The 61,380-nt window shown below is 39.9% G+C and overlaps 2 protein-coding genes and 2 long non-coding RNA genes across 6 annotated transcripts; 2 read left to right on the forward strand and 2 right to left on the reverse strand.

The window, feature by feature from the left end:
• Positions 1-8,268: 8,268 nt before the first annotated feature.
• Positions 8,269-27,119, reverse strand: oacyl (O-acyltransferase like). Its single transcript, XM_061876526.1, has 15 exons — positions 26,595-27,119; positions 19,103-19,236; positions 18,942-19,020; positions 18,723-18,858; positions 18,450-18,646; positions 18,091-18,306; positions 17,924-18,026; positions 17,544-17,645; positions 17,296-17,461; positions 17,151-17,230; positions 16,966-17,076; positions 15,732-15,855; positions 15,437-15,623; positions 8,481-8,623; positions 8,269-8,403 (listed from the first exon to the last, which is right to left on the reverse strand). The coding sequence occupies exons 1-15, from the start codon at positions 26,749-26,751 to the stop codon at positions 8,299-8,301; spliced, it is 2,040 nt and encodes a 679-aa protein (XP_061732510.1). The 5' UTR covers positions 26,752-27,119; the 3' UTR covers positions 8,269-8,298.
• On the forward strand, positions 23,663-24,984 carry LOC133536198 (uncharacterized). The gene is made up of 3 exons (XR_009802416.1): positions 23,663-23,792; positions 23,857-23,921; positions 24,920-24,984. It is a non-coding gene; the product is annotated as an uncharacterized LOC133536198 (long non-coding RNA).
• A 3,932-nt stretch (positions 27,120-31,051) lies between the features above and the next one.
• On the reverse strand, positions 31,052-46,242 carry znf532 (zinc finger protein 532). 3 transcript variants are annotated; one of them, XM_061876524.1, is made up of 9 exons: positions 45,939-46,242; positions 41,624-43,859; positions 34,881-35,062; positions 34,604-34,780; positions 34,088-34,250; positions 33,678-33,992; positions 33,436-33,548; positions 31,896-32,028; positions 31,052-31,828 (listed from the first exon to the last, which is right to left on the reverse strand). In XM_061876524.1, the coding sequence occupies exons 2-9, from the start codon at positions 43,826-43,828 to the stop codon at positions 31,331-31,333; spliced, it is 3,786 nt and encodes a 1,261-aa protein (XP_061732508.1). In that variant the 5' UTR covers positions 43,829-43,859; positions 45,939-46,242; the 3' UTR covers positions 31,052-31,330. The 3 variants fall into 3 exon arrangements, with proteins under 3 accessions (XP_061732508.1, XP_061732507.1, XP_061732509.1); XM_061876523.1 differs by lacking the exon at positions 45,939-46,242 and adding an exon at positions 44,741-45,155; XM_061876525.1 differs by lacking the exon at positions 45,939-46,242 and adding an exon at positions 44,588-44,688.
• LOC133536197 (uncharacterized) lies at positions 45,178-47,121 on the forward strand. Its single transcript, XR_009802415.1, has 3 exons — positions 45,178-45,574; positions 46,707-46,809; positions 46,884-47,121. It is a non-coding gene; the product is annotated as an uncharacterized LOC133536197 (long non-coding RNA).
• Positions 47,122-61,380: the final 14,259 nt, after the last annotated feature.

The following is a 61,380-nucleotide window of genomic DNA, read 5'->3' on the forward strand; positions in this document are numbered from 1 at the left end:
TTAGAGGGTCTTCGGTGTCGCTTCATACGCTTCATAATGCGCAACACATTTTCGATGAGAGACAGGTCTGGAGTGCAGGCGGGCCAGGAAAGTACCCGCACTCTTTTATAAGCAACATCCAGAAACGCCGCTGTCTTCTCTGGGCCCGAGATCATCTAAGATGGACTGATGCAAAGTGGAAAAGTGTTCTGTGGTTTGACGAGTCCACATTTCAAATTATTTTTGGAAATATTCGACATTGTGTCATCCGTACCAAAGGGGAAGCGAACCATCCAGACTGTTATCGACGCAAAGTTCAAAAGCCAGCATTTGTGATGGTATGGGGGTGCATTCGTGCCCAAGGCATGAGTAACTTACACATCTGTGAAGGCACCATTAATGCTGAAAGGTATATACAGGTTTTGGAACAACATATGTTGTCATCTAAGCGCCGTCTTTTCATGGACGCCCCTGCTTATTTCAGCAAGACAATGCCAAGCCACATTCAGCACGTGTTACAACAGCGTGGCTTCGTTAAAAAAAGAGTGCGGGTACCGGTCTCCCATCGAAAAGGTGTGGCGCATTATGAAGCGTAAAATACGACAGCGGAGACCCCAAACTGTTGAACGACTGAAGCTCTACATAAAACAAGAATGGGAAAGAATTCCACTTTCAAAGCTTCAACAATTAGTTTCCTCAGTTCCCAAACATTTATTGAGTGTTGTTAAAAGAAAAGGTGATGTAACACAGTGGTGAACATGCCCTTTCCCAACTACTTTGGCTCGTGTTGCAGCCATGAAATTCTAAGTTACTTATTATTTGCAAAAAAAAAAAGGATTATGAGTTTGAACATCAAATATCTTGTCTTTGTAGTGCATTCAATTGAATATGGGTTGAAAAGGATTTGCAAATCATTGTATTCCGTTTATATTTACATCTAACACAATTTCCCAACTCATATTGAAACGGGGTTTGTACATCATCTCAAAAGAGGCACATTTGATAACCAAGTGTCCTCCTCCTCCAGATGATGCAAATGTAAAGTCAGCACCTTATAAAAAGTAATTTAAAAACACTGAAAAACAGCAAGAACACAACAAAACAGAAGGTTGAAAACGGTCATTTATGACCCTGCAATGGACAAGCAATAGAAAATAGCATGGAGAGATGGATGGATAATTGAGGAGGACTCATGCTAGTGTGTCGTCAGCAATGAATTGTGTGAATGGATCATCTGTCTGCACACAGGCACGCACACAATGCATCAAGAGGATTAGATTTATTCAGCATTCCAAAATAAGAGCCATTAAAACGTAAACACTTGTTGCTGTTTTTCGCTGTTATGTAACACAAATTAATGTACAATCTACCTAGCAACACATGAATTATTGATGGACCATTGTTGCGTGTGTATGTCTAAATCTATATGTCTGAAACATTATTTTAATACGTAGATTAATCAAATAATACAAAATAAGTATTAAGTAGTATCTGCCAAGTTTGTCATTCAAAGTCAATTTTACTTTTAAGAATAGAGATCTGTTTGTATATATTTGATATTTATTATTCCTTTATCTGTTTTTATTTTTATTTTTTTTGTCCTGTCCAGCTATTCAGGAAAACCTTATTGTTGATGTAGATGCCCATATTGATTGTTCAGATTTACTTTACAAAAGAGAAGTGTGGGATATTTCTCTTGTTGCCTTATTTGTATTTGACTTTATTAAATGGATTTATATTATTATTTGGTGCAACCGGGCCGGAGCAGGAGGGGATAGAAAGAAGAAAAAAAGGAAGAGAGGGACAAGCGGGGCATAAAACCGAGAGAAAACAACAACAACAGAACAATATTAGCCAATAGGATATGTACAAATATGATGGTAAAAGTGATAGCAAATAAGTAGTTAGTGAATTAAAAATTAATAATACAGAAATGAAACTGAACATTATTGCATTACACATGAAGCAATACAAATAACGATAGAAATAGCACTATTGATAATGAATAATAACAATAATTACTTCTATTATCCATCCATCCATTTTTCTACCGCTTGTCCCTTTTTCAACAATACATAAGTTTCAAATGCAAAAATACATATATGTAATCATAACTTCAAATATAAAAGAAAGCAGATCAATGGAGGGGAAGAAAGAGAAGCCAAATATTTTAACCTTGTAGATTGTTATAGTAACAATAGGTTAAGCTTTGTCAGCGGGCCATGTGTTACCAAGTTTCCCCTAGGGCAACAACGTTAATATATGTTTGATGAAACGTGATTATGTAGTGTATGCATGTATATGGACTTGTATATGTATATTCTTGATAGGCTCCAGCCGCCTGCTTCCCCGAGAGGGACAAACGGTAGAAAATGGATGGATTAATTTATTGTGTCAATATTTACTTGGGTTAAGTTTTAGTTTTTTTGTTATATTGTATGTATTTTTTAAAAAATACAATATTATTGTATATTTTCTTTAAATCCGTATGTGTTAAATATTTTATTATATTATATTATTGTAATATGGCAAAAAAAAAATTAAAAATTAAAAAATGCACACTTTTAATATAACCTGTTGATTTTAATGCTCTGGATCATGTGTCCAAAATTCCAATTTGTGTTTCACCAATAAAGCATGAAATAATGTCCCTTTTACATCTCACCATAGGAAACACAGTATATTTGATTTATTGTGCACATAGGTGTGATGCCAGAATTCTAACATAATGGTGTCTGGCAGTCGTATGAATGGAAACGTTGCCTTGAATAGAAGCTGAAAGGGTTGTAGCAGAGCTTTAGCAGACATGTTGCACCTTTTGCACTATGTTGTTGTGGCGTGTTCCGTTGGCCTTGTCCTCTCACTTCAGACACACACAGAGACAAGTGTCCTCTTACCACAGGGGCGATGTATTTTTACACTGTGTTGTTGCACAGCCCGCCCTCCTTCACCCAAGTGTGTGGCGCTGGCGACTGAGCGATGCCGCACATGTAAGAAGTGCGTGGCTGCGTGGGACAGTCAGCGTTCAAACATGAGATGCCAAAATGCTGCGAGAGATGAAGTATTTTTAAGATCAATGATCTAATTATGAGACACGGTAGTGGGCAATGACCGTGACATCAGACCTTCACCGAGGCCGGACGGTCTTAAAGGGGAACATTATCACAATTTCAGAAGGGTTAAAACCAATAAAAATAAGTTCCCAGTGGCTTATTTTATTTTTCGAAGTTTTTTTCAAAATTTTACCCACCATGTGATATCCCAAAAAAAGGCTTTAAAGGGGAACATTATCACCAAACCCATGCAAGCGTCAATATATACCTTGATGTTGCAGAAAAAAGACCATTTATTTTTTTAACCGATTTCCGAACTCTAAATGGGTGAATTTTGGCATATTAAACTCCTTTCTGTTTATCGGTCTTTTAGCGATGACGTCAGAACGTGACGTCACCGAGATAATACACCCGCCATATTCATTTTCACATTACAAACACCGGGTCTCAGCTCTGTTATTTTCCGATTTTTCGACTATTTTTTGGAACCCTGGAGACATCATGCCTCGTCAGTGTGTTGTCGGAGGGTGTGACAACAATAACAGGGAGGGATTCAGGTTGCACCACTGGCAAGAAATCTGCCGCCAGACCCCCATTGAATGTACCAGAGTGTCTTCACATTTGACCGGCGATGCTAAGACAGACATGGCACAGAGATGTATGGATAACCTGCAGATGCATTTGCAACGATTAAGTCAACGAAATCACAAAGGTGAGTTTTGTTGATGTTGTTGACTTATGTGTTTTAATCAGACATATTTGGTCACGGCATGACTGCCGGCTAATCGATGCTAACATGCTACGCTAATCGATACTAACATGCTATTTACGCTAGCTGTATGTACATTTGAAACTAGATACCCACATTTAATGCGAAACAAACACTTACCAATCAACGGATTTAAGTTGCTCCAGTGTCACAAGATGCGAAAGTCCTGATCGTTTGGTCCGCACATTTTACCGGCGATGCTAATAAGGCAGCCATGCTATGGGTCACTTCATAAGGTACACCCAAGCTATGGCCGAATAGCGTCAATAGCTATTCGCTCATTAGCCTCAATTTCTTCTTCAATTTCGTTTTTGCTATCTACCTCCATACTCCGACCATCTGTTTCAATACATGCGTAATCTGTTGAATCGCTTAAGCCCCTGAAATCCGAGTCTGAATCTGAGCTAATGTCGCTATATCTTGCTGTGGTAACCACAATGTTGTTTGTATTGGCAGCCCTGTATGACGTTACAGGGAAATGGATAGTGGTTTCAAAGATAGCGACAATAAGGCAATTTAAAGCTTTATTTATGGATATTCCGGGACCGGTAAAATTTTGAAAAAAACTTTGAAAAATACAACAAGCCACTGGGAACTGATTTTTATTGTTTTTAACCCTTTTGAAATTGTGATAATGCTCCTCTTTAAAGTGCGTGATTTTCACTATCTGTGAACCGTCCATTTTCCTGTGACGTCATCCAGTGATATACATGCTATCCAGGCGGATACCACAGCAAGATATAGCGACATTAGCTCGGATTCAGACTCGGATTTCAGCGGCTTAAGCGATTCAACAGATTACGCATGTATTGAAACGGATGGTTGGAGTATGGAGGCAGATAGCGAAAACAAAATTGAAGAAGAAACTGAAGCTATTGAGCAAATAGCTATTGACGCTATTTGGCCATGTCTGCCTGAGCATCGCGGGTGAAATGTGCAGACCAAACGATCGGGACTTTCGCATCTTGTGACATTGGAGCAACTTAAATCCGTCGATTGGTATGTGTTTGTTTGGCATTAAATGTGGGTTTAAGGAAATGCTGGATGCAAATATAGCTACAAATGTACATACGCTAGCCTAAACAGCATGTTAGCATCGATTAGCTGGCAGTCATGCCGTGACCAAATATGTCTGATTAGCACATAAGTCAATAACATCAACATAACTCACCTTTGTGATTTCGTTGACTTTATCGTTGGAAATGCATCTGCAGGATATCCATACATCTCTGTGCCATGTCTACCTTAGCATCGCCGGTAAAATGTGCAGACCAAACGATCGGGACTTTCGCATCTTGTGACACTGGAGCAACATAAATCCGTTGATTGGTAAGTGTTTGTTTGGCATTAAATGTGAGTGGAGAGAAACGCTGGATGCAAATATAGCTACAAATGTACATACAGCTAGCCTAAATAGCATGTTAGCATCGATTAGCATGCCGTGCTAATCGATGCACATTCTACATAAATCAACTTGAATCCGTCCCTGATCGTGTTGTTACACCCTCCGACAACACACCGACGAGGCATGATGTCTACAAGGTACGGAAAACAGTCGAAAAAACGGAAAATAACAGAGCTGATTTGATTCTATGTTTATAATGTGTTTGAGAAAATGGCGGTTGACTACCTGGGTGACGTCACGTTGTGACATCATCGCTCCGAAAGCAAATAATAGAAAGGCGTATAATTCGCCAAAATTCACCCATTTATAGTTCGGAAATCGGTTAAAAAAATATATGGTCTTTTTTCTGCTACATCAAGGTATATATTGACGCTTACATAGGTCTGGTGATAATGTTCCCCTTTAAAACTGGCTCATTAAAACATGCGCTACCTAAAAAAAAAAAAATTCAACTTCATTCCCATAGGAGGCAGTAGGATGGGTACCAAATTGTGTACTTTATAGGCACTACCGGATATCGATTTGCGTAAAATCAAACGGTGCCATATATTGATACCCTGGTTGCAAATGATATCACGGCCAGCGACGTGTTTGTAACCGGCTCAAGCACTTGGCCGGGAAGCACGAAGTCTAGCATTCAGAGCAGACGCAGCCAAACTGCCTCAAGGTAATGTTGCAATATTCCATGCCAAATAGGCAAAATGAAGATGCTCAGAAGTACAGTAAGGCTTCACGTTTTTTCAGTCAATCAATGTTTACTTATATAGCCCTAAATCACTAGTGTCTCAAAGGGCTGCACAAACCACCACGACATCCTCGGTAGGCCCACATAAGGGCAAGGAAAACTCACACCCAGTGGGACATCGGTGACAATAATGACCCAGTGGGACGTCGATGACAATGATGACAATGAGAACCTTGGAGAGGAGGAAAGCAATGGATGTCGAGCGGGTCTAACATGATACTGTGAAAGTTCAATCCACAATGGATCCAACACAGTCGCGAGAGTCCAGTCCAAAGCGGATCCAACTCTATGCTAGTTAGCATTGCATTTGTTATACACGTAATATCAATCAATCAATCAAAGTTTATTTATATAGCCCTAAATCACGGGTGTTTTTAAGGGCTCCATAGGCAGAATTGAACGGCTCCCATAGGCTCCATTGTATGCAGATTATTGATCAAATTTATTTAATATTTAGAATGCTTTATTAAAAAAAATCCACCGGTCATCATGTCTTTCAGAATGGCTGTGAATGTTAGGCAAAATTCCCCCAAAAAGTGCAGTTCCCCTTAAATTAAAAATAATTTGGATTATTTATTTTTTTGAACAAATTACATTTATTAACACATTTGAACGTAAAAGTACCGACAATGTTTACTTTATCGATTCAATTGTGAAAGGTACACATTCCTAGGTGGCAGCGGCGCTTCACAAAGGACTGGCAACTGCCATTGATTGATTGATTGATTGACAAGTTTATTGACATCTTAAATAATTGAATCCATGTTTTGCTTTAAAAAGGCAAGTGAATGGCACAAAAAGCCAAAAGGCCTGTTTCCATTTTGGCCACACATTACACTCTCACGTGCTGGAATAGAATGGCCCCTTGCGTGATTAAACAAAAACAAGAAAACTGTCCATTTAATTTGGTATTTAGTCTTGTAAAATGACAACTTTATTTTAACTTACAACTTTATTTTTTGTACAAGTAATTATATATATATGTATATTATATATATACACACACACACATTATTTTTTACAACAATTTAGTACTTTACCATTTTTTCCAGTTGTCTTTTTTCTCCCCCAGTGTGGGCAGTAATGGTGAAAATAGATAGTTCTGGATTATAGTTCCACTCCAGTCCTGTAAGTAATGCACAATATATAAAGTATATTGTGTGAAATTATTAACACATTACCGTAAAATATCAAATAATATTATTTATCTAATTTGCAGAAGAGACGAAGAAAATGTCAGCAATCGTCACACACATGTCAACCAATAAAAATTTGGCGGGGGAGGGTCATGACAGAAGTGCATTGTGGGTCATGGAATGCAATTTATACTCCAGTGCAACGTATATATGTTTTTTCCTTCTTTATTATCCATTTTCGGCCGGTGCGACGTACTGTATACTCCGAAGCCATTTATAATCCAAAAAATACAGTAGGTGCTTACTTCCACAGGCAGAATGTTGTTTTTAAAACTGGTTCTCTATCTGCTGAATAAAATGGGTCATTACTACCCCACTATTACTGTACATTTCTTAACCCTTGTGTGGTGTTCAGGTCTGTGTGACCCGTTTTCATTTTTTATTAAAAGAAAAATTATGCAATTGATTAATTTTTCAAACTGACACTCACTGACTTTGGCTCATTTTCTGTGAAGAACATATATCAGAATACATATTTAATGACCACACATCATACACCCTCCCCCTCTACACAACATTTCTATTACAAATAAAATGTCCAGGGCCACTGGACCCGGGGCTAATAGAAGTGTGGAAATTGAAGTTCTGTGTACCACCCCCCACCCCCCCCCCCCCACACACACACACACACACACACACACCAGAGTGTAGTACACAGAACATCAGAGGGTCTAATGTGCGAGAAAATGAGAGCAGACTGTGTTGACAAACGATGTTGCAACCTTGTGTGTGAACCGCAGGTGCACAAACGCAAAACAAAAGTCCCTGTGGGGTACAGAAACTGCCAGAGAAATTTCCCGTGCAACGTTCATATTGTTGATTAGTCTGATAGACCCTTCGCATTTTGTGGATTTGAATGCCTTATAATCAAACACTTTTATCTTAAAATACTCTACAGATGTTTACCTGGTCCCAATAAACCCAAAAACGCTGGCTGAGTAACAGCAATATGATCATTACACAAGGGTTAAACAATAGGTGATCATAACAACACCCCAATAGCTAGCAACCTAACCAAGAAACTTTAGCTAACTAATTTTTTAACTAATTTGTTTTTATTCGGGAAATTACTGATCTTTTGAAAGCTTACGTAACAAAACCATGAAGCAGTAGGCTTAATTGCTTTATTCGTGTGTTATTGATGTCTCTATTTATTTACGTTTCCATTTCAGGAGTACGTAGGGCTTCTCAATCAGCGCGGTTAAAACAAAGCCAGCTGCTACTGTGAGCACCAGGTGTCCCAGGAACAGGTACATCTAAAAAGCACAAATGTAGGGTAAATTGACAATTAAAAGTCAAGTTATTGAAAGTACCCAAGTAATGAAGAACTTACAAAGTTGAGGTCTGTGTAGTGGATGGGCGTCTCTTGTTGACCGATATAGAGGAGGATGAAGACGGGATGTACCAGGTAGCACGCAAAACTGATGTTAGCGAGCGGAACCCAGCCACCAAACGATAAAACACTACAGATTATACCTAAAGAAGGATAGGGAGAACAAAAAAAAAATTGCTTATGGACAGTCGTTTTAAAGACAAAAGCAAAATGAGCTAAAGAAATGTAACGTTTGTATGGTAATGTCAATATGAAAATTCCATACTGTGCGCGTGCTAACAAATAATCAGTTATATTTACATGAAAGTAAGTAAGATAATCCAGGATTTTTAGGTTGGAACATATTAATTATCTTAGAATACCCTGAACGGGACAAGCGGTAGAAAATGGATGGATGGGCTATCATTAAAGGATAGCAGGCTAACTGTAGCATGTTGCCGTAGAAAAACATAGCATACATCCAAATCAAAATCCATTATTTTAGGTTTAAATGATTGAGATGAGCTAAAATAGAAGTATAAACCAGAAGCATGCGTTCAAAAACTAGTAAATTTGAATTTTTGTGTCGAGGATGATGATAAATTGAACATTAGCGTCAATGGAAGGTTTGGCTGCATTCTCTCGCTTTGAAGGGGAACAGCACTTTTTTGGGAATTTTGCCTATTATTCACAATCATTGTGAAAGACATGACGACAAATGAATTCCTTTAATGCATTTTAAATATTAAATAAACATAGCTCCACTTTTCCACCCATAAAGTCAGATAAATAACCATGAAAAAAGCGCCCAAAATACCCCATTTACATTTCTTGACTTGAATAATGCCGTATTTTTTCGACTGTAAGGCACACTTAAAATCCTTTCAGTTTCTCAAATATCGACAGTGTGCTAATAACCCGATGTGCCTGATGTACGGAATAATTCTGGTTGTATTTACCGACCTCCAAGCAATTTTATTTGGTACATGGTGTAATGATAAGTGACCAGTAGATGGTAGTCACACACAAGAGATGCATGTACACTGCAATATAACATCAGTAAACGACACCAATTCAAATGTTATTTGGAGTATATAGAACATTACACGCAGCACTCAAAAATTGGTCAAAATGTTTTATTACGACTTTGGTAAACTATGAACCCGCACCGCTTCATGGATTGTCAGCACATTACAGCTACTGTAGTCAGACATATGAGTATTATTATGGTGTGTGTATAAGAACCTCAAAATGGCACTCATTAGCAGACATATTATCTGGCATTTTGTTTCACAATATCATGCAAAACCAACTTTTCTTACCTTCTGGTACCTGCTGATCGGTATTTGGGATCTGTATAAGTCCTGAAAATTTGCACGGGTCTTCCTTTGTAGTCTGTCATCGATAAACCTTTTTCTCTATCTTCTTGTTATGGTGCATTCATCCTACGCTGTTGCCATTTCTAATGTACAGTAGCGTAAAGTTCTAACTTATATCTGTCAGTAGACTCGCTATGAAAGCGCAAAAAAAATACCGGAGTAATGGGTTTACATAATTCCCCTAACCGGGTGAACTTTCCGGTTGGACGTTTTTTCACGAGACGTTGTTGTTGCACTAGTAAGCCACGGATTAGGACATGCTGCTCTGTTATTGATTTAAGTAAAATCTGAATGTCATTAAAACAGTTAGCGCCATCTCTTGACACTTCTCCCACTCCCGTCCTTGCACGCTACACCGCTACAACAAAGATCATGGGGAGAAGACGATGTCGAAGGTGAGCCAAGTAAATAAGACGGCGCATCCTGAGGCTACTGTCAGAAAGTGACTTGAAGATGGTCTGTAAAACAATCTATGCACCTTATAATCCAGTGCGCCTTTTGTATGGAAATAGACCTGAATAGACCCGCTCATTGGTAGTGCGCCTTATCCGTTGCGCCCTATAGCCTACTCAGAGTGGTTAGAGTGTCCGCCCTGAGATCGGTAGGTTGTGAGTTCAAATCCCGGCTGAGTCATACCAAAGACTATAAAAATGGGACCCATTACCTCCCTGCTTGGCACTCAGCATTAAGGGTTGGAATTGGGGGTTAAATCACCAAAAATTATTCCCGGGCTGCTGCCCACTTTTCCCCTCACCTCCCAGGGGGTGATCAAGGGTGATGGGTTAATTGCCACATCTAGTATGTGTGTGACAATCATTGGTACTTTAACTTAACTTTAAAATATAGTCTCCTGGTATTAGTGATATTGTTCTTATAAGCGCTTACGCAGATCAATTATAGCAACAGCGTGATCACTTACGCTTGTCCCTGTATTCACATCATAAATCATGCCTCTTACCTGGAAAGTAGATGGATGAGCATATAATCTGAAAAATTGGGACACTTTGACCACCTGGAACTGACAAGAACAACATTGAAAAGCCCCTGTTCTTCTTTGGCTCCACTCGCGCTTCCTGTTTCCTGTGGCTCGGCCATGTCGTGTTAACAGTTTTCTCGACATGCCTTTAGTTTGTGTTTTCCGTTTTTTACACCTTTTGTGTGCATCCTTCCTTTTTGTTTCCTCACTCCTTTTTGAGTGCCCTTTTTGTTGTTATTCTTATTATTTATTTTCTGCATTTGGGTCCTACTCTGGCAACATCGATTGTGACAAACCTATTGGTCAACCCCGCAGATAAGTAATCCCTCCACTCTGGGCCCACTGGCTTCGGACAGACTCTTGATTATCACAATCAGCTGCTGCGTGATTTGACTGCCGCCCTCCAGAAGCTGTCTGCCAATGTCGGCACCCTCAGCCAGCATGTCGATCAGACGAACACTGTGACTCGCTGGGACGGGGACCTTCTCACCTCCTCCAGCAGCTAGTCTATTCCTCACCCTGCCCGTTACACCGGTGAGTCTAACTCCCGGGATCAGTTCCTCCATCAGTGCTCATTAGTTTTTGACCTGCAGCCTGGTTCCTAATCCTCTGACCAGGCTAAAATAGAATTCATCATGAGTCTGTTATCCGACAAAGCCACCGCCTGGTCCATGGCAGTTAGTAAGAATGCTCTCGCTGTGCCCATGTCAATGCACCTGCGTACTAAAGAAAATGAAAGGGTTTGATCACCCCCTAAAAGGCAGAGAAGCAGGCAGACTTCCGTGTTGTAGCTGCAGAGAGCAGATTTGGTGCTTGATGCTTGATGCAGCATTTTCCGCAAGGGATTAAATCATTGCATCAAGAACAAACTTGCTACCTGTGATGAAACTGCCACCCTTGACACAGTCATTGACTTTTGTCATTTGTCTTGACGACAGAATTTGTGAGTGTGATAGAAAAGACGAAAAGGAAGATAGCCAATACCTTACATCTTCACCGAAGGGAGCAAAATCGACAGCGGCCGGAGTCGAACCTTGTGTGCCCTTGTGAGAGTTTAATTATCCTTTTCTATCATTTGTAAACGAGTTAATGTTTATAACAATTTCCCTTGTCGATCAATAAAGTTTGTCTAAGTCGAAGTTGACAACTGTTCCATAAACTCCTCATGGGGGCATCATTACCTGCGTCAGGTTCGCAACAGTCCGCTTTAGGTGACAATTGTTCCTCGCTCTCACGCCAGGTCTCATTCACCCATCTTCCAACTCCATTGGGGACGTTTTTCTTTTTTCCGTTGAGAAATAAGATAAATTTTTGCGGCCCTGTGTTGACTATTGTGTTTGTAAATTACATAAATGCGAAGAATAGCTATTATTGTCATGTTTGGTGATCATGTTTAGTTTGTCTATGTTCTGTTTGTTTTTTGTTCTCTGTCAGTCCCTGTTTTTTCACTCCCTGTTTTGTCACCATGACTACCAATCAGTTCACCTGTACTCACGACTCACGCACCAGATTCATTTGAACTGATGCACCTGTTTTCAATCACCACATCACTATTTAAGCCTGTCATTTTCTGTTGGTCGGCCTGGCGTCATTGTGGTCTTTTTATGCTCTGTCCATGCTGCTCGTGTCAAGCCACAGTAAGTGTTTTTTGTTTCATGTCCAAAGTTTAGTCTTAGTGTTAGTTTTTTTTCCTTCGTCAAGTTGTGCTTTTGCCCAGAGCGCCTTTTTGTTTTCACCTTTTCTGAGTTAAAGATTAAATCATGTTTATACCCGCACGCCATGTCCCAAGTAGTCCGTCTGCTTTCCAGGGAGAAGGACCCTGCAGCAAGTTTCTACCCCCCCAACCCCCCCCATCGTGACAGAATGACGCCAGCATTCAGTTACCCCGCAACAGACATTAAGGAAAAAGACCAAGATTTTTTTTCGATTCTGTTAATTTTGTCCATCAGCCGCCACCAAGGGCTTTTTTTGCCAGAATCAGACACTTCCAGAACATTTTTTCACAGACTTGTTCACCAGGACTGTCAGTTCCCCCCAAGACTCAAGCCCCGCCCACGTCATGGGCATTTTCTTTTCATCCGCCCACACAACCCCAGGTGGGGGATAAGGAAAGATTTCTTTGGTGGCAGCTGATAGACAAAGTTAACAGAATTGAAAAAACTGGCATAGACAGAGCATGAAAAGAACACAATGACTCCAGGCCGACCAACAGAAAATGACAGGCTTAAGTAGTGATGTGGTGATTGAAAACAGGTGCGTGAGTTCAAATGAATCAGGTGCCTGAGTTGGTAGGACGGTGAACTGATTGGTAGTTATGGTGACAAAACAGGGAGTGAAAAAACAGGAACTGACATAGTGCAAAAACCAAACAGAACATAGCCAAACTAAACATGATCACCAAACATGACAATCATTTGCCACTAATGGATTCAGCATTTACTTCATTATCTTCTGCTGCTGTTTTCACTCAATTAGACTTATGCAACGCTGAGGATGAGTAGAAGACCGCTTTTATGGGGCATTTTGAATATTTAGTTATGCCTTTTGGCCTCACTAATGCGCCCACGGTTTTCTAAAATCTAATTAACGACGTACTCAGGGAAATGATCAATCAATTCTGATTTGTGTACCTTGATGACATTCCTATTTTTCTCGAAATCTCCAACATGTCCACCACGTCCATCTCGTCTTACAGAGGTTATTGAAGAATTGGCCATATGTCAAAGCTGAGAAGTGCAAATTTCATGGTCTCGTTTCTGGGGTTCATCATAGAGAAGGGCCATCTCAAACCTGAAACTGCCAAAATCCAAGCAATGGTCAATAGGCCATCTCTTATATCAAGGAAGCTCTTGCAAAGGTTGTTGGTTTTTGCTTACTTCTAAATGATAAATGGGTTGTACTTGTATAGCGCTTTTCTACCTTCAAGGTACTCAAAGCGCTTTGACATTACTTCCACATTTACCCATTCACACACACATTCACACACTGATGGAGGGAGCTGCCATGCAAGGCGCCAACCAGCACCCATCAGGAGCAAGGGTGAAGTGTCTTGCTCAGGACACAACGGACGTGACGAGGTTGATACTAGGTGGAATTTGAACCAGGGACCCTCGGGTTGCGCACGGCCACTCTTCCACTGCGCCACGCCGTCCCTACTTCTAGAGGTGATTTATCCGCAACTTTAGCAGCAGAGCTGAACCAGTCTCCCAGCGGGTGAAAGAAAGTATGGTGTGAAGAATAGCGAGCTACTGACCATTGTTCTTAAGCTACAGGAGTGGAGGCGACTCCAACACCATTCCTGGCCATCACAGATTGTAAAAACCTGGCATATATAAGGACTTCTCTAAGACTCCTGCCAAGCACGTTGGTCACTGTTTCTTACACGCTTCAACTTCTCTATTACATACAGAACTTGCTCCTGCAACCACAAACCTGATGCACTCTCCAACAGAATTTTTTCCTGCAACCACAAACCTGATGCACTCTCCAGAGTTTACTGTTCTGCCCCTGAGGAAACTACTCAAGAGAACATAATACCTGTGGCTCAAGTGATAGGAACACGCCAATGGGAGGTAAATAGAAGGGTGTCCGATGGCGCCTTCGAGACCAAGGTCCCCAACAATGTTCTTGCAGGCAAGCTATTTGTACTTAATGAACTGAGATCTGAAAAGTTCTCCTGTCATCCAGGTGTGAGGTGCACTCTGTTTTTAGTACACAGAGATTCTGGTGACCGGCAATGGAATGAAACGTCAAAGACTTTATGACTTTTAGGGCAGCGTAGTTCAGTATCAGGTCGACTGGTAAGGGTACAGTCCTGAAGAGCGCTCATGGGTGTCCAACTCCTGTATCCTTGAACCATCCCTTCTGCGCGATTTCCACTCTCTCCATCCTGAAAAAACAAGTAGGCCGCAGTCTGCTTTTAGCTGCAGTACCTGGTTTCTGCAGGTCAGGGGGCGGAGCCACCTTCACGCCCACCTGAATCCCATTTCTCTCAGAATACTTAAACTCTACAGTCTATTCACTTGGAGCCAGTAGATTCCTAATGGTTCACTTTTCCAGTCTTGTTCATCTCCTCTGCTTTGCGTCCACTCAAGCTTCTCGTTTCCTGTGGCTCTGTCCCGGCGCTGCCATGTAGTATTAACTGTTTCTTCATCACACGTTCTGTGTGCATTTTCGGTTTTTCACACATTTGTGCATCCTTAGTTATTTTTCCTCACTCCATTTTGAGTGCACTTTTTATAATTATGTTTATTATTTCCTCTCTGTGTCGGGGTGCAAGTACAAGTAAATCTACGTATTTATCAAAACACATGAAGCTGAGATGAAAGATGTAGCCGGGAGGACAATTTGTTCTGTAAATTAAAAGTTTTACTTCCATCTCTTCCGCGCTATGAGAAATTACGATGTACTCCACACACAATCATTAGAAAAAGTTAAAAACACTTTTTTGTGCTCCTCTCCTTCTGACTGCAACCTAGCCAAAACCAAGGGTTGTGTACCTAACCGAGAGGCACATTTTGGGTCCTTTTCGGTAATGTTGACACCATGGTAAAACGAAATATTCCAAAAAATAGGGCTGTAGCCACCATCAAGACCTTTCTAACAAAGTGAGATGTACATACCTCCGTATCCCTCCTCGCAGGCCAGGATGATCCAGGTGATAGCCATTGCCCAGACTGGTCTGTGCAGTCCCTGGTAGAGCGCCTGTGGCACAGAAGGATGCGCCGAGTTCCCCTTGAGGGCGTAAGCCAAGCCAATCAATGCTGCCAAGATTGACAGACAACACAACCAACCCAGCACTGCCTGCCACTAGAGCAATAACGCAATAACACAAGCATATTAGTGTAACGGAATTTTATTTTGCTGTGATATATTGCAGCAAGATAATAATATATATTGTAGCAAGATAATAATTACCTTGTGCTTTAAGAGTTGGCCTTTTCTAGTAGTCAAGTATATTCCAGTTAAAATTCCTATCAAAAATGGTCCATATCGGGTGTGGGGTTTTACATAATAATACAAGACGTAATTCTCAGATGTCCTGCAAAATAGATCAATAAATTAAAAAAATAACAAACAAAAAAAAGTTCAATATTTGCATGTTTCTACTAAATATTACATTAAATAGATATAAAAATGAAAATAAATGTACAAAAGACATTATTAAGTATAGGGCCTTTTACTTATGTAAAGTCATGTTATGAGTGTACAGTCATAATGATGAATAAGCGAATAATGAATAAAGTCATAACATTAATAGAATGAAATTGTAATTTTATGACAAACTTTTTTTCTTGTAATGTTTCAAAAATATTCTCTTGAAACTGGTTTTCTTGAAATATTGTCATGTTGTTCTCAACATATTACTAATTTATTAACATGATTTATTTTTTTTTCAAAAATGTTGACTTTTTCTAAAATTATGACTATGTAACATTATGACATTATTCTCGCAAAATGATGATTGTAAAATGACTTTTCCCTCACAGCTTTTATATTTATACACATATTTTCTTTTCTATATGTTTTTTAAATTTGTGGCTCTATTTCAGCTTGTTAACTTTTACCTAGAACGTATTAACATTATTACTTTTTATTTGAAATATTACAACTTTAGTCTTTAGTCAAAATATAAATAACCTTTTTCCTCAAAATTTGTCAATTTTCTTTGAAAACTATGATTATTTTGGAACCTTACAATTTTGTAAATTTTTGTTTTATAGTGTGACCATGATACTCTTTTTACAAGTCATGACTTTATTTATTGCCACTTTTCATTTTTTTCAACATTTCTAAAATATAGATTGTTTTTCTTGTAATTCTTTAAAATTTGGTCTTTTTATTTTAAATTTTGACTTTATTCTTTAGACATAACAATTTTTTCCATTCCCTGAGGTTATGATTCAACAATTTTTTGTCCGAAAAAGTACTTTTTATTTCAATTTACTTTTTGTTTCATTATTCTTGTAAAATTACAATGTCCCTCTAAAATTATGACTTCAATCTTGTAAATGTACATATTTTTTGAAATACTTCACCTGGCTCTTCAATGTGACCCTACTGACTATATTTATTTCCAAAGTTCCTTTTTGAAAATAACTTTCCCTTTATATATAATGAACTCCAAGACAGTTGCAGTTTGAGGTCTTACAGCGTAGAAGGCTGGAAGACGGGGAGTCGCAGGAGTCCAGTTACAACAGAACTTGCCAACATGGTTGTGAACAGGAGGCCTCCTGCCACTACTGCAAAAACACATCTGTTCCTGGTGGAATATGCAATGAGGCCATTGAGCAAATGGGTCAATACAGGTCGAGACATTATAAGATGTGGACTTACATTCTGTAAAAATATACCAGTAGAGGAGTGGTGGCATAACACTGGAAGTCCAAAGAGAGGTACCACGTCCAAGGAACACACTGGGAGGATAGCGGGTCTAATATAAACAACTATTGAAATATGAAAGTAAATATGAATGACTTACTATCTCATGGACTGGTAGTAGATTGCTAATCAACAGCAAGTTCCCCCACCAGTATGTTTTACAATCCATCACGTTGTCTATGAATGGAAACCAGTAAGGACCCCAGTGGACCACAGAGATAAGGCCAATGGTGAGACACATTATGAAGAGATGCAGCGGCTGGATTCTGTCACGGAGATGGACAAAAACAATTGCCGTGTTCTGGTCTTGTAAAAATAAACTGTTCATGCACTTAGCAGAGCGATAACCTTTTCAACCTCCTGAATAGGTAGCCCAACACCAGACCCGGACTCAGTTTGTCTTCAGCTCTTTGTATCGAGTTAAGTAGAGACCTGGCGCTAAGTAGACCCCTGAAACACAGGCACTGTTTTAGAGGTAATGTAGATTTAAGCATTTCAATAAGTCGGAAATAGTCTACTTGGGTCGATAGTCCAGTCAAACAGCCGCACAAGGTAGTATTTGGTTTGTTTGTGCATCGATAATTCATCGGTAGTCCTGACCGCAAACATAATCTTACCAGATAACGTCATGTAGAGATTACGGTAAAGTAGCCAGTTTGAAGGAATGTAGAATTCGTAGAATTTACGACTTCAACAATTTTTGGTGTAGAAGATGCAGTAAATCTTACCCCAGCAGAAGGAATGTGTCTACTGCCAGAAAAACTGGTCCGCTGAGAGAAAACACATACAGAGGGCTTCTTTCGACTATTTTCTTCCAGTCTTTGTAGTTATCTGCAGATTATAGTTTCAAACAAATGATACAATCGTCATTTGGAAAGGTGTAGCTTGGTCGTACCCAGGTTGTTTATCACAGGGAACTGCGCGGAATGGCCGCACATGATCCATAACAGGCTGAGAACACGGATGCCATTCAAAGAGGAGTAGCCGCCTTCGGGGACCCTTGTGGAGGAAGTGCTGAAGATGCCTCGACTGGTCGTCTGAAGGGAGAAGGCCTTCAAACATTGGTAGACGCAGCTTTGAGAAAAATACGAAGAGCCACGACTGATGCTGTCTGTGGAACAGATTTAGCAAAAAATACAAAATGTTTTTTTTGTTGCCACAGTGTAGGAAATGTGGACCAAAAGCAGTCAATGTCTGTGAAATTCCAAAGAAATTGGAAATGGTCAATTGAAGAACCCATTATTTTATTTTTACCAGTTTCCTCAATTGGGCAACCATTTATCTCTCCACCCATAGAACCATTAGTCTTCAGAGTCCCGTACATATCGAGGCCAGTGTTTAAACTGCTGGACTCTTCACTCGGCGTGACGGCTCTGTTCCTTTGCCATCTAATTGTTGCTGTGAACAGGGTTGCTGCGAGTGGAATCACAATCAATAGGACACACACAAACCTATGGGAGGGACAGTCGTCGGTTTAGTAGGTTAAAATTTACAATGAACAGTAAAACATTTGATAGGATGTCTTACAGGCACGTAACATCTGCTGCATCAGAAGTAACCGTCTTTGACAAGCAATGTGTCATGATCAACTCCTGGGTAGAATCGTTGACCAAAATAGAAGGTAAAGGAGGAATGAGGGACTTGTGGCCATACTTGAAAGTATCTGTTTGAATAAAGCAGCAGATCTAATGAACTGACTGTGCACAATTGTTATGAATGCAAAAACACTTTAAAAAGATCACTGACCGGACAGTACCAACGTTTGTACATCCTCTTCGTCACAGGAATCAGGAACACAAATACCAACAAAATACTGGATTGTTCCCTGTGAAGGTGAAACACGATTGTTTCTGTATCCAATTTATTTTGAATGTATAAGCCTGTGCAGTTGCAATTATTGTCCTAACCTGTAAGAGGAAGACTTGACAGTACTGTCCAGAAAAGGTGGGGCTATAGGCAGAGCGACACTGCTGCAGCAGCCCCGGCTGGTTGGCAGAACCTCCTTCAACATTACTACCCATCTTTCCAAAAGCATCATACACTGAAAATACACAACATCATAACTGTAACAGATATAAACACAAAGGTAACAGATTGATTGATTGATTGATTGAAACTTGTATTATTAGATTGTGCAGGACAGTACATGTTCCATACAATTGACCACTAATTCAGTGGTTGTCAACCTTTTTTCAATGATGAAAGTGTGAACATTTTTTTACTTCAAGTACCTCCTAATCAGAGCAAAGCATTTTTGGTTGAAAAAAAGAGAAATAAATGAAATACAGCACTAGAATTGAGTAAATGAAATAAATGGGTTGTACTTGTATAGCGCTTTTCTACCTTCAAGGTACTCAAGGCGATTTGACACTACTTCCAGATTTACCCGTTTACACACACATTCACACACTGATGGAGGGAGCTGCCATGCAAGGCGCCAACCGGCAACCATCAGGAGCAAGGGTGAAGTGTCTTGCTCAGGACACAACGGACGTGACAAGGTTGGTTCTAGGTGGGATTTGAACCAGTGACCCTCGGGTTGCGCACGGCCACTCCTCCACTGCGCCACGCCGTCCCTACCAATATCCAGCCGCTACTGTGTAGTCACTATCAATACAAGCGCTGCCCGTAATGTTGAGTCAATGATTATGGCACAGAAAGGGTTAAATGTCGGTCCCTGCTAGAAGTCCCTCCTCTAACCTAAATATCGCTTCCTGATTGGTTGCCACTTTCATGCTAACTTACGTGTGATTGGCTGTACCCGCTGTCACTCCTTCTGCTTGTTTAAGCTAGCCTACATGCTAGTTGCTAGCGAGGGACCGGAAGCAGTTAATGCATTCAAGGCTGATCTTTTAAAGCAAGACTGGCAACATGTTTTTGTGGAGGATACTAATGAAGCATACGATACATTCCTGGATATATTTCTGACACTTTATGACCATCTTTGTCCAATGAGAGAATATAAGCAAAATACTAAAAAGAGTATTTTGGGAAAGGGATCTTTCTGTGTGTAGTTTGCATGTTCTCCCCGTGAATGCGTGGGTTCCCTCCGGGCACTCCGGCTTCCTCCCACTTCCAAAGACATGCACCTGGGGATAGGTTGATTGGCAACACTAAATTGGCCCTAGTGTGTGAATGTGAGTGTGAATGTTGTCTGTCTATCTGTGTTGGCCCTGCGATGAGGTGGCGACTTGTCCAGGGTGTACCCCGCCTTCTGCCCGACTGTAGCTGAGATAGGCGCCAGCGCCCCCCGCCACCCCAAAAGGGAATAAGCGGTAGAAAATGGATGGAATGGATTGAACTAAAAAGAGTGAGAAACCATGGATAACAAGGGGTTTAGTAAAAGCCTGTAAAAAAAAAAAAAAATAGAGGAATTTATTAGGAATCGAACAAAGGAAAATGAGGACAGATATAAAAAGTATAAAAACAGATTGACATGTATCATGAGGCTGCAACAAAAAAACTATTATGAACAATTGCTGCATAAACATAAAAATAATATCATTGAAACCTGGCATGTGCTTAATACTATGATTAAAAAATCTAGCAATAAGGATTTTACAGCATATCTGGTAAAAGATGATAACTCAATTATTGAAAATATAGAAGAAATAACTGAGGAATTCAATAAGTTTTTTGTGAATGTTGGCCCAAATTTGGCAAAGAATATTAATTTAAAAATGAAGCATGAGAAAAAGTTAAAGCCTGTATCTCACATAAACAATGCAATGTTTCTTGGTGGAGTTTGTGAAAGTGATGTGTCAGAAGTGGTCAGAAAGTATAAAAATAAAAAATCTGTCGATGGTACAAGGTGGATATGTCACTTGTTAAAGAAGTGATGGATTGTGTCCTGAAGCCGTTTACTTATATATGCAATAAATCTTTATCAACTGGAATTTTTCCTGACAAAATGAAAATCGCAAAAGTTATTCCAATTTATAAAAATGGTGATAAACATATGGTCTCAAATAACAGACCTCTGTCCTTACTACCGCAATTTGCAAAAATTCTTGAGAAATTATTTGTATATAGACTTGACAAATTTATTGACAAACATGAGCTATTGAATGACCATCAGTATGGGTTCAAGAGTAATCGATCTACATCCCTCGCAGTGATGGACTTTGTAGAAAACATAGCTACGGCAATAGAAAAAAACACACCGTTAGAGTATTTATTGACTTATGTAAAGCTTTTAACACAATCGATCTTTTCTTACTTCTGCAGAAATTGGAAAATATGGCATAAGAGGTGTTTCGCAACAGTGGTTAAGTAGTTATTTAAGTAACAGATCTCAATATGTGGAAATTAATAAGATTAAATCACAGCCAAGAAGAGTAACTTGTGGGGTTCCACAAGGTTCGATATTGGGACCTAAGTTATTTATACTCTACCTAAATGATATTTGTTCAGTATCTAATAAATTAAAATGTATTATGTTTGCAGATGATACAAATGTATATTGTTCAGGAGAAGACTTGAAGGAAGTGTTGAGGATAATAGAGGTTGAGTTAATTCAGCTAAAAAAATGGTTAGATATTAATAAGTTATCATTAAATGACAAGAAAACTAAATTTATGGTGTTTAGTGGTGGGTGCAAGGACAAATTGTGAAGCAAAATTAAAATTAAATCAAGTAGAAATTGATAGAGTATATGAAACTAAATTCTTAGGAATAATAATTTATCATAAACTGTGTTGGAAACCGCATATTGAATATATAAAGGGAAAAATATCAAAATCTATTGCTATTCTTTATAAAGTAAGACACATGCTGAATAAGACATGCCTGCATATGTTGTATTATTCTTTTATTTTTCCATATTTAACGTATTGTGTTGAAATTTGGGGAAATGTTTATAAAACAAACATAGACCCAATAATAAAACTTCAAAAAAGGGTCATTATAATAATACACAAAGCCTGCTACTATGAACATACCAATCGATTATTAATGAGTTCAAATGTATTAAAATTTTCAGACATTGGGTTTTTAAAAACAATGGAAATTATGTTTCGAGTAAATAACAACAGCCTTCCAGCTTGTATTCTCAGGCTAAATAATTTAAGAGGAGAAAACTATAATTCGCGGGGAATATTGATTTTTGAAATAGGTAAAGCGAGAACAAATATAAATACAAATGTATTACAGTTTTAGGAGTTAAATGGTGGAACAAGCTCAGTGATGAGCTAAAGACATGCACGTCTTTGGTAAGGTTTAAGAAAACATTGAAAGGTGAAATAATTTTAGTTGCTTTACCCTATAACATCTGCATGACGTGAAATTATGATTGCTTCTGTAAAAAAAAAAAGAGTAAACTTTCAGAGTGCTGCCTTGGAGCACTTTTGTGTCCCCACCAATCTCAAAATCAAACCTACTCCCTTGACTATGTCTGATTTATTGATAAATTGTATAACAGTGCAAAATATTGCTCATTTGTAGTAGTCTTTCTTGAACTATTTGGAAAAAAAGACATAAAAATAACTAAAAACTTGTTGAAAAATAAACAAGTGATTCAATTATAAATAAATATTTCTACACATAAAAGTAATCATCAACTTAAAGTGCCCTCTGCGGGGATTGTAATAGAGATTCACTAACTTAACTAAACATTTTTTCCCAAAAAAATAAATCTTTAAGATCAATATTTATGGAATATGTCCACAAAAAATCTAGCTCTCAACACTGAATATGGCATTTCTTTCACAGTTTATGAACTTTCATTCATATTTTGTTGAAGTATTATTCAATAAATATATTTATAAAGAATTTTGAATTGCTATTTTTAGAATATTCTTTCAAATCTCATGTACCCCATGGCATACCTTCAAGTACCCCCAGGGTTACGTGTACCCCCATTTGAGAACCACTGCACTAAATGGTAACACCCGAAAAAGTTTTACTTTTTTTTTTTACTACAGCACCCACTTCGGTCCCCAAAAGGGACAAGCGGTAGGAAATGGATGTATGGATGGTATTTGGATCATTAGTATTAGTACATAACAGTACAGTTGGCGTCATTTATTTTCTGTTGGAAAGTGCTTTGTCACCACCTAGTGGCCATTATAGTAGGTGCAGCTGTGGAGCGACAGTAATTTAATGACCCAAAAGTTACTTACGTCCAATATTGCTCGAAGATATCTTTTACCGCAGTTGGTTAGATATGTGGTAAATAACATTATTATTTTTTTTATTTTTTTTTAATGCGTGAGTTTAAGCCGTTGAACAAATTATTCGAAGACTAGGAATAAGCGGTAGAAAATGGATGGATGGATGGATAGCTAACAGGACGTGAATGTCAAAGTAGAATGTGGGTTAGTTATTTTAAACTATCAATTTGATATATTTGCCTTAAATATGCACACATATTATTTACGGTATATTTCTTGTAAATACGCTAGAAACTGAGAGTGTGTTTGTTTATCACACCTGCTTAGCTTACAAGAAAATCATGTGTAAACGGAGCGTTATAAACCAACGTGAACTGTTCATTCGGTGTTTAAAAAAACATCCCGTGAATTAAACCCAGAAAATGGCGCCAGTTTAACTGCAGTGACGGCTGTGAGGGGAAACATTTACAAACATGCAATGGAAAAGGTGTGTATAAATGTTTATGACGACTGTAATGTAGGAACATGTTATATTAACCCTTGGAAAATAGTATCTTTCAGCTGCCACTATTTGACAACGTGAAAACGAACGACTTCTTCACAACGAAGAATTGACGTGAGTAAAGCACACAATGTCTCCATTTCTATGTATTGAAATGTTTGTTCTGCCTAATGGAAAAATTAATAATTTAACAAATTTAAGGCCTACTGAAACACACTACTACCGACCACGCAGTCTGATAGTTTATATATCAATGATGAAATCCTAACATTGCAACACATGCCAATATGGCCTTTTTCCATCCATCCATTTTCTACCGCTTATTCCCTTTTGGGTTCACGGGGGGCGCTGGCGCCTATCTCAGCTACAATCGGGCGGAAGGCGGGGTACACCCTGGACAAGTCGCCACCTCATCGCAGGGCCAACACAGATAGACAGACAACATTCACACTCACATTCACACACTAGGGCCAATTTAGTGTTGCCTATCAACCTATCCCCAGGTGCTTGTCTTTGGAAGTGGGAGGAAGCCGGAGTACCCGGAGGGAACCCACGCATTCACAGGGAGGACATGCAAACTCCACACAGAAAGATCCCAAGCCTGGATTTGAACCCAGGACTGCAGGAACTTCGTATTGTGAGGAAGACGCACTAACTCCTCTGCCACCGTGAAGCATATGGCCTTTTTAGTTTACTAAATTCCAATTTTCAATTTCGTGCAAAGTATCCTGTTGAAAACGTCGGTATGATGACGCGTTCGCGTGACGTCTCGGATTGTAGCCGACATTTTATTCCCGCCCGATCCCAGCTATAAGTAGAGTGCTTTAATCGCATAATTACACAGTATTCTGGACATCTGTGTTGCTGAATCTTTTGCAATTTGTTCAATTAATAATGGAGAAGTCAAAAAAGAAAGATGTAGGTGGGAAGCGGTACATTGCAGCTGCCTTTAGCAACACAAACACAGCCGGTGTTTCCTTGTTTACATTCCCGAAGGTGAAGCTTTACTATGAAACAGAGCGGTCAAGCGAACAGGTTCCCGACCACATGTCAACCGGCAGGTTTCGGTGAGAAAATTGGGATAATAAGTCGGCTCTTGCGTCCTCCTGCAGCTGCGGACTTTCTTACCTCCTCCCACCGGAGACACCGGCGGTCACCACACCCCTCTGACTTTCAGGTACGACAGCATAATCTCACTACAACACTAATAACACAATAAGCAGATAAGGGATTTTCCAGAATTATCCTAGTAAATATGTCTAATAACATCTGAATCGCTCCGACTGCCCTCGCCTTTTTTTTTCCTAGTTGTTCACTCTCACTATCCTCATCCACAATCCTTTCATCCTCGCTCAAATTAATGGGGAAATCGTCGCTTTCTCTGTCCGAATCGCTCTTGCTGCTGGTGGCTATGATTGTAAACAATGTGAGGATGTGAGTGTTTCCACAACCCGTGACGTCACGCGCACATCGTCTGCTACTTCCGGTACAGGCAAGGCTTTTTTATTAGCGACTAAAATGTGTGAACTTTATCGTCGATGTTCTCTACTAAATCCTTTCAGCAAAAATATGACAATGTCGCGAAATGATCAAGTATGACACATAGAATGGACCTGCTATCCCCGTTTAAATAAGAAAATCGCATTTCAGTAGGCCTTTAAAAAGATAGTTTGACAAAAATACACTAGTTCTGAATGTCTGTAAAACTGAAATAATGCTATTTGGTAACCTTTGAGGAGAAAATCAAACACAAATACAAATAGACGTAATAGAAATTGAAAGAGTACATGAAACCACATTTCTAGGTTCAATGATTGATGATAAATTGAACTGGAAATCTCATGTAAAAATATACAACATAAAGTAGCAAGAAACATGTCAATAATGAATAAAGCAAAATATGTTCTAGACCAAAAATCACTCCATATTCTCTACTGCTTGCTAGTGTTACCATATCTGAGTTATTGTGTAGAAAAATGGGGAAACAACTACAAAAGTACACTTCATTCATTAACGGTGTTACAAAAAGATCAGTTAGAATAATACATAATGTTGGATATAGAGAACATACAAACCCTTTATTTATTGAATACTGAATACTGAAATTCCACAACCTAGTGAATTTGCAAACAGCTAAAATTATACACAAAGCAAACTACAGACTGCTACGCATGAATATACAACAATTCTTCTCAACAAAAGAGGAGAAATATATACTTAGAGAAAAAAATAATTTACAAATTTGTATGCATGCACAACACTTAAGATCTTCATCACATCAGTATATGGAATTAAATTATGGAATGGATAAAGTAAAGAAATCAAACACTGTACAACTATGATCCACTTCAAGAAACTCTTCAAAGTTTACAAAGTACAAAGAAGAAGAACCATGATAAACATTCTGATTTTATCTAATCCATCCATTAATTTTAAAGATAATCTTACTCATTTCACCAGATGAAATATAACTAACTTACTTCACAAATTATTATTTATTTATTTATTTTTATTGTTATTTCTTATGGAGTATATTGTGAATAAATTGAACACGAAGTGAACAAAAGTTTTAGCAACTGCTATGTAAAGGAAAAGGGGTAGAATTAAATAAGCTCCTCTTCCTTCTCCTTTTCGAACATGTTGAATGGAGAAACTGGAAATTGTAATTCATCAGGTTCGAAATAAAGTCAAATTCAACTCAACTCAACAATGGAATTTTTCTATATGAAATTACCCACGTACAACACAAAGGTACACTGACTTTACAAAATAATGGTCATGACTTACTGACAACTGCATATTCCTTGGGCTTGTCCTGGTTTATTTCCCTCAGGAAAGTATTGGTATCCATCATACATTGTTTTGACACTGCGAAGGCCTGTGTTCTATTAAAAAATGTACTTAAACCTGCCAAAAGACACAACTTCACCCAACCCAGTGCCATTATAGAAGTGACTACATCTTTTTTTAGGGGAGAGGGGATTTAAGTAACACTGTTGCTTGGATTTAAGATGGAGTGGGCTGGATTGGCAACTGTGGCTTGGCAACTGTGATGAATTTTTCACACCGGCTTTTCTGCACCAGGTGTGAAAAGATTTGGTTACACAAGAATTAATCAACGAAAACACAGATCCAGGGTGTTGTCACGCCCTTATGGAATCAGCATGAGAATAACCCCATTTGATACTTAGCATTAAATTCCTTATTCTTATTTTCAATTACCATATATTTTTCTAGGTTTGCTTTCATAGGACAAAATACATATTTGGTTATAATTTAACACTAACTGGATTTGTGAAAGAATGTTTAATGCTTCACAGTAATAATAGCATGGTGATTTCTCACTGCCAAGAGAGCTTAAGTTAAATGCAAGATTAAAACACAAGCTACACATGGTATTTCTATTTTACTGGATTAGAGTATGTTATTCTAAAACAATGCATACAATCGATCACAACTGGAACGTTTGTTTTGTCTTTGAAGACGTTCCGCCTCTCATCCAAGTAGGCTTTGTAAGTTTTAACTCTAGCCACTAGACCAACCTAAGTCTAAGACTATCCATCCATCCATTTCCTACCCCTTGTCCCTTTCGGGGTCGTGAAGGGTGCTGGAACCTATCTCAGCAGCATTCGGGCGGAAGGCGGGGTACACCCAGGAGAAGTTGCCACCTCATCGCAGGGTCAACACAGAAAGACAGACAACATTCACACTCACATTCACTTCCACAGTCTAAGACTAGATCTGACGAATCTCAGTTTATGAGCATAGTTGGAGGTGAAACGTCTTCTAAGACATACCAAAAAGTCCAGTCTGCAATCGATTGAATGCTCTGAGAATACAGTGCACCTGGATGAATTAGAACGTCCATGGACATCTATTGCTTGTCCCTTTTTGGGTAGCGGTGGGTCACTGGCGCCTATTTCAGCTGCATTCGGGCGGTAGGCGGGGTACACCCTGGACAAGTCGCCACCTCATTGCAGGGCCAACACAGATAGGCAGACAACATTCACACTCACATTCACACACTAGTGTTGCCAATCATCTTATCCCCAGGTGCAGGTCTTTGGAGGTGGGAGGAAGCCGGAGTACCTGGAGGGAACCCACGCAGTCAAGGGGAGAACATGCAAACTTGACACAGAAAGATCCCGAGCCCGGGATTGAACCCAGGACTGCTCAGGACGTTGGTACTGTGAGGCAGATGCACTAACCCCTCTTCCACTGTGCTGCCCGTCCATAGACATTTTATTTCAAATATGATAACTTCACTTAAAATAATGTTTGTTAACAATATAACATAAGTTAGGAGTTAAAATTCAACATTAATTATTAACTATTTTAAACAGTGCCTCCCCATACAGGGTTAATGATTTTGAGAGAAGTACTAGATGCTGTTCAGCATTGACCGCCAGAGGGGGTACTTGTTCTTAAAACCTAAACACAAAATACCTTTGTAACATTTAGTATTGAATTCAGTATTCAGTATTGGGCAAATCAACTGTTCTGTTGTTAAAAATAAAAATAATAATTACTATCCATTTAGAAGCTGATGATCCTTTCACTATTTATTGACGTACAAATTAGCGCCCAATCGGCAGCAGCAAAGACAACATTCAATACATAGACTGCTTTTTGCAGGCAGTTTTACAGCAAAAGACTTAAGTATTGTCCAAGTAGCTCCTAGCTACCCCATACAGCTTTTAAGGACAGTCTGCCTGTTAAAGTTATCGATGGAAATCTGAGGTCTTGCTAATGCCTCTTAGCTGTTACTGGTTTTCTAATTAGTAGTCAGGAGTAACAGCCCAATTTACATTTTCCAGAGTAAGAATAAACAGAAAAATGTTAGCTATGTGAGGCGAAGCTTGCATGTATATTTTTCTGATGTTTCTGAAGTTTTACCTGAAACACATTGTATGACCAAAAATACCTAAATTCGTAGAAAATTGAGGACTATATGTTTTGAAAAATCCCCACATTCATGGGACTAAGGGCTCATTTCGCCAAAACCGTACAATACAGTTATACGTTACATAGCTCTCCATAACAAATGAAAAAATAAAAAGCCCTACTGTATAAAAACAACAACAGCTCAAGGAGTACAAAAACTAGTTTTGTTCAATTGAAATCAAAAAGTAACCTTCATACATGGAGGGGAAAATAAGTATTTGATCCCGTGTTGATTAGACAGTCAAAAGATTTTTAATAGTATGTTTACTGTAACTGAGAGCAACAAAATGTAAAAGCTAAAACAATTAATAATAAAAAAAAATAGAGAAAAGCTATAAATAATGAATATTTGATTAAGTGAAATAAGTATTTTAGCCCATTTTGGCCAGAAAGCCTTCTGTCCTGAAACACACAAATGACTCGTGTTCCTTTGGAAACATACTCCTAAACTCAAATCATTATAAGGACAAAAGACACCTGTTACAGAATTGGTCTAGTCCAGGGGTCACCAACCTTTTTGAAACCAAGAGCTACTTCTTGGGTACTGATTAATGCGAAGGGCTACCAGTTTGATACACACTTAAATACATTGCCAGAAATAGCCAATTTGGTCAATTTACCTTTAATAAATAAATCTATATATATATATATAAAAATGGGTATTTCTGTCTATCTTTTTTCCTTTTACGGAAGATTTTTTGTAGAGAATAAATGATGAAAAAAAAAACTTAATTGAACGGTTTAAAAGAGGAGAAAACATGAAAAAACTGAAAATTAAATTTTGAAACATAGTTTATCTTCAATTTCGACTCTTTAAAAGTCAAAATTCAACCCAAAAAATGAAGAAGAAAAACTAGCTAATTCGAATCTTTTTGAAAAAATTAAAAAAAGAATTTATGGAACATCATTTGTAGTTTTTCCTGATGAAGATTAATTTTAGAATTTTGATGACATGTTTTAAATAGGTTAAAATCCAATCTGCACTTTGTTATAATATATAAATGATAAATGGGTTGTACTTGTATAGCGCTTTTCTACCTTCAAGGTATTCAAAGCGCTTGACACTACTTCCTCATTTACCCATTCACACACACATTCACACACTGATGGAGGGAGCTGCCATGCAAGGCGCTAACCAGCACCCATCAGGAGCAAGGGTGAAGTGTCTTGCTCAAGGACAAAACAGACATGATGAGGTTGGTACTAGGTGGGAATTGAACCAGGGACCCTCGGTTTGCGCACGGCCACTCTGCCACTGCGCCACGCCGTATGTGTTTAAAAATCCTAAAATTATTTTTAAGGTTGTATTTTTTCTCTAAAAGTGTCTTTCTGAAAGTTATAAGAAGCAAATTAAAAACATAAATGCATTTATTTAAACAAGTGAAGAGTTTTGTCTCTCTTAGAATCAAAAATGTCGAGCAAAGTGAGACCAGCGTGCTAGTAAATAAATCAAATTTAAAAAATAGAGGCAGCTCACTGGTCAGTGCTGCTATTTGAGCTATTTTTAGAACAGGCCAGCGGGCTACTTATCTGGTCCTTACGGGCTACCTGGTGCCCGCGGGCAATGCGTTGGTGACCCCTGGTCTAGTCTATTACAACCTCTCCGCCAAAACAAAATTTATGTCAAAGGACATTAGGAGCAAGGTTGTAGAATAAAATTGTCTTCAAGACTATAAACAAGAAGCTTGTTACGAAATATAACGCTATTAGCGCAATAATTTGGAAATGAAAGAAGTTGTCCTTGTTTTAGAGGTCCAAGCCAGTTTTGACCTTGTGAGCCAAGATTTACTCAAAAGAAGGCCCAGAATTATGAGAGGAGGAGCTGGTTATTGATCTTACGGGAGTTAGTCCACAGTTAGCAAAGAAAAAAAAACATTAGTAACATACTTTGATGTAATGGATTGAGATCCTGCAGCGCCTGCAAGGCCCCCCTTTCCACAAAGTACATGTACAAGCCTGTCTGAAGTTTGTCAATAAACACCAATATGAAACAGATAAGGTTGGTATACTATATTTTAGTCAGCAGAAGCCAAAATTTAGCTTTTAAGCATCAACTGGAACTGATGTGTGTGGAGGCAGAGAGATACTAAATACGACCCCAACCATCCCTACTGTCACACATGACATTGGAAGCTTTCTGCTTTTGGGGTATTTATTTAACTAAAATCTCTCCTGAGATGTTTACAACCCTGGTGACCAACTACAAAAGTCTGACCATTGTGTTTATCAACAGGGGTTTCTCCAAACCCTAAGCATTTTTTTTCATATCAATGCCTTTTTGCTCTAGATGAAATACAAACTAATTCAAAAACTTTATTGAACCTGTTGTTAAGGTATTTTTCACACCCGGTCTCTCTATGTTACAGTCAACATACCTAAACAATTTCGGATGTTTCATGTGGGAGTGTTAACTTACAAAAATCAGCATGGGACCAAATGCTTATTTCCCCCACGGATGTGTATTTGTATATTATTAACAGTTTATTGCAGTAATTTTATACATTAGGACCCCAGCCAATAGATACTGTACAACTATATAAAAGGAATTCTACAGTTTTGATTATGGTGCAGGCGAAGATTCATTTTTCAGCCGAACTGAGTCTTTTGGCCTTGATAAATGCCATTCCATGTGTCCTCATGTGAGTGTTGAGGTTGCCCTCAGTCTCAAACTGTTTCCCACACACTTTACATTTGGTCTTTGACATTCCATCATCATCCTGCGCTGTAACTTCCATGAGGTTCTCCCGCTGGTTTTCATTATCCTTACCCCTGAAACGGGCAAAGCATTGTGGCTCCTTCAGACGATGGACGATGAAAAGGTGTCGGGACTTAGAGCGCAGGGAAGTGTAGCACAGTCCACACTCCTGGCACTGGTATGACGAGTGGTCCGACTTGTGCTGGGGGATGTGCTTGTGGAATGCGATGATGTCCTCGGTGGTGAAGCCGCAGACAGCACATCTGTGAACTTTGGGTATGTTAACTTTGAGCCTCTTCAAAGGCTGCAAGTCTAAACCACGGGGGTTTAACTCTGGAGACACCTTCTCTTCTGCATCATTTTTTCTCTTGGGGCTGGCAGTCTGAAAACCATGTCAAGAATGTGTAAAAGGTAATGTTGAAGTAAAAAAACACATTATATATCTATACCGATTTGTTCTCTGGCGAATTATCTGTGGGAGCCGCGCTGGCATTCTTCTCCTCTGAAGCTCCATGCATCAACTGAATGTGCTGATCGAGCAGCACTCTCTTGGTGAAGGTCTGACTGAGCAGTGGGCAGTGCCTGATCAAGTGTAATAAAATCACAATCATAGTCCTCGATGAACTACTCTGATATTCTTGCATAGCCCCACATTTATACTGCTGGTTCCACCTTGAACATACCAGAAACATTTTTTTTTACTTGTTTTTTCTTCTCAGCAACATGTCAAATCATTATTCTTCTACGAACTGTTAAGAACTATGACAAAAGACTGAAATCTGTTCCTTGAACCACCATGTTCTTGTAGCTACATGCAACGCCAAGGAACATACACATACATACAGTACTCATTCAGGTGTCAAAAGCATCATAAGTGATTACTAACTTATTATTCCTGCACAAGTCTAATTTCCCTTGGTTCTGCTGCACAGTAGACACTCAGGACTTGAACAATTTGGTGGTTAAACAACTTGAAATTCAGCATCAAACTTAAACACCAAAGTCCTGGCAGAGGAGCGGACCCTGTTCATATCTATGATTAAGGACTGAAATGATGCGCCTGGACCCAAACATTTTTGTAGCTACACACAACTCCAAAGGCCATACCTAAAGCACTCAATTAATAGCCAAAAACATAAAAAATATTACTAAATAACCTTAGTATATTTGGATTTATGTCTTGGAAATGTCATCAGTCTTACTACATCCCAGACGACAAGGCTAGAGCACTTGGCTCATGGTCGTTTGTCCTCAAACAGTGGAGAAGATGACGTCGGCAGAGGCATCGTAAACAATAGAGTAGTTGTAAAATGGACCTGTTAGCAAGTATAGAGGGAAAACCACACAATCCAACGGTTCAGAGCATCTATTAACGAAAACCAGATCCATCGTCCTCAAAACAGACAAACTGGAATTATGGTTGGTCAGCAACAACAGTCTTCGGGACAGCAGTGCTATTATCATCAGAGAATCTTGGCTAAACTTGTTCTTCCCCGTTTTTTAGCTGTTTATCTGAAAGATCGCAGCCTGCACCGCTTTGATGGCATTAAAGACTCTGGTAAGAGCAGAGGGGGAAGGCTGCAAATTTACACACTGGATGACTGAAGCACAAACAGTAAAAATATCTACACCCACTACTGTCCGGATCTAGAGGATATCTCAGTAGTATGCAGACCCTTCTACCTACCGAGAGAGGTCACTGTTGTCATTTTAACATCTGTTTATATACCACCCTATGCTAACGTTACCTTAGCACTCTGCCTACTACATGATGCCATCATTAAGCAAATGCAGACCCATCCAGAAGAACCATTTGTTATGGCTGGGGACTTTACTTAAGCCTGCTTGAAGAATACGCTCTTCAGATTTGTGCAATTTGTACATTTTGACCTGTAGTCCAAGAGCAAATCCCTCATTTGTTGTGTCATTCTCACTGGTAATATTTTTTTTGGTGCACAATATTATCCATATCTAGTAGCCTCTACTCACGGGCAGGTGTAGGCTTTGTGCACTCCTTTGTGTTTGAGGCGGTTGTGTCGGCAAAGACTGTGAGTGGAACTGAAGGACTTGTCGCACTGTCGGCATGGGTGCTTCTTCAATGTCTAATGTTGAAAAAAGGAAGAGTGGATAAGCTAGCACACATTTAAACTGTTCTGTTATTCAACATAATTCTCACAATTTTACTGCCCGTGCATTTAGGCTCCTTCTCGAAAATATTCGCAGATATTTACCTTGCCATGTTCTTTTTTCATGTGATTCAAGAAGACCTCTCTGCCACCGAAGACACGGTTGCACTCTGAACATGTATAATCTGAACTAGTATCTTTCCCCAATCTGTTTTTGCTGTCTTTTTTAGGTGATAAAGGTTCAGTCTTCTTGATGCCTTTGTTTTGTCCATTGGTGTTTTGCCCATCCTTGTTGTTGTTATTGTCATTTGTAGGGCCATTGTTGATGGTGCTGTTAGAATTTGTAGGTTTGGCACTGAGCGGGAGGTTGATTCCTAAGTTTGGTGGACCTTCAATAGTCTTCAGAGTTCCATGAATGCCCTTGGAAAAGAATTCAAACCACATATTGTTATATTTTCATATTAGAGAGCTTTGATTAAGTTATATGAGCTCAGTGTTATGTTAGCTCGCCCTACCTTTATATGGTCCAGCATGAGTTGTTTCTGTGCATAGTGCATAGAGCAGTCGGGGCATTTAAACACAGGAACTTTATGAGTGACAACATGCTGGTCAAAGTGTGTGTAAAGAAGAGACTGCAAAGTGTAGACAGTATCGCACATGGAACACTTGTATATAAGCCTGTCAGACAAAGACGAGAAAAAAACAATGTGGTGAATACAATTACTCTCTCTCTCTCTCTTGTTACACCTGCTCAGGATGGACTATCTAATGAAAGGTTTCCATGTGGAAAAACAAACATCGATGATAAGCCACCATGTCTAAAATCTACAAATCCTACAACGGATGAACAACAAGCATGATTTTCCTTCGAAAAATGAATTGGTTCAGGGTATTAATTTGCAGTAGAGCATGTGGATGGATGTGAATATATGTTGACCTTTCTATAAAGCATGATTTTATGGCAATTCTTTTATTAAAAGTATTATTCTTGAAACAGTGATCTTCTGTATGAGGCTTGAATCTAGACTTACTTAGGCTCTCCTGCTTTCAATCCAGGATGCTGTGTGTACGCATGGGAGTGTGTTGCTGGTGCAGACTTGAAGGCCATGGGACAAAGCGGACATTTATAGAAGACCTCACAGTGTGTAGTCTGGATGTGCGACTTCAAAGTCGCAACATCAGAGACGATCACACTACAGTGAATACATCTAGCAGTTTGGAAACAAGACAAAGGGGGAAATATCAGCTTGTGATAGCTACTACTGTAAGATTGGATTTACCTTGAAACAGTCTTCTATTGTGACTGACCGGTAGCCGACTCTACGTGCGTAGTGCAGGCAGTTCTTGGTGACGTGGGACTGGAAGTGGACAGATCGACAGCTTGCGCCACACTCTGGGCAGATGTAAGGAGACTTGTGCTGATGGATTCGTTGATGCGACAGAAAACTGCACTGATTTGGAAGAAGCATTTGGCAGATATTGCAGGTTTTCTAATGAAACAGAAAACATAGAAATGTTAATTGTAATGTGTGTTAAAAATAGTAACTGTCCCTCCATGATTTCGCTGCCTTTTTTGTATTGTTCTGGCATTACAACCCTGATTTCAAAGCAGCATTTTTAAAAGGTTGCGGCAAAAGTTGAAACTTTTAACGCTTTTTCCATTAACATTACATATCTTTGGGATTTTATGAATTTGTACTTAGCGGTTTAAATGTTTTTGTAACTCTAACCCTATAAGCACGGGATTGTTGTTGCATTAAAAAAATTAGACAAAATGAACATTGAAATAAATCGTTTTTTCCTTTTGGAGTTATTATAGGGAAATTTTCTGAAGAAAATAATAAACCAATATAAACATAACTGAGAAAGGCATCTTACTAACTCGGCACAAAAAATGTGTAAAACAGGATTTATTAAGCCACAACAAAGTACAGTACATGTGTACCAATGCAAGAAAAATACCTACAATTACAACCTAACCTTCACATGAGAAAAAAACTTTGGCAATTAAAACTAAATAATGGTCAAATAACAGTACAAATAATCTTGAAGGGACAAAACGACAGAAATTATACTATGTATACCAGCTGTACAATAACTACAGTACTCTAAAATATATCCAAGCTTGATTTCTAATGCTCTCCCTTTTAATGGTGTACTGTAGTAAAACTGGGTTAAGGATGTATTCACTTGTGTGAGATAATGTATATTTACATATTAGGGGTGTAACAGTATTGCCGATACTGCCATTTCAAAGTATTCACAATAATGCTGTGACGCTTGACGGTCCATCCATCCATCTTCCTCTGATTATCTGAGGTCAGGTTGTGGGGGCAGCAGCCTAAGTAGAGAAACCCAGACTTCCCTCTTCCCAACCATTTCGTCTAACTTTTCACGGTGGATCCCAAGGCATTCCCAGGCCAGTTGGAAGACATAGTCCCCCCAACGTGTCCTGGTTTTTTCCCCGTGGTCTCCTACAGGTCGGACATGCTTAAACACCTCCCCAGGGAGGCGTGTGGGGGGCATCCTGACCAGATGCCCGACCACCTCATCTGGTTCCTCTCGATGTAGAGGAGCAGCGGCTTTACTTTGAGCTCCTACCGAATGACAGAGATCCTCACCCTATCTCTCAGGGAGAGCCCTGCCACCCGACGGAGGAAACTCATTTTGGCCACTTGTACCGGTCATAACTCAAAGCTCATGACAATAGGTGAGGATGGGAATGTAAATCGACCGGTAAATTGAGAGCTTTGCCTTCCGGCTCAGCTCCTCCCTAACCAGAATGGATCAATACAGTGTCCGCATTACTGCCGACGCCGCACCGATCTTCCTGTCGATCTCACAATTCACTCTTGCCTCACTCGGGGCAAGAGGTCCTCCCCAACCATGAAATGGCATTCCACACCCTTTTCCGGGTGGAGGTGCTGATTCCCATCCCAGTTGGACCACATCATCTGCAAAAAGTAGAGACCTAATCCTGCAGCCACAAAACCAGATCTCCTCAATGCCCTGACTGCACCTAAAAATTCTGTCCAAAAAATTCATGGAAATAATTGGTGACAGAGGGTAGCCCTGGTGGAGTCCAACTCTCACTCAAAAAGGGTCCGACTTACTGCCGGTATTGCGAACCAAGCTATGACACCAATCATAGAGGAAGCAGACCGCCACAATCAGACAGTCCAATACTCCATACTCTCCGAGCACTTCCCAAGGGACCTTCTACAAGTCCACAAAGCACATGTAGACTGGTTGGGCAAACTCCCATGCATTCTCAAGTACCCTTCCAGGAGTAAAGAGCTGGTCCACAATTCCTCGACCAACACTGCTCCTCCTGAATCCTAGGTTTGACTAGCTAGTATAGCCTCCTCACCAGTACACCTGAATAAACCTTACCCGGAAGACTGAGGAGTGTGATCCCAAGATAGTTGGAACACACCATTCGGTTCCCCTTTCTTAAAGAGAGGAACGACCACCCCGGTCTGCCAATCCAGATGTATTGCAATGTTGCAGAATCTTGTCAACTAAGACAGCCCCACAGTATCCAGAGCCTTAAGGAACTCCGGGCGGACTTCATCTACCGCCGGTGCCCTGCCACCGAGGATCTTTTTAACTACCTCAGCAACTTTAGCCCCAGTAATATAATTCCCAAGGCACTGCTTCCTCATAGGAAGACATGTTGTTGGGATTGAGTACGTCAAAGTATTCCTTCCTTCGATCCTATATATATATACTGTACATGCTGTTGACAGTGCACTGCTTCCCTCTTCTGAGGTTAGCGAATGGTGGCCGAGAACTTCTTCGAAGCTGCCTAAAGTATTTTACCATGGCGTCTCCGAACTCCCATGTCGCGACCGCCAAAGCCGCACACAACTTGGCATTTCAGTACCTGTCCGCTCCCGCTGGAGTCCCAAAAGGACCAGATATTACTCTTTTTTTCAGCTTGACGCAGGTTCTGGAATTACCGCCACGACAGGCACCAACCACCTAGCAGCCACAGCTTTGATCGGCTGCCTCAAAAAATAGAGGTAGGGAGCATGGTCCACTCGGGCTCAATGTCCAGAGCCTCCTTCATGACATGCTCAAAGTTCTTCTTGAGGTGGGAATTGAAAATCTCGCTGACTGTCAGACTTTGTTAGACAGTTCCAGCAGACCCTCACAATGCGTTTGGGCCTGCTAGGTCTGTCCAAAATCCTCCCCCACCATCGGAGCCAACTCACCACCAGTTGGTTATTGGTAGAAAGCTTCGCCCCTCTCTTCACACAAGTGTCCAAAACATGAGACCACAAATTCGATGACGCAACCAAAAGGTCGATCATCGAACTGCGGCATAGGTTGTCCAGGTGCCAAGTGCACATATAGACACCCATATGTTTGAAAATGGTAAAGGGGTTATACTTGTATAGCGCTTTTCTACCTTCAAGGTAGAAAAGGTCAAAGCGCTTTGACACTATTTACACTTTCACCCATTCCCACACACATTCACACACTGATGTCGGGAGCTGCCATGCAAGACCCTAACCACGACCAATCAGGAGCAAGAGTGAAGTGTCTTGCTCAAGGACACAACGGACGTGACTAGAATGGTAGAAGGTGGGGATCGAACCAAGAACCCTCAGGCACGACCACTCTCCCAACCGTGCCAAACCCGTCCCCAAATGGTGTTTGTTTTATTGACAATCTGTGACGAGCACTAAAGTCTAATGACAAAAACACCACTCGGGTTCAGATCTGGGCGGCCGTCCCTCCCAATCACGCCTCTCCAAGTTTCACTGTCGTTGCCAATGTGAGCGTTGAAGTCACCCAGCACAACAAAGGAATCACCTGAGGGAGCACTCTTCAGTACTCCCTCGAGAGAATCCAAAAAGAGAGGATACTGCGAGCTGCTTATTAGTGCATAAGGACAAACAACAGTCAGGACCTGTCCCCCCACCCGAAAGTGGAGCTAAGATACCCTCACGTCTGCTGGGTTAAACTCCAACATACAGGCTTTGATCCGGGGGGCAACAGTATAAATGCCGCCCCAGGCCGTCAACTCTCACTGCGTGTAACGCCAGAGTGGAAAATAGTCCAGCCCCTTTCGAGACGACTGGTCCCAGAGCCTTTGTTGTGCGTCAAAGTGAGTTCGACTATATCTAACCGGAACTTCCCCACCCGTCTCACCAGCTAAAGCTTCTTTTCCCCCAGCAAGGTGACGTTCCACGTCCCAAGAACTAGTTTCTGTAGCCGAGGATCGGACTGTCAAGGGTCCTGCTTTGGCTGCAGCCCAGCTCACACTACACCCGACCTGTGTGCCCCTTTCTATGAGTGGTGAACCTATTGGAGTGGTGGACCCATGTTGCCTCTGTCCCCGTGGGGCCTGGACACCAGGCACTCGCCAGCGTGGGCCTGGCACCAGACGGGGAAATCTGAGTCCTCGTTTTTTCTTCTTCATAAAGGTCTTTGAGATGCTCTTTGTCTAGTCCCTTTGTCTTGGGAGACCCTACTATGCCCCCGGACAACATAGCTCCATAATAAGGTGAAAAAAACAAACTACACATCAAGTTTTTGTTTGGCACTTATGACAGTATCAAACAAAAACTTGATATGTAGTTTTTTTCTGGTGTTTTAGCTTTGGCGTGGTCTGAAATGTATCAAATCCCGGCCGAGTATTACCTATAAAAATGGGACCCATTGCCTCCCTGCTTGGCACTCAGCATTAAGGGTTGGAATTGGGGGTTAAATCACCATAAATGATTCCTGGGCACGGCACTGCTGCTGCCCACTGCTCCCCAATCATTGGTAAAAGAAATAAACCACATCTCCCACAATCCTTTGCCCAGCGCAAGACTGGCATAGTTGAGGCAACAATAATAGCGTACCGCAGCCTTTACGCTGCGATAATATCATACCTTGAGCTTTAAATAACTGTACATCCCTATTACATATGCCTATTAAAATGATTTTAAATATATTCATTATTCATAAAGTGTACATATGGGGATAATGTAGTATGGTTAATAAATACGTCAGAAGTGCTGTTTGCCGTCGAGGCCGCACCCGTGCATTCAGAATGTAAACAAGATGTAACGTAGGAATCCCCGCCTCCTCAAAATGGGTACGCCTGCGTGTACAGGAAGTGATGTCATCAAAAGGGCAGCCCTCGATGGCTTCAAGCAGAATGCTCACATTTAATAATTTATTAATGTGAATGAATGTTTGGTGTATGAATATGAATGATTGTTTGGTGTATTAATGAGAATGTATTGTATGTTCGCTGTACAAATTTGGGACGGTGGTTGAATGGGCCGTAGGTGCAAATTGGCAGCCGTGCTTTTATCAATCTACCTGAGGGTAGCTGTGGCTACAGATGTGGCTTACCACCATTTTATGGGAATGTGGAGTGAAGGAATGATGGCTTCTTAGTTGTCTGTGAAGCGCTTTGAGTGTCTAGGAAAATCGCTATATAAATCGAATCCATTATTAGTATCATTATTATTAACTAACAGTATGCCCCATCCGCTGGCATTCATACACGTGACCATCTCACACAGAAGTGTGCATAGTTTGTAACACAGACACCACCAAAGGCTGCCTTTTTTTTTTTCTTCTTCTTCCTCTTTAGCTTGATTAAAATTATCTTTCTTCCCGTGCCCTCTTTTACTAAACCCACCTCCTTGGTTCTAGCAATTAGTGCAATGGCGAAGTATTGCAAATGCGCCACCAAGCATATGGACGTCGCTGCAGTTTCGTTATATCATCAACCCTCACCGTTTGCCAGCAGTGACGTAAGGCAGATGCGACGAATGTTTGTTTACTATTTAAAAGCCACTGCACGCCATGTTTGCCTATGCTTGTGCTCATCTAATTTTCTTTTGTCTGTCTTTACTAGGAAGTAGACCTATTAGTAGACAACATTTTTGGCGAAATTTGCAAGTGTCGGCGCATCAGCTTGCGCTATTTTATACAGAGTATGTTTCATTGTGTATTTATGTTTGAAGCCAAAATGTACGGTCAGTAGAAAAGGTTTAAAGTCTGTCTAAAACCATGATTGTCGTTATTATTAAAATCACCAGTTGTACTTATTACTTACATTTGTACGCTTTTGTGGCTTTCTGGTCTGACGTCTTTCTTCTCGCACTCGATAGTGAAGGGAGGTCTGCAAGCTCTCTTCTCTTCGAAGGGGGTACTTCGCCCTGACAGATAATTTGAACACCTCTTGACTGACGTGTATGCGCAAAACCGAGGAGGGGGGGCAAAAACAAGGGGGGAGGAGGGATATCTAAATTGAGCCATATTGTTCTTATTTTCTTCCTATTATTATTATCCTTATTCTTACTGTCAATTGTATGTTCTGTTGTCCACAAGTTGCAGACATTCTTTTGCATGTTTTGAAACTCGAAAGTCGATTCTAAACTTTTGTTTATATTTCAACACACTGCACGTACAGTTCCTGCACTTCCGATGAGAACATTGAGTAACTGTTGAGAGCGATCTATTGCTGTGATTTTTGTTGGTAAAATGAGTGAATGATGAGTAATGAATCTGTGAATGAATTAATCTATGTCAATGTAATCAAGAAGGTGAAGATGTGGAGTGATGCAGGTAGACATTTGATTGGTGAGACAGTTGCGTTCCGCTGGAGCGCTGCTGTAGAAATTGTATTTATTTTCATTTCGATTGGCAAAAATGTTGATGATTGGCTCAAATGTGTGGGGATTAGACAAAGTTGTGAGGTTGTTCATATTTTGCAGGGATCGGTTGAATTTGCATGCATTGGTTTGATTGCGACATTGTGAAATCCTGGTAGGACTGTAGTATAAATGATCTCATGGTTACAGCAGTTACTGTTTCATTTTGAAAAGAGGGCTGAATTTGATCTAAGGATACGTGCCATTCCCTAGTTCGGGGCCGCAAATGGGGCAAAAAATAGTACTGAATTGTAGTGTGGTATATACTATATAGTGTATATACAGCCAAATATTTCCACAGCACTCTGCATATTCAGAGGTTTGCATGAACACGATTTAGCATTCATATTTATTGGTTAATAAGCAATATCATAGAAATCATACCTGCCCACTGGTCTCCAGAACTTGCTGATAATGCATAGCTAGTGAGCTGTCATCTTGGAACATTTCATTACATTCCAAACACTTCAGGCTGTGCCTACAGAGTTTGAATGCACCATCTTCCAAGGGCATGGCGGCCTCAATTGGGATGTTGCTTGGAGCTGAAATCACTGCTCTTTGTGTCACATCACTTGGAACTGGCGTTTGAGCAGGTTGTGCCTGTGCATCGAAGCTATCTGTAATAGAGTGTAGTCTGGAATAGGGCGGTGCTGTTATCATTTGGTCAGCAGGGATGGGTTTTAAGATTAGGTGTGAACACTGCATGACAACTCCTTTGTCCTTGTGTCCCCTTGCATGAGACAAAAGGCTGCATTTATTGTAGAAGACAAGATTTTTTGAACAGTGATTGCAGATAACCTCAATCCGCACACTACGACGTTCAAAATGTTGAGTCAGGCTTTTTTCCAGAGCAAATGAGTCGCCACATTCCAGACACTTATAGCCATGAGATGGTATCGAAATACAGGCTGAGGTTGGTGGGGAGAGGTTTGGGATATACACAGGAATTGGATTAATGCTACTCAGGACTTTATTGAAAGCATCAACTATGGAGCTTTGAGAGTTGGTTATGACATGAACTCTGGGGAACTTCTTTGAGTGCTGGCCTTTGAAAAGGGGTTGTTGTTTAAGTTGTTGTGATTGCCTGGACTTTCCTTGTTGGAGATCACCATGAGCAGAGGATACATTCTGCGAGAGAAGATTCAGGTTACTGAGATGGACTGCCTTTGGTACTAATTTAGCATTAGGCAGAGTAGAGGCAGGGACCATGACTTTTTGTTGCATGGCATTTGCCGCTTTAAGGATGGCACTGCTGCCACTTTGTACTGAGGCAGCAGGAATGACGGTTGCTTTGACTGTGGTGTTATTAGCCAGTTTCAGGTTGATGACTTGTGAACCAGCCGTCTTGACAGCTGAGACTGGAAGAAAGGCTGTTGCTACTGGTTTAATTGTCATCTGCTTGGTTATTCCATTTGATAGACCCCCACAAGTGGCTACCACCGTAGTTGGCAGAGAGGAGCCTGTGGGACATGAGAAAAATGCACCAGTGGTAGCCACTATTTTTGGGCCACTGGAATTTCCACCCTTTTTCATTGTTTCAAATTCCAAATCTGGGAGCACCCGTGTGACAGTACGCTTGATGTGTCCAGAAGAGGTCTTAATTGTTTTTATCCTGACCTTTGGAATGACTGTGGCAGTGTCAGTGCTTGAGTCTGGTGAACCTTTGCTGCTACTTTCACTGTTGACACTTGATGGACTCTGTGGTTGTCCTGATAGCAATCGCTTTGCCAACTCTAAGGCTGATTCCGGTTCACATTTTTTTTCTGGAGCTCTGAAATTTTTATTGTCTTGGTTTGATTCCATTTGTTTAACAGGAAAATCAAATACACGGGACTCTGTAGGGCTTGCATTTTTAGCACCAAGAGCAGCAATGGCAGCAATACAAGAGGAAAGTTTTGTAGTAGACTTAGATATGACTTGCATTGTTTGCACATTTGTCTCTTTGCTCTCTGTGTCTCTGTGAAGCGTTTCCTTAGGCTCCTTTTTAGGAAAACTAGACTGATTGGTGTGACTAAAAATTGAATCTCCCAGAGTGATATTTTGGTTGTTGTTCTGGTCTGGTTTTAAGCCTTTTGCCTTGGACTTAGAAGCCTTCTCCACCAAAACAGGAGCTTTCTTTGTAAAGGACTTGACAATTGACGGACCACCGATTTTGTCAGTTGGATTATCTACTTCAATTGTGTTCTCTTCCTCAACCTCCTCTGCACTGTAGATCGGACTGAATTGATTACTTAGTGTCTGTCCATCCTTCCTGGAAGTTTTCCATACATTTTTGGGTGGCATGGAAGACAAGAATCCATTTTGAAGTTGCTTGCCAATTCTTTTAGGGGGCTTTAACAGCTCGTCCTTCTCTGAATGATTTCCAAGATGTTGAATTGTATCCACGTTTCGAATATTCTTGACAATGACACTGACACCAACATCATGTCCTATCCGATCATCTTCAACTGTATTTGTTTTACACTTTGCTTGTTTGACCTTGTCATCTTCTTGGTGGCCAGATTCAATTGCAGCTTTAGGATCCACCATGTCTGGGATGTCGAAGGCTGCAAGGAGGTCATCAAAGTCGGGTGTTTTCATATCGCCCATGGTCCTTTCTCTGCTTTGATGAGGATGTTACCTAGAAGTGGTATAAAAAATATCATTATAGAGTTGAATTGGAGTATCGTCACTAATTCACTAAAACAGAACTATATTTTGTGTTATGCAGACTTCTTCAACTTTTCAGAGAACAAAAATATATTCAATGTTAATTTAAAATCTTAAAAAGAAGCTACCTAACACATAATCTGTTATATAAAACAAATTATACTTCATTATCTTTAATTTTATAATAATGATCTTAGCAAGTATCATCTGAAATTTCATTCAATTTATATTGTATACAAATTCATAATTATTACTACCACAGTCAATCCATCCATGTATTCCATGTGCTTTTATGCTTGATGCTTGTACATTTTAATTTTATACTTTTTGGTGCTTTGTGCATGACGTTTTTTAGAGTGCATACGACATTTGAAATATGACCGGAATGAAATGCACCATGTATGGTTCTTGAGGGGGCTAGCCTGGTTGCAGCTACACCGGTTTCGCTCTGGTAATCATGAATGCACAGATGTATTTGGTTTCTGTTTTTTTTAGTTAAACAACACTTAGTTTAGATGATGGGGGATTTCTGTGTATATGGAGCAGAGTGTGGGGGTGGTGACGGTCTACAGGGAAAAGTGCAGATGACTAATGAAAGGAGGTGAAAATGGCTGCTGCTGCTGCAGCAGAGAAAGAAAGGCCTGGAACATGCAGTTAGCCAGATCGGTCTAAAGCTGAAAATGAATGTCAAATACTCACAAATTCGACAAATAATCCATGCAGATCCCATGCCCAACACATCTTTCACAAGCATGCATCATTCTAACCGACAGTTACGCATTTAGAATACTACCATGTCAGTAAAATGAAGAATAGTCGAAGAAACATGCAGAAGAATTAGCCCCTCCTCACCCTCTTGCCTTTTCTCGTCCCTCTCCAGCCACTAGCCAAACCTTCCGACTGTCCTTTTTTCCATCCTATGACAAACATGTTCACAACACTACTGAACCTTCAAAAAGCAATGGCACCCCACCCTGACTGCATGGAGAAAAAAAATCTGCTTCTTTACAAAAGGCCCAGAGTTGAGGGTCAGGTTACAGCCGACGTTGCGCTAAATTCTGGTGGTCTTCTTTTGTCATTCTCTGATGCACTAGCAACACAGACACATATAAATAAGACACATAGATCATGTTCGTGTGTGTGTGTGTGTGTGTGTGTGTGTGTGTGTGTGTGTGTGTGTGTGTGTGTGTGTGTGTGTGTGTGTGTGTGTGTGTGTGTGTGTGTGTGTGTGTGTGTGTGTGTGTGTGTGTGTGTGTGCGCGTGTGTGTGTGTGTGCTGCAGAATCACAGACTTCCAGGCAGCCACCCCCACCCCATTGTGTCTCTTCCCAAGTCTCCCTGCTCCCTTCACCGCAGGTCATTGCAGCATGGCTTGCCGTCGACCATGCCCATGCCGCAATAGTCGGCAGCAGAGATGCTAAGGTACGACATAGAGTTAGAGAGGAATACTGTTTATCCCTTGTCGGAGTACAGCGACAGCATTGTTCCTGTCTGCCTCAAACTGGTTTCAGCTAGTTTTGGTCTGCCAACATAAAACCCCATGCTGCACTGCGGCCTCAAAACCACACAGGCTGAAGTCCCCGGAAACGGAGTGTTCATGTTACTTTGCATTGTGGATTCTTTTAAAAAAGGGGGCCTAAAAAGAGGATGAAAGGGGAATTTCTGGCTTTGGTTCCTTAATAATGAGGTTAGTAGACATCTATGAAAGAGAATATAGGGTGATGATATGATGTTGGAGCAGAGATATCAAAAATAACAAACAAATGCCTTCAAAAGATGAAAATAAATCGGCTAACTTTGGAATCTGAAGGCCGAAATGCTATGCTGGTAGTGTATTCTGGATACCAAATACCAATGTTTCTTTAAATCAAGTTTTTTAAAGCATTACTCTCAGTCCCGAAGAAACGGTAACATGGGTAAACAGACGGTATCCATGCACCTCCCTCACTTAGATTTCTTCCAAACATACCTTTTCTTGTGCCCCATTGATTCATGCATACACATAAACATGCACATCCATGCATATAAATATGTAAGGATAATTTGCATACCTAGTCAGGTCTTTCCCAACATTGAGAGACATTCAAGTTTAAAAAAAAAAAATATGTCCTCCAGTCAAGGCCTCAGCACCTGCCTTCTTGGTGTGCCCCGGCTCTTCCAGGCTCCATCTTCCTCCTCCTTCCCCGCCCCCGCCCCCCACTCTCCTTCACTGATTCACTCCCAGTCCGGGCCTCCTTTCCGGCTTTGGCCCCCGCCACCGCCACCTTCACGGACATTCATGAAGGGACGGATAGAAAGGGGGTAAGAAAAAAAGGGGGGCTGGGTTCAGCAGGCGAATCAGGCCTTTTGTCTCTGTCGGTGGAGGGGGGAGTGGTGGTGGTGGCGAAGAGACTCTCCACACTGGCTCTGGAGCAGCAGCTGGTGCAAAGGAAGAAGAGAGAGAGGGAGACAGATGAGGTGGGGGAGACACAGAGGAAGAAATGAACGGGGGGACCACTGAAATGGGTGTCAATGCATGGAGTGTTTTCATGTAATAGGTGTCGAGCATTGCATCCTGTATGAGTATGTATGAATATAGTATATGAGCTATGAGCACTTGTAAAGTCAGTAGCATTATCGGTACATCAGTACTGTATAATGCAAACAGTAGGTTTTTGTGTACATCAGAAAATAAATACCTGACTGTCTTTGTGGCAGTGAATTCAGGGGTAAAGAAAATGATATTAATATTAATAAAAATCACAGCACTCTCCGGTGATACTTCTGCAGCATGGAGAAGTTACCAAACATAATCTTTAAAATGCTAATCTATCTTGCAGCTGGTGGGGAAAACTATATCTCTCACTGGGTCTGCTTGCACCTCACAGCTTTTGATTGTGTGAGAACCATAATGGATACGTTCAGTAGTCGACACCAGCAAAGGTAAGAATGTTATGCGCAGGGAAAATATATTAAAAGGCCCAAGTGGTGCTTTCTGACAATCGACGGTGTGACAGCTTCTGTGCAGGGAGGACAGCACAGCGAGATCCCTTCCCCCACAGACACAGTTATGTGACGTGTTTTCCTTGATCCAAGTGGGCAGAAAGGATGAGGCCCCACTGTGCTATTTTTCAATTCATTTTACCAATTTACTGCTTGAGCCAAACATGTTTTGCTTTTTTATGCAACACGGTAAGCCATCTGATGTCACCCTAATATTTATCCTTTGTCTTCCACAATATATGCCTAAATCTGCATCATGTGTCCATTCGTCTTACAGAGTATGCAGTATATTCCTGCTTGTAGCGTGGGTTACAATAGTAAGAAACAATTATAGGAATACATTTTCCAGTTTCAATCTTACAAATCTTTCAGATTTTACAACATCACACCTTGTCAAAGCTTCTTCTAGTGATGAGTATTGAGTGAATTGACACAATGCCCTCTGCTGGATTTCTGGCTGCAGCACTCTATTTCACCTGCAGACAGCGGTATCAAACCACATTCTATCAGGTTACCATCCATCCATTTTTTACCGCTTGTCCCTTTCGGGGTTGCAGGGGTATCCCAGCTGAATTTGGGTGGAAGACGGAGTACAACCTGGGCAAGTCACCACCTCATCGCAGTCTTGTTAGGTTACCCCATCCATCCATCAATTTTCTACCGCTTATTCCCTTTTGGGGTCTTGGGGGGGGGCTGGCGCCTATCTCAGCTACAATCAGGCGGAAGGCGGCGTATACCCTGGACAAGTCGCCATCTCATCGCAGGGCCAACACAGATAGACAGACAACATTCACACTCACATTCACACACTAGGGTCAATTTAGTGTTGCCAATCAACCTATCCCCAGGTGCATGTCTTTGGAAGTGGGAGGAAGCCAGAGTACCCGGAGGGAACCCACGCATTCACGGGGAGGACATGCAAACTACACACAGAAAGATCCCGAGCCCGAGATTGAACCCTGACTACTCAGGACATTCGTATTGTTAGGCAGACGCACTAACCCTTCTGCCACTGTGAAGTCTATTAGGTTACCATAAAAACAAATTTTTTTTTGCAGTTTAAAGCATATAAAGAAATCTGTGCATATTCCTTGAGCATATTCTGAACCAGCTAAGTAGAGATCCATTGTCGGGCTGTATTTGCATCTTGGTTTCCCTCTATTTTATGATTTTATACCTATTCCTATTTGCCTTACAGATTATAGATCTATACAGTATAGGGTGTATCCTGCCTTCCGCCAGATTGTAGCTGAGACAGGCACCAGCGCCCCCCGCCACCCCAAAGGGAATAAGCGGTTGAAAGTGGATGGATGGATGGATGGACAGTATAGGGATGTAACATTTAGAATTAGCGTTTTAAATTAAAATGATCATAAAACCACGCTTTGCTAAACTCACAGACTGGTGCTGCAGGAGCAAGCTAGCGTGAGCTCGCTGGATAGCTTAAATGCAACCTTACATACAAAAGGCATTAACATACTTCTGCATTAAGAAATTACATACCACAACCTTCCATAAACACATTACTGTCTGAGCAACGATGAGCTATTCAGGTGTGTGCATTGGACATACAAGTTGTGCTTTCTTGGAAGCGTGATGGATCAATACTCAGGAGTACCAGTGATGGGCAGTAGCAAGCTACATGTAGCTAAGATATGTAGCTTAACTACATTTCCCAGTAGCTTGGCGGATGCTTAGCTACTTTTTTTTAACAAGTAGCTTTTCCTGTAGCTTAGCTACTTTTAGACCCATGTAGCTAGGTAGCTTACATCAAAGTTACAAGGAGAGAAAATTGACTGTGAATTGAGGGCCAAAATAATATGTAGAAAATCAATGATGATTGGTTGGTTTTCATATGATGAGTTACAATTGGCTAAGGTTAGGGCGCAACATTCTGGACTGATCAATCAGAGGTAAGTAAGGTAAGGCAGGTCATCAAAACTCGTAAGCAAAATCAGTCACAATACACTGTCACACACTCATGTCACATAACGAAGAAGAAGTCAGAGACAGAGGAACGCTTCATGCTGACGATTCAAAAGAAAAATGTACTTGAAAATGACAGAGGAGTTCTCTCTTGCTGATTACATTTTTCCTCTAGTGATGAAGAAGATGTGCAGGAAACCCACAATAATGTGTGTCTTTAGACATATTATGACAAATGTATGCATTTAGTTAAAACAATTCCCAAAACCTTATTTTTTAGTTAATTACTTTGTAAACCAAAACCTCTCTTCGTCCAAGACGCGGAACAGAAATTTAGAAAACACATAAAGGTGAGTTAAGTTTGTAGAAGGTTTTACTGCACATAACCATTACCAACTGTTCCCAAACAACACAAGTCACTGTTTTTTTGTCAATATATAGATGGATGCTGAATAATAACAATAAAATCATTATAGGGGTGGGCCAAAGAAAAGGTAAACTAAATAAATACATACAGTGGGGTGCGGAGACCCCTAGAGGTAGTTGTAGGGTATCTCCAGCTAAATGACAGATAGTTGACCCTTATTGTGTCCATTTGTACACTGTCAGTTACATTAACATTGATATTATACATGTGGGCCCATTGATATAAATGCCGTTAAATGTAGCTTTGATGTATTAAGCTACTTTTGCCGTGGAGCTTGTAGTGTAGCTAGCTACAATTCTTTGGGGATAGCTTCCCCAGTAGCTTAGCTACATTTAAACAAGAGTAACTTGTAGCTTAGCTTTCAAAATTCTCCCAAGTATCTTGCACATCACTGGTAATTACACAATGTTTACAAGAGGAACTAAACTCGCGTGTTGTCACATAAGCCGGAAGTGAAGTACCCAACTCCCGTTTTTCCCTTATGGTTAATGTAAACTACAACCTTTACAAAGTAAAACTAATGAAGATAATCATATATACTTAAGCACTCAAATAATGTAAATTTTAAGAAGCTTCTGCGGAGAAAGTATATTTTGTGTTTTTTTTTTTTTTAAATAAAACCTTGTCAAAAGATTTCAGTGTATGTGTAAGTACTATTTGAGCACATTTAACAATTCCGTGATGATTGTAACCGTGATAATTTTGGTCTCTATAACCGTGATAAGAACTTTTCATATTGTTACATCTCGAGTACAGTGGTACCTCAGTTTTTTATAAGTTTTGTTTTTAGTATGATTAAACTCACATTGGTAACTCAGTCTCTGCAGCAGTCGTTGTCCGTGTATTCTTAGATATAACAAGAATATTAGCACACATAAATAAGGTGAGAAACACTAGTGAGTTCAACAAAAATTTTACCAAAGTATAGAGGTGGTGTCTTTCACCTAAATTAGCTCTGGTCTTACAAAGTGTTGGTCTCTCAATCAATCCAAATATATCTCAAACCAAAGTACCATATTTTCCGGGCTATAAGGCGCACTTAAAATACTATTTTGTTCTTCAAAACTTGACAAGGCGCCTTACAACTCGGTGAGCCTAATGTAAGGAATAAGTTTGGTTGAGTTTACCCACCTCAAAGCTATTTTATTTGGTACATGGTGTAATGATAAGTGTGACCGGTAGCTGGCAGTCAAACATAATATATACATATATATAATATGTGTATATATGTATATGTATAATATGTGTGTGTGTGTGTGTGTGTGTATGTTAGGGGTGTAACGGTACACAAAAATTTCTGTTCGGTACGTACCTCGGTTTAGAGGTCACGGTTCGGTTCATTTTCGGTACAGTAAGAAAACAACAAAATATAAATTTTTGGGGTTATTTTATTACCAAATTTTTAAACAATGGCTTTTTCCTTTTAACATTTGGAACTCTATAATAATTCTGCCCACGTTAATCATTATTAAACTGCCTCAAATTGTTGCTCAGATTAAATATAATTACAAAACTTTTCTTCTACATATAAAAAGTGCAACATTAAAAGTTTGAAGTCAACTCATCATGCTTAATTTATCACAGCATTTGGGAAGCCTGTAGTTAATTTTTATTATGTAAATGTTATATTTTTAGCAGGGACCCTGCCATTCAAAGCTTTTCTGTCCGTAAAACACACACACACACAACGCAAAATGAGCTAACGTTACGCTAAAAGTTAATTAGCCTTCACCTCAAGCCAGAACTGCAAGGGAGCTGAGGTTATGTTAGTTGTAGTTGACTGGGAGGTGTTTATTATAATTTGGGGAGAGTACGCTGCCTTATGCTCACCTGCTAAACACCTATCTGCTCGACGCTGAAGCATTTAGTACAACCGCTCTGAATACGCACTGCTGATTGGCTTTTACCGCTCTGAATACACTCTGCTGATTGGCTGTTACCGCTATATGTGTAACCAATCAGATGGTTGTGTGGGTGGGGCAATGCTGGGTGCTGAGACAGAGGCAGAAGAAGCAAAGCAGCTTGTTAAGACTGAAGCATAGAAACTTGTTCGGTACACCCCCGTACCGAACTGAAACCCCTGTACCGAAACCCCCGTACCGAAACGGTTCAATACAAAAACACGTACCGTTACACCCCTACTATATGTATATATATATATATATATATATATATATATATATATATATATATATATAATATATATATATAAGTGTAGATATGTGTGTATGTATGTATATATATATTTATGTATGTGTATTTATATTAATGTGTTTGTATATATATATACATGTATGTATATATGTATGTGTATATATACACATGTATAAATATATGTGTATATGTATATATGTATATACATATGTGTATATATGTATGTCTGTATATGCATATATGTATTTGTGTGTTTATATATGTGTATATATAAGTATGTATATATGTATGTATGTATATGCATATATGTATATGTGTGTTTATATAAGTGTGTATGTGTGGATATATAAATAAATAAATGGGTTGTACTAGTATACATGACAATTATGTAGACTTCGAAATAGGGTGAACTCCTATATATTCTGACACGTAAGGTAGGATAATATATTTGCAAGTGATGACTCGCAGACTGCTTATTTTATTAAGGGCCAAGGTGTGTAAGACTGTACAGTTATAATATTTTTACAATATTATATCGTCATCACACATGTTCATTCTTAAAGGGGATCCTTTACCCTACTGTTCCTCTTTAGTATGAATAGTTTAGAAAATTGCAAATTGTGTTTTTTACTGCAATGGTATTAAACCTGTCTTGTAATTATGAGCAGAAATGTATCCTCTTTGGTCACATGATCCTCAAGCAAAAACACACTGAAGGCCCATACCGTTGCTCAATATCGCCATCTGGTGTAATGTTAAGTGTACACATTAACCAAGTATGGAAGAAAAATATTCTAAATTAATTAGTCATCATCATTTTTTTGCTCAGTATTTAATGGCGCAATGCATCAGAGGCTTAAATAACTGTTTTTTTTATGTAGCTTGATCCAGGATGTTAGTGAACTCTCAATTAAGTGGGTGATTTTTTAGATACCTCTTCTCTTAGCTGTGTTAAAATTTCTACAAGAAACAATTTATAAAAATTATAAATGTTATTTCATCTGTCACTTGAAAATAAATCTCCCACTGATGTGAACTCTCAACTAAGTGGGTGAATGATTAGAGACCTCTTCTCTTAGATGTGTTAAAATTACTACAAGAAACAATTTGTAAAAATTATAACAGTTATTTTATCTGTCACTTTAAAACAAATCTCCCACTAACTGCCCTAGGAGGGGCGTCTAAAATCAGTCATTCAGGGACGTCAAACAACTGATGTTTTTTGCTTTTGAGTCCTTCACAACCCGAATGGTCCATTGTAGAGATTTTTCCACGGATCAAGCTGATTAACCGCATGGACCTGACATTTACTGACCATGGACAAAGTGGACTATTTGTGGACCTGCAGACCAATGTGGCTGGTTTTAATCATTCTGGCTTTGCATTGCTGTGAGAGTCCTGCAACTCCTCTTGGAAAAATTTATCCACGCAGTTGGCACTGGGCAGTTGGTAAGGAAAACCTCACTTTATTTGCTGTTGATGTCATGCAAAGGAAAAGCCTGTTTGACTTGCCTTTATTTGAATAGTTCAACTTTGCATGCTCTGTAGAATCTAATTAGTTACATGTGCTAAGATTGCAGATACACTTTATTAGTTGTGTAAAAGGGATACATAGTCTGATCAGTGCAGTATGCAATAATTCCAGCACAGGTTAACAATGCATTGAATGTAACTTAATACCAAAAATACGTTTAATAGAACTAGGAGTATGGGTTTAATTTATTGCCCTTTCCCACATAATCACCAACCAGACTGATATCCAAGCCAGAAAGTTAACAATGTTTCCAACTCTGTTTTCAGGGCATTTGATGGGAAAAAAGAGCATCAAAAGGCCGCCAAAGTTTGAATCTACAAGCCAGGAGTATACCTCATACCCTTCAAAGGAACACCTGGACACTCAGACCTTTACCAAGTTTTACACGATTGCTCAAACCAATAATTCGACATAATAAAATGTCACAGCAACTGACAGAATGATCTCAACGAAGTCAATCTTTGGAGGGGTTTTTTCCCTTCAAAAGTCATGCTTATTAACTACAACTGTGTTATAGATGTTAGCATAGTTACATTTCCTTTTTATCATGCAGATGTTGGACCTGCTTCTTCTGGCCATAGAACTGCAAGAGAAGGTCTGCACTTGAAATATGGACTATTTAAGTGATAATTATGCATACCTGCTTGTAACCAATAGAAATATGCAGTTGTGGCCACAAGTTTTAATGCTGTGCAGATGACTTTGTTGCTTCAAATGATTCAAATGTGTTTTTGTTAGGTTTCTTTCCAAAAGTAGGGGGTCATATAACATACCAAATAAATGTATATATTGTATGTGCTATCTATCAAAATAAGGATTTAATCTACATTATGCTGACTTCAAGTTTTGCATGTGTTTTATCATAGCATGTGTGTGTAAATGTTTAGTCGAACTTATTAAACTCCATAAAAATTCACCCACTTAATTGAGAGTTCACTAACATATACATGTGTATCCATCCATCCATTTTCTACCGCTTATTCGCTTTGGGGTCGCGGGGGGCGCTGATGCCTATCTCAGCTACAATCGGGAAGGAAGGCGGGGTACACCCTGGGAAAGTTGCCACCTCATCGGAGAGCCAGACAACATTCACACTCACAATCACGCACTAGGGCCAATTTAGTGTTGCCAATCAACCTATCCCCAGGTGCATATATAGTGCAAATCAAGGTAATTACAGTTTTTGTCCAACAGAGGGCTCTATTTTAAAGATAACGTAATTAAATTATTTTTTTTAATATTCTAGTCATATTTTAACAGCGGGTAAGAGCAGCCTTTGTTCATCTCAAAACCTAAAACTGTCATTTTGAAATGTTTAGTAAAAAAGTAATAGATTACAAACGAATTGTTTACAATACTGTAAAAACAATCATAATATTTTAAGCAGTATAGTAAGATTTTTTTTTAAAACCTGTCATTCACTTGAAATTTTGTCTTTCCAAGATTTTCACTATTTAAAAAAAAAAAACAGTTCCTACAGTTTAATAGCAAAATGACTGACCAACAGTAACAAACTTTGTCCACCAGAGGCCACTCAAAATCATCTTTAAAGACATGCTAATGGTTTGAATACTGTATTGGTGTAAATGAAGCCTGAGAAGTTAGTTGGCAAACTGAATATTTTGAGAGATTAAAAAACAATATTATAGGCAAATGCTTGTTATTTGGAAAGAAAAAAAACACATGCAGTATGAAACAAGATGAGTAGTGTCACGGAATTGCTGGGTTTCCACACAGCAGTGCTAATTGTAAAAAGTTGGTTGCACACACGACTTGTCCATGTTGTACCCCGCCTTCTGCTCCAGCGACCCCGAGAAGGACAAGCGGTAGTAAATGGATGGATGGCTGGTTGCACACGACTCTTCCTCCTTTAATGCCAAAGGAAAGTTTCCTCTTTTGTCCTCATCTCTCATTTGGCCACGGCTAAATGGTGAACAAAGGAGCTAAAAGCCACTTTCACCCCAGTATTACGCCTCTAATCCCGGGATCTGATGGGATAACATTTACAGGAGTTAATGGAGAGGAAACAAGTCATTCTCTGAGAATACAGAGAGGAAGTCTGGAAGGAATTAGGAGGCTTTCTGTGTGCAAGAAAGACCCACTGTGGGTTTATTCGTCCAAAAATTGCCACCAAACCTTGATAAATGCTAGTTGAACGAATGTTTTGGATCAGGGTGATCATCACATTTACTTGAAACAATCACAAACAACTTTTCTATTCTTTTTGTTACTCAAATATTTTTTCTAATTATTATTACGTTAAGCCACTATGTGTGACTATATATATATATATATATATATATTTATATATATATATATATATATATATATATATATATATTTATATATATATATATATATATATATATATATATATATATATATATATATATGTATATGATTGACGATATATGTATGTATATATATTAGGGCTGTAAAACGATTGAAAAATGTATCCTGATTAATCACATAGTTCATAGTTAACTCAAAATCAATTGCGATAATCACAGATTGATAGAATTTTTCATCACTAATAATTGTACCCTAGAAAGATAATGTTCAAGTTTTAACACCATGAACGGACAATTTATTTGCTTTAATGAAATGTGTTTTATGCGTTCTGCTTTTTTTAAACAGTTCATCACAAAGAAGACAAACACCATTTAATGACAACAATAATAATAATAATGGCTGCTGTGTGTTGATGTCTTACCAAATGTTGTATTTTGAAGAAATACAGAATTTGTATTCCTGTTTTAAGACCACTTTCATTCAGAGGAGGAGCTACACTTCCACATAAGGGCAAGGAAAAGTCACACCCAGTGGGACGTCAGTGATAATGATGACTATGAGAACCTTGGAGAGGACGAAAGCAATGGATGTCGAGCGGGTCTAACATGATAGTGTGAAAGTTCAATCCATAGTGGATCCGACACAGCCGCGAGAGTCCAGTCCAAAGGGGATCCAACACAGTAGCGAGAGTCCCGTCCACAGCGGAGCCAGCAGGAAACCATCCCAAGCGGAGGCGGATCAGCAGCGCAGGGATGTCCCAGCCGATACACAGGCGTGCGGTCCATCCTGGGTCCTGACTCTAGACGAGCGGTCCCGCCTCAGTCCCGACTCTGGACAGCCAGTACTTCATCCTTGGCCATCGGACCGGACCCCCTCCACAAGGGAGAGTGGGACATAGGAGAAAAAGAAAAGAAACTGCAGATCAACTGGTCTTAAAAAGGGAGTCTATTTAAAGGCTAGAGTATACAAATGAGTTTTAAGGTGAGACTTAAATGCTTCTACTGAGGTAGCATCTCGAACTGTTACCGGGAGGGCATTCCAGAGTACTGGAGCCCGAATGGAAAACGCTCTATAGCCCGCAGACTTTTTTTGGGCTTTAGGAATCACTAAAAAGCCGGAGTCCTTTGAATGCAGACTTCTTGCTGGGACATATGGTACAATACAATCGGCAAGATAGGCTGGAGCTAGACCGTGTAGTATTTTATACGTAAGTAGTAAAACCTTAAAATCACATCTTAAGTGCACAGGAAGCCAGTGCAGGTGAGCCAGTATAGGCGTAATATGATCAAACTTTCTTGTTCTTGTCGAAAGTCTAGCAGCCGCATTTTGTACTAGCTGTAATCTTTTAATGCTAGACATGGGGAGATATGTGTGTGTGTCTTTAAGAGGATCTGTTGTGTATGATGTGTGCGAGCGCGGCACTGTCACACTGTCTTGTCTTGTCTTGGTTTCTTCTGTCTTGTGAATTGCATGTTTTAGTTTGAAAAGTAATTCCTCTTGTTTCTGGTCACTTGCCCTTCCTTTTGTGTCATCAGTCTGACGTCATCCCTGACCCCTGATTGTTTCCACCTGTTCCCCATTACCCTCATGTGTCTTATAAGCCCACGCTTCCCTTTGTTCTGTTCCAGATTGTCTCATTTCTTCGTGCCTCTCAAGCATCCTGTCCATGCCTTGCCTCGTCTCGTGTTTGAATACCTTGATCCTGAATTCCTTCGTTGATATTCTGAGTTTTCTTTTTCTCCTCCTCAGCAGAGTGTATTTATTTGTGTTATTTAGTTTTTCAGCCGAAGTGGTGAGTTTTCAGTTTTTTTTACAGTTCTTCCTTTTCCTCAATTTTTGAGTGACATTTTTTGTTAAAACCTTTATTAGATTAGAGACAGAGTACAAGTTTCATAGCCGTTGTTTCTTCCTCCTGTTGGAGCGTGTTTTGTTTATAATAAATTTCATAGAATATACAGCGCCAAGTATAGTTTGTTATTGTTTTTGTGTTTTCCTGCTTTCGGAGTGATTTTGGGTTGTTAATTTTTTTGGAACCTTTTTCGCCGACTAGTTTAGTTATAGCCTATATTGAATTGCCCTGACTCTGGAGTTGAAGAAAGCTTTCAAAATGAAAACCTGCCGAATTAATTCCTACTGTGCATCTGAGTCCTAACTTTTGACCAAGCCTGACAGGCACAGTGAATGGAGTCGCTTGAGAGTTTGGGTATCTCTGTGTTGAGTGTTTAAACCTGAGTTGTTGCGAACAGCAACTCTTGTTTATGTGTGTTTTGACTCTGAGTTTGCACCCGCTGGTTAATAAAGCATCTGAGAGTGTAATCGAGTGTATCTCCGACTCTGTCTTTACTTTGTTGTGTCCTTGGGCAAGACACTTTACCCACCTGCTCCCAGCGTCACCCACACTGGTTTAAATGTAACTTAGATATTGGAATTCACTATATAAAAGCGCTTTGAGTCACTAGAGAAAAGCACTATATAAATATAATTCACTTCACTTCGCCACTGCCAGGCATTGCAATATCATTACTTTAGCAACGATTGCAAAGCCACAACAGATACAAACGACACAACACCGTTGTGTATGTGTAAAAGGGAAGGAGGCGACACCAAGGCTCAACTGTGGTTTACCAGGTTTATTCAAACCTTTGATGAATGTGTGGAGTGTGTATGCTACCACAAGTGAATGAGGTCGTGAGGCAAGTTACGATCACAGGCAACAGGGAAGACACTGTGTAAGACACAAAGAACATCAACACGGGAACGAGGAAGAGCACAAAGTAGACGAACAAAGAACGAGGGAGAGGTGTCAGACGTGATGCTTTTTCAGGGAAATTGGCTACGTTCTGGCGAAGGTCTCTTGGGTCTGCTGGCTTATATGCCGCTCCCTCTCATCAAGACCAGGTGCACTGATGCGGCATTGCCTGCAGCCTTGCCGCTGCATGGGCGTGCTGCGCCTTGCGCGAGCAGGGGCATGTCCAAGCGTGCTGCCAGCAGAGGTCCCGGCAGCTCCAGCTGGCAAGGAAAAGCGGGTTCGAGTCCGCGCCGTGACAAACGTAAAGACAAAGCCACAACACAACTTCAAGGCATCCGACAAAGCGGAAGTGATAGTTGCGGCGATGCACCGACTTCCAAAACACAAGGAGAAGTCATTTCCTCAGAAAAAAACAAATACACTAATTTTCATCAAGGAAACTATGGAAATTAGGAAGGGAGGGGCTAACACAATCAACAAGGATGAAGGGGCATACATGTACACCTGGGACGATGCACTTCATCGGCGATGCCAGGGCGTAGAACAAATACCGTATGGCCAGGTGGGTAAACTTTATTTAGCAGGTGATTCTATTGTTAAAATGTATAATACTGTACTTTTCTTGAAATTTGCTTGAAAGTTAAAAATGTGAGCAGAAAGTGGTTTGTCTTGTTAATTCAACTTAAGTGTTGGTTGCACTTTATTCAAATAAGCCAATGCATATTGGCCATTAATTGTTGCTAACTTGCTTGTTTGTACCTTTGGAGGGAGATGTTGCCAGCGCTGCCTGCAGGAGCAAAGGTCACCGCCTCTCTCCATGGTGCTGAGGACAGACCACCATCAGACGGGGGCGTAGCAGTGCTGACGGTGAGACACAGCTGGCAGGTGATTAGATTTCATAGGTGGTATGTGTTAATCTAATCCTCTGTTGTCTTTAACTTTAAGCGGCCAGAAGAGGGGGGGAGGAAGGATACGGACGTGGCTGAGAAGTCGCGTATTTCAGGGGAGAAGACTTTTGTTAAAAACCTATGTTTTTTTAAAACCTTGTTAAAACCTGCACGTTTGGCTCCTGTGCGGTGTCTGACAGTGAGGCTGCTAGTATCCACAATTAATGTATACCTAATTGCCTTACAAGAAATAACAGGAATATGTAAAACGTCACTGCAGTGTCCAGTAACCAATATCTATTTCGCAATCAACACTGATTGTTTTGTTTTTGTGCTAAAAAGTTACTGAATCAATTTCAGCTCACTGTATTGTTTCGGATCGAATTGTTCTAAAAAAATTTAGATTGTTCCTGAATCGTATCCCTGTTACACCGTCCATCCATCAATATATTTCCGTCCATCCTGTGCTGGGGCCATACAAATTGGAATTTGACGAAGATTTTTTTTAGAAAACTGCACTTCAACATTTGAACTTTACGAGACATCACAGGCTTGTTTTATTTTTATTTTTGCAAAAGGAGAAACTTCAACGAAAGGTCACGAGAAGAAAAATATACACTAAAATGCATGATTGTAAACATTAGGGCTGTGAATCTTTGGGTGTCCCACGATTTGATACAATATCGATTCTTGGGGTCGCGATTCGATAATATATCGATTTTTTTCAATTCTCGATTCAAAAATGATATTTTTCCAATTCAAAACAATTCTGTATTCATTCAATACATAGGATTTCAGCAGGATTTACCCCAGTCTGCTGACATGCTAGCAGAGTAGTAGATTTTTGTAAAAAGCTTTTATAATTATAAATGAAAATGTTTTATCAACTGATTGCAATAACGTAAATTTGTTTTAACTATTAAACGAACCAAAAATATATCTTTGTGAAAATATTGGATGTTGTCAAGCTTATGAGATGTGATGCAAGTGTAAGCCACTGTGACACTTTTTTTTATTTTTTATAAATGTCTAATGATAATGTTAATGAGGGATTTTTAATCACTGCTATTCTGAAATTATAACTAATATTGATACTGTTGTTGATAATATTCATTTTTGTTTCACTACTTTTGGTTTGTTCTGTGTCGTGTTTGTCTCCTCTCAATTGCTCTGTTTATTGCAGTTCCGAGTGTTGCTGGGTCAGGTTTGGTTTTGGAATTGGATTGCATTGTTGTGGTATTGCTGTTTAGTGGTTTGTTGGATTGATAAAAAAAAAAAAATTGATTTTTTAAAAATTACAATCGATTCTGAATTGCACAATATTAACGATTCGATTTGTATTCGAATCGATTTTTCCCCACACCTCTAGTAAACATAATTTGTCACCTGTTTTCACAGTTTAGCTAATTGTTTTGTACTGTTGCTGTTTACCTGTGTCCACCCTGCGATGAGGTGGCGACCACGCCTTTCGCCCAAATGCAGCTGGGATAGGCTTCAGCCCAAATGCGACCTCAAAAGGGTCAAGCGGCGGTAGAAAATGGATGGATGGATAACGTCTATTCACACTTGTGCAACACTGAGAATGACAAAGAAGCTAAATGCTTGACAAGCATCTGCGACACAACTCCTCTTTGTGCCTTTATCATTAAAGACACCAAGAAAACGGAAAATGCTGATTATTCTGTCCTGCTAGATACCGGCACCTATTTAATAATACCACCTTAACATTTGACAACCAAACAATTACACAAGGCGACTCGGTAAAGAATATGGGTATTAATTTCGACCCAACTCTCTCGTTTGACTACCACATGAAGAACGTTACTAAAAAGGCCTTCTTTCATCTCCGTAATATCGCTAAAAATTGTTCCATTTTGTCCACTAGCGACGCTGAGATCATTATTCATGCGTTCGTTACGTCTCGTCCCGATTACTGTAACGTATTATTTTCGAGTCTCCCTATGTCTAGCATTAAAAGATTACAGTTGGCATAAAATACGGCGAAAAAGAAAGTTTGATCACATTACGCCTGTACTGGCTCACCTGCACTGGCTTCCTGTGCACTTAAGATGTGACTTTAAGGTTTTACCACTTACGTATAAGATACTACACGGTCTAGCTCCATCTTATCTTGTCGATTGTTTTGTACCATATGTCCAGGCAATAAATCTGTGTTTAAAGAACTCCGGCTTATTAGTGATTCCCAGAGCTCAAAAAAAAAAAGTCTGCGGGCTGTAGAGCGTTTTTCTATTGGGGCTCCAGTACTCTGGAATGCCCTCCCGGTAACAGTTAGAGATGTTACCTCGGTAGAAGCATTTAAGTCCCATCTTAAAACTCATTTGTATACTCTAGCCTTTAAATAGACCCCCTTTTTAGACCAGTTGATCTGCCGTTTCTTTTCTTTTCTACTCTGCCCCCCTTTCCCTTGTAGGAGGGCGGGCACAGGTCAGGTGGCCATGGATGAAGTGGTGGGTGGACCGCTCGCCTGTGCATCGCTTGGGGACATCTCTGTGCTGGTGACTCGTCTCCGCTCGGGATGGTC

The sequence above is a fragment of the Nerophis ophidion genome, linkage group LG17 (assembly GCF_033978795.1).
Source record: "Nerophis ophidion isolate RoL-2023_Sa linkage group LG17, RoL_Noph_v1.0, whole genome shotgun sequence".
In the NCBI taxonomy this organism is placed as follows: Eukaryota; Metazoa; Chordata; class Actinopteri; order Syngnathiformes; family Syngnathidae; genus Nerophis; species Nerophis ophidion.

Coding starts and splice junctions, on each gene's coding strand:
- znf532 (XM_061876524.1), bottom strand. CDS start 43,828: ATGGGCGATATGAAAACACCCGACTTTGATGACCTCCTTGCAGCCTTC. Junction 34,251..34,603: donor TTGAAAGCAGGAGAGCCTAA/GTAAGTCTAGAT, acceptor TTTGTCTGACAG/GCTTATATACAAGTGTTCCA. Junction 33,993..34,087: donor TCATGCTGGACCATATAAAG/GTAGGGCGAGCT, acceptor TTCTTTTCCAAG/GGCATTCATGGAACTCTGAA.
- oacyl (XM_061876526.1), bottom strand. CDS start 26,751: ATGGCACTGGGTTGGGTGAAGTTGTGTCTTTTGGCAGGTTTAAGTACA. Junction 19,021..19,102: donor GTCAAGTCTTCCTCTTACAG/GTTAGGACAATA, acceptor TCACCTTCACAG/GGAACAATCCAGTATTTTGT. Junction 18,027..18,090: donor CCCTGTGATAAACAACCTGG/GTACGACCAAGC, acceptor TATAATCTGCAG/ATAACTACAAAGACTGGAAG.